The sequence below is a fragment of the Scyliorhinus canicula genome, chromosome 14 (genome assembly GCF_902713615.1).
Source record: "Scyliorhinus canicula chromosome 14, sScyCan1.1, whole genome shotgun sequence".
NCBI lineage: Eukaryota > Metazoa > Chordata > Chondrichthyes > Carcharhiniformes > Scyliorhinidae > Scyliorhinus > Scyliorhinus canicula.
Genome location: NC_052159.1, coordinates 2725357 through 2790801, shown reverse-complemented (window position 1 = coordinate 2790801; position 65445 = coordinate 2725357). Strand labels below are relative to the sequence as shown.

Sequence of the window (65445 nt, the reverse complement as noted above, 5' to 3'; positions counted from 1 at the left end):
GCTGTAATTGATTCCTGATCAAAACTGTGACACTCCCTCCTCTTTTACCTCCTTCCCTATCTCGTCTGAAGATCCTGGAATATTGAGCTGTGAATCCTGCCTCTCTCCCAACCATGTCTCATTGACATCAATGACATCAAACCCACATATTACAATTTTTGCCCTAAATTCATCTGCCTTGTTTGTCAGAATCTTGCATTAAAATAAATACCATCCAATCTTGCCAAACTCCCGATTGGACTTAATTGGGGCGAGACATTCTCTGCCTTCCTGACTCACTTGATGTCTCTTCTAATTTTGGTTGTACATCTATCCCTGCTGTACCTTCCCTCAGGACCCCAGACCCTTGCCAAGTTAGTTCACACCCACTAGCAGCATTAACAAATCTTCCTGCAAGGACACTGGTCCCATTCCAGTTCAGCGACTGAACCTTTGCTTCCCTATCGGCTCTCCTCAAGTTCTCTTCCTTCTGTCTTAACCTTGGGCTTTGTGATATGGTTACCACACAACCAGGAAACACTCCCAGATATACTTCTTGCAACATCCCAGTTGTTTGACTTTCCACTGGCATTTCAACCACAGTAGGCTGCAATCCCACCCATGATCTATCACTAGCCAGGATAAATTGTACCTCTGAAAAAGGTCATTTTTCTCTGGTTCCTACCACCACTTCACCACTTTTCACCAGACTCTCTAACCTCACCTTACATAATGTTTTAAAAAAATTTTTAGAATACCCAATTCATTTTTTCCAATTAAGGGGCAATTTAGCGTGGCCAATCCACCTAGCCTGCACATCTTTGGGTTGTGGGGACGAAACCCACGCAGACACGGGGAGAATGTGCAAACTCCACACAGGACAGTGACCCAGAGTCGGGATCGAACCTGGGACCTCGGCGCCGTGAGGCAGCAGGGCTAACCCACTGTGCCACCGTGCTGCCCCCTCACCTTGCATAATGGCACATCACCGCTCTCACCACTAATTTCACATATTATCACCTTATCTGGCAATACGCTTTCCAAACCAATTATCTCCTTAACTCTCCCATTAAAGATTGACTTGCTGCAGTACGCCTTAAAACCTTAATCTCCTTCCCTACCCCACCGTGTACACATGAATAAACCTTACCCTCACAAATAAAGTCCTTAACAAGTTCTGGCACCAGTTTACCCACCAGCCTCTGACCAGGCTGTAAGACCATAAGACAGAGGAGCAGAATCTGCACTCTGTTGCTCTTCCACTGGCACAATGGTTTTTCTTCCCACTATAATAAACCCCACTGGTTCACCCTGTTTTACCGAGTCTATACTTTTACCCAGTACTTTTCTTAAGCCTAAAACACTCCAACTTCATGTGTTCAACTTTATTACAACGAAAATACTTTGTTTTCTTATCTCTCCTCTACTATCATAAGCTTTCTTTTTACTCTGAGGCACACACACATTAACATCCTTAACAGTGGGCAGCACGGTAGCACAGTGGTTAGCACAGTTGCTTCACAGCTCCAGGGTCCCAGGTTCGATTCCCGGCTTGGTCACTGTCTGTGCGGAGTCTGCACGTTCTCCCCGTGTCTGCGTGGGTTTCCTCCGGGTGCTCCGGTTTCCTCCCACAGTCCGAAGATGTGCAGGTTAGGTGGATTGGCCGTGATAAATTGCCCTTAGTGTCCAAAAAGGTTAGGTCACGTTACTTGGTTGCAGGTATAGGGTGGAAGTGGGGTTACGTAGGGTGCTCTTTCCAAGGGCCGGCGCAGACTCGATGGGCCGAATGGCCTCCTTCTGCACTGTAAATTTTATGATCACCAACTAAACGTCCTTTGCATTGACCCCCTATGAATTTCCACTTTCCCCAGTTTCTATCCTTCACAGACTGAAATTGATATTGAAAACCAAACTTTGCTTTATCTACCAATTCAAAAGCATCGGCCTTTCTGAGGCCTGTCTAGCAGTTTTAACTTGTTGCTCTCCCGCATGAGTTCTCACTACTGCAGGAAGTGAATCCTTAAATTCCTCTAAAGTAGTCCAAATAGTCACCGGGAAATTGAGGAGCAATTATGTGTGCAATTCGTGGGGGTGTGTAAAAATAATCATAGGGTAATTATATTGGGTGATTTCAACTTTCCCAACATTAATTGGGATTGTCACTGTGTTAAGTGCTTAGATCAGGGTTGGGCAAACTTTTCCGTGCAAGGGCCACATTCAGAAATTCACAATTTTAAAGGGCCGCATAGTATATTAAGTAAAATAATTACTTCACCCGGTTATGATTCTGGGCGCCTCATATAGAACATAGAACAGTACAGCACAGAACAGGCCCTTCGGCCCTCGATGTTGTGCCGAGCAATGATCACCCTACTCAAGTCAACGTATCCACCCTTTACCAGTAAGTAACCCAACAGCCCCCCCCCCCCCCCCCCCATGGAGTGGAGTTCTCAAAATGTATACAGGAGAACAGTTCAGCTCAATACGTAGAGGGTCCAACAAGGGATGGTGCAGAGCTGGACCTAATTCTGGGGAATGAAGCCAGACAGGTGATGTGTTGGTGGGGGAGCATTTTAGTGATAGTGACCACAACTTGGTACAATTTAAACTTGTTATTGACAAAGAAATAGACAAGTTGGAAAAGAGGGTCTTGTATCCACAGCACCCGGAGGCATGGCCAGGTTAACATCCCCAAAGCCAGGAGCAGGTCTGCCCTCTGCCATGCTTGTGCGTTAACTAGAGTGAGTGGTGAGGGAGCGTTTAAAAGCAGCTACCCCTTGTTAGCAAAGAGAGGCTGAATCGCGAGTTTGGTGAATCAGACAGCGAGACAGCCAATAATGGTGAGACTCACGTGGGGGCTCATTTATTGGCACTGAGTGGCGTTTAATTTTGCCAATGCGGCCATCAAGGAACATCCCGCCAAACCCATCCAAAATGACACTGAGAAATGTTTCCATTTAATCACGCCCAGTAATGTGCTAATAACCAGGGGCGGGATTCTGTGCTTCCATCGATATCAGAATCCCCTGGAGTAGAGACTTCAGCTTCTTTTGTGACACTCAGTGACTGAGTGATTGAGAGTTAGTGTCCATGCGCCATCCTGTGGTGACACAAGGTATTACAGAGATTTCAGCACATGGGCAATGCTGAGTTCCTCACATCCTGACTCATTATGGTGCAACACTCAATCACCGTCCTTTGATACCTTTTGGTGACCTTGGTCCTTTGCAGCTCTTTGATACTAAAAGGTGTGTTTGTACTAATCTGAGTTCCCGTCCCAGCCTCCCCGAACAGATGCCGGAATGTGGCGACTAGGGGCTTTTCACAGTAACTTCATTGATGCCTACTCGTGACAATAAGCGATTTTCATTTCATTGCTGTTGTCAGTGAATGAAAAATAGGCACCTTGTGTTCTCGTGACGTCAGGATGTGGGCGTTCCTGGCTAGGGCAGCATTTATCGACAATCCTTATTGCCCTTCAGAAGGTGGTGGGTGAGCTGTCTTCTTGAACCGCTGCAGTCCCTCAGGTGTAGGTACACCCATTGTGCTGTTAGGAAGGGAGTTCCAGGACGTTGCCCCAGTGACAGTGAAGGAACGGCGATATATTTCCAAGTCAGGGTGGTGAGTGACTTGGAGGGGAACCTCCAGGTGGTGGGGTTCCCAGGTATCTGCTGCTCTTGGCCTTCTAGATGGTAGTGGTCATGGGTTTGGAAGGTGCTGTTTAAGGTGAGTTACTGCAGTGCATCTTGTAGATGGTACACACGGCTGCCACTGTTTGTCGGTGGTGGAGGGTTTGAATGTTTGTGGAAGGGGAGCAATCAAGCGGGGCTGCTTTGTCCTGGATGGTGTTGAGCTTCTTGAGTGTTGTTGGAGTTGCACTCATCCAGGCAAGTGGAGAGTATTCCATCACACTCCTGACTTGTGTGTTGCAGATGGTGGACAGGCACTGGGGGGGTCAGGAGGTGAGTTACTCGCTGCAAGATTCTCAGCCTTTAACCTGCTCTGGTAGCCACAGTAATTAGTGGGCAGCACGGTAGCACAGTGGTTAGCACAGTTGCCTCAACTCCAGGGTCCCAGGTTTTATTCCTGGCTTGGGTCACCGTCTGTGCGGAGTCTGCACGTTCTCCCCGTGTCTGTGTGGGTTTCCTCCGGGTGCTCCGGTTTCCTCTCCCAGTCCAAAAATGTTCAGGTTAGGTGAATTGGCCGTGCTAAATTGCCCTGAGGTTAGATGGGGTTACGGGGATAGGGTAGAGGTGTGGGCTTAGGTAGGGTGCTCTTTCCAAGAGCCGGTGCAGACTCGATGGGCCGAATGGCCTCCTTCTGCACTGTAAATTCTATGATTGTATGATTTATATAGCTAGTTCAGTTCAGTTTCTGCTCACTACAGGGATGTTGACGATAGGAATTAATCCAACCACAACCTGTGGAGTCCACCAGCCAGAAGGGTTGGGTCAGTAGATGGGGTCAGTAGATGGGGTCAGTAGATGGGGTCAGTAGACGGGGGTCAGTAGATGGGGTCAGTAGACGGGGGTCAGTAGACGGAGGTCAGTAGACGGGGGTCAGTAGATGGGGTCAGTAGATGGGGGTCAGTAGATGGGGGTCAGTAGATGGGGGTCAGTAGATGGGGGGTCAGTAGATGGGGGTCAGTAGATGGGGGTCAGTCGATGGGGGGTCAGTAGACGGGGTCAGTAGATGGGGTCAGTAGACGGGGGTCAGTAGATGGGGTCAGTAGATGGGGGTCAGTAGATGGGGTCAGTAGATGGGGTCAGTAGATGGGGTCAGTAGATGGGGGTCAGTAGATGGGGGTCAGTAGATGGGGTCAGTAGATGGGGTCAGTAGATGGGGGTCAGTAGATGGGGTCAGTAGATGGGGTCAGTAGATGGGGGTCAGTAGACGGGGGTCAGTAGACGGGGGTCAGTAGACGGGGGTCAGTAGATGGGTCAGTAGATGGGGTCAGTAGATGGGGTCAGTAGATGGGGGTCAGTAGATGGGGGTCAGTAGATGGGGTCAGTAGATGGGGTCAGTAGATGGGGTCAGTAGATGGGGTCAGTAGATGGGGTCAGTAGATGGGGGGTCAGTAGATGGGGTCAGTAGATGGGGGTCAGTAGATGGGGTCAGTAGACGGGGGTCAGTAGACGGGGGTCAGTAGATGGGGGTCAGTAGATGGGGGGTCAGTAGATGGGGGTCAGTAGATGGGGTCAGTAGATGGGGTCAGTAGATGGGGGTCAGTAGATGGGGTCAGTAGATGGGGGTCAGTAGATGGGGGTCAGTAGATGGGGTCAGTAGATGGAGGTCAGTAGACGGGGGTCAGTAGATGGGGTCAGTAGATGGGGGTCAGTAGATGGGGTCAGTAGATGGGTCAGTAGATGGGGTCAGTAGATGGGGTCAGTAGATGGGGTCAGTAGATGGGGTCAGTAGATGGGGTCAGTAGATGGGGTCAGTAGATGGGGTCAGTAGATGGGGTCAGTAGATGGGGGTCAGTAGATGGGGGTCAGTAGATGGGGGTCAGTAGATGGGGGTCAGTAGATGGGGTCAGTAGATGGGGGTCAGTAGACGGGGGTCAGTAGACGGGGTCAGTAGATGGGGGTCAGTAGACGGGGTCAGTAGACGGGGTCAGTAGATGGGGTCAGTAGACGGGGTCAGTAGATGGGGGTCAGTAGATGGGGGTCAGTAAGACGGGGTCAGTTAGACGGGGTCAGTAGACGGGGTCAGTAGGACGGGGTCAGGTAGACGGGGTCAGTAAGTAGCACTGGAGGTCAGTAGGATGGGGGTCAGTAAGATGGGGTCAGTAGATGGGGTCACGGGGTCAGTAGGCCGGGGGTCAGTAGATGGGGGTCAGTAGTATGGGGTCAGTAGATGGGTCAGTAGATGGGGTCAGTAACGACCTGGGTCAGGTAGGACTGGGCGTCAGTAGAAGGGGGGTCAGTAGACATGGGGGTCAGTAGACTGGGGTGTCAGTAGATGGGGTCAGTAGACGGGGGTCAGTAGACGGGGTCAGTAGATGGGGTCAGTAGATGGGGGTCAGTAGATGGGGTCAGTAGATGGGGTCAGTAGATGGGGGTCAGTAGATGGGGTCAGTAGATGGGGTCAGTAGATGGGGTCAGTAGATGGGGTCAGTAGATGGGGTCAGTAGATGGGGTCAGTAGATGGGGTCAGTAGACGGGGTCAGTAGATGGGGGTCAGTAGACGGGGGTCAGTAGATGGGGTCAGTAGATGGGGGTCAGTAGATGGGGTCAGTAGACGGGGTCAGTAGATGGGGGTCAGTAGACGGGGTCAGTAGACGGGGTCAGTAGATGGGGTCAGTAGATGGGGGTCAGTAGATGGGGGTCAGTAGACGGGGGTCAGTAGACGGGGGTCAGTAGATGGGGTCAGTAGATGGGGTCAGTAGATGGGGTCAGTAGACGGGGGTCAGTAGACGGGGTCAGTAGATGGGGTCAGTAGATGGGGGTCAGTAGACGGGGGTCAGTAGATGGGGTCAGTAGATGGGGTCAGTAGATGGGGTCAGTAGATGGAGGTCAGTAGACGGGGTCAGTAGATGGGGTCAGTAGATGGGGTCAGTAGATGAGGGTCAGTAGATGGGGTCAGTAGACGGGGTCAGTAGATGGGGTCAGTAGATGGGGTCAGTAGATGGGGTCAGTAGATGGGGTCAGTAGATGGGGTCAGTAGATGGGGGTCAGTAGATGGGGTCAGTAGATGGGTCAGTAGATGGGGGTCAGTAGATGGGGGTCAGTAGATGGGGGTCAGTAGATGGGGGTCAGTAGATGGGGGTCAGTAGATGGGGTCAGTAGATGGGGTCAGTAGACGGGGGTCAGTAGATGGGGTCAGTAGATGGGGGTCAGTAGATGGGGTCAGTAGACGGGGGTCAGTAGACGGGGGTCAGTAGATGGGGGTCAGTAGATGGGGTCAGTAGATGGGTCAGTAGATGGGGTCAGTAGATGGGGGTCAGTAGATGGGGGTCAGTAGATGGGGGTCAGTAGATGGGGTCAGTAGATGGGGGTCAGTAGATGGGGTCAGTAGATGGGGTCAGTAGATGGGGGTCAGTAGATGGGGGTCAGTAGACGGGGGTCAGTAGACGGGGGTCAGTAGATGGGGTCAGTAGATGGGGGTCAGTAGACGGGGGTCAGTAGATGGGGGTCAGTAGATGGGGTCAGTAGATGGGGGTCAGTAGATGGGGTCAGTAGATGGGGTCAGTAGATGGGGGTCAGTAGATGGGGGTCAGTAGATGGGGTCAGTAGATGGGGTCAGTAGATGGGGTCAGTAGATGGGGGTCAGTAGATGGGGGTCAGTAGATGGGGTCAGTAGACGGGGTCAGTAGACGGGGTCAGTAGACGGGGGTCAGTAGACGGGGGTCAGTAGATGGGGTCAGTAGACGGGGTCAGTAGACGGGGTCAGTAGACGGGGTCAGTAGATGGGGTTTACATTCCAAGTGACATCCAGATCTCCAAGGTAGGATTTAACAAAAACATGTCAGTAAAGTTTCCCTGTAGACCCATGGGTTGTGCAGCGTGGTGTAGAAATGTGAGTTAGCCTTTTTTGTCTATATTTCTTGTCAAACTCTCCTGCTATTGCCAGATGTGAGACAGACTCAGAAAGCTGAGGGCTGCGGCTTGATTGACCTTTTGATGCTCATTATCCTTTTGTGTATCTGCAGCTCACGGGAGTCCGAGTATCGACACCTCATCTGTGACTGCTGCAGTGCCCAAGCCCTCGACTCCCGCTCGCATTGCCCTATTTATGAGGCAGCAGAGCACGGCCGCCGACGCAGTAAACTCACCCCGATCGCCAGGAGGGGTGGGGCCAGATTCACCCGTCTGCAGCCCTGCCCACAGCAGGTGGGAGGAGGTGTCTGAGCTGGACTCGAACTACCTGGAGTACCTACGGGACGCTCGACGGCACATTGACCGCTGTGTCAGGGCCTGTGGAAGGTGGTCAGCGCCTTATGATGGGCAGGAGCCCGATCCTTGTAACGTCCCGCCCATTCCGTTTGACGCCAATGCCATCAACCCACACATGGACCATTTCGGTCAAGAGCAGCACAGGGAGAGATTCCATGTCCAAAATCAAGCCCAGCTCAAACTAGACACCGCTGCCAAGAACGATGGGCTGGAAAACGGTGACTGGGATGTGGACTACAACAAATGTGACATCACCAACACTCCCCAGAGCAAGAAACGCTGTCTGCAGACAGAGGCAGGGCCAACAAAGGCAGAGCTCCACCTGTCCACCTCCTCCATCGACCACAGCGAGCGAGGTGCCAGTCAGCCCTGGGCAGCAGGAGTCTGTGGCAACTCCTTGGTAAACGGCTCTCGAACCAAGAACAGGGTTGGGAAGCTGCCCGGAGCCTCGGGACGCCATGAGAACTGTCTGGTGGTCAAGAAAGTTCGAAGGGACATGCCTGAGGGAAACCGCCCAAGGATGGAGGAGCCAGTGACCGAGAACGGGGAAGGAATGTCGGCAGCAGGAGATGCTCAGGAAAGTTTGGGAAAGGAAGCTTGCTGCCTCCGGAGGTCAGCTACAGCAGAACTGACACTGGGTGATGGAACAGTGCCTGAGATTAATCCTGAGGAGGCATCTGTTAGTCATCAACCCCCATCAGGTTCTGAGTCCATTGACCGTCTGATTGATGAGCTGCTCGACCAGGCACCAACGGAGGCCAATGGGAAGGGGCTCAATGTGGAGAAGTTCACAGAGGAGCTGCAGGAGATGGAGGCTCGGATGGAAGGCCGATGCCACATGGAGGAGAGGATGAGAGGCCGGGGGGATCTACAGTCTGAGGCGGAAGAGCAGGAAGATGAGGAGAATGAGAGTTCCTGCTTGCATCACAATAACAATTGGTCGGCGGCCTCTGTGAGCCAGGTTTCAGTGAGATCCATGGGTCAGACAATGGTCAGCCCTGAGCGAGTCGGACAATCACAGAGCCAGCCTTTCACAGGTAGGAGTGCCATGGACAAGCTCACGAGAGAGCAAGTTATTGTTGCAACTTTGCAAATCACTGGCTCAGCACCAGCTCGACAATTCTGGGAACCACTCGGCAGGAAGGGTGATGAGGCTAACTAACAGGAAGCAGCGATTAGGGGTCTTTCTGAGGCTGGAGGGCAGTAACCAATGAAGAGCCACAGGGATCAGTGTTGGGATCGCAGCTCTTCACAATATGTATGAATGATTTGGAGGAAGGAAGAGAGGCAGCATGGCCAAATTTGTAGTTTATACAAAATCGGGAGGGAAGGCAGGTGTTGAGGAGGATTTACATCGTTTACAGAGAGATATTGTCAGGTTAAGTGAGTGGGCAGAAAATTGGCAAACGGAACTCAGTGTGGGAAAATGTGAGATTGTTCATTTTGGAAGAAAGAATGAGAAGGAGGATTATTATTTAGATGGAGAGAGATTGCAGAAAGCTGCAACACAAATGGACTTGGGGGACATTGTTCATGAAACCCAGAAAGCTAGCACAAAGGAGCAGAAAGTAACAGGGAGGGACAATGGAAAGATGGCTTTCATTTCAAGGGGGCTGGAGTGTAAAAGGTTTTGTTGCAACTGTACAAGGTACTAGTGAGGCCACATTTAGAGCACCGTGTACAGCTCTAGTTCCCGTTTTAAGGACAGATGTATTATCATTGGAGGCAGTACAGAGGAGGTTTACTGGGATGATCCCAGGCACGGAGGTACTGCCGTATGAGAAAAGATTGAACGGGTTGGGTCTGGACTATGTGGAGTTCAGAAGAATGAGCGGTGATAGGATTGAAACATCCAGGATTCTCTGGGGGGTTGGACAGGGTAAATGTTGGGAGGACGTTTCCACTCATGGGAGAGGTCGGACCACAGGGCAGAGTCGCAGAATAAAGGGGTGTTCATTCAAGTTGGTTTTGAGAAAGAATTTCCCCTCTCAGTGGTGAATCTTCGGAATTCTTTACCCTCGAAGCTTCGAGGCTGAGTCCTTGAGCATTTTCAAGGTTGAGATCGATGGGTTTAGATCCGTGCGGGAATTAAGGGTTACACAGAGAAGGCAGGAAAGTGGAGTTGGTGAGCGTTAGATCAGCCAGGATCTTAATAAATGTCAGAGCAGGCTTGAAGGGCTGAATGGCCTCCTCCTGTTCCTATTTCTGATGGTCTTATGGTCGATGATGCCTTAGGGAGGATACAGAAGAGATTTTTGTTTAACTGAGGGACACAGTGAATGTGGAGAGACTGGAGAAGTTGGGAATGTTTTCCTTACAGCAGAGAAGGCAAAGGGGAGATTTAATGGAGGCGTTTTCATACAGCAGATCGGGAGGAATGGCCTCGAGTGGAAGGAGGGATTTGGGAAAAGATCAGGCAAAGTGGTGTTTAAATAATCACTCTGTCAAGAACAAAGAACAATACAGCACAGGAACAGGCCCTTCGGCCCTCCCAGCCTGTAGCGATCACGTATCCTATCTAGACCAACCGCCTGCATCCTTCTATACCCCGTCTGTTCATGTGCCTATCCAGATAAGTCTGAAAGGTCACTAACGTATATGGCTCAACCACCTCACTTGGCAGCGCATTCCAGGCCACCACCACCCTCTGTGTAAAAACATCTCCCGCCCATCTCCCCCGCCTATCCCCCCCCCCCGCCTATCTCCCCCCCCCCCCCCCCCCCCCCCCCCCCCCCCCCCCCCCCACCTTGTAATTGTCATTTCCGCCCTGGGAAAAAGCCTCCACTGTTCACCCTATCTATACCCCTAATAATTCTATAGACTTCTATCAGGTCGCCCCTCAGCCTCCGTCTCTCTCGGGAGAACAATCCCAGTTTATTCAATCTCTCCTTGTTTATGGAACCTACCTCTTCATTCACCTGAGGAAGGAGCTGCGCTCCGAAAGCTAGTGATTCGATACAAACCTGTTGGACTTTAACCTGGTGTTGGAAGACTTCTTACTCTGTTGTATTCTGACAATCTTCATCACTATCCGCAACTCCTGCAATCTTAGTATCATCCGCAAACTTGCTAATCAGACCCTCTACGTTTTCCTCCAAGTCATTTATATAAATTACAAAGAGCAGAGGTCCCAGAACTGATCCCTGCGGAACTAGTTACAGACCTCCATTCGGAAAAACACCCTTCCACTGCTACCCTCTGTCTCTATGGCCAACCCAATTCTGGATCCATCCAGCCAGTTCACCCCTGACCCCATGTGATCTAATCTTTTGCAGCAGCCTGCCATGAGGGACCTTATCGAATACTTTACTAAAGTCCATGTAGACACCATCGACAGACCTTCCCTCGTCAATCATTTATCACCTCCTCAAAAAATTCAATCAAATTAGTGAGACATGACCTCGCTCGTACCAAACCATGCTGTCTGTCGCTAATAAGACCATTCACCTCCAAATGTGCACAGATCCTATCTCTGAGAATCTTTTCTAACAATTTTACTGTCACTGACGTCAAGCCTATAATTACCCGGATTATCCTTGCACCCACCAATCAACGCGTCCCTCTCCTTTGTGAATACTCATTAAGCACCTCACCTACTTTCTCTGGTTCTATACATAATTTCCCTCCTTTGTCCTTGAGTGGGCCAACTCTTTCTCTAGCTACCCTCTTGTTCCTAATATACGTATAAAATGCTTTGGGATTCTCCTTAATCCTGCCAGCCAAGGACATTTCGTGACCCCTTTTTGCCCTAACTCCCTGCTTGAGCTCTTTTCCACTTTCCTTGGCTGGTTTAGCACACTGGGCTAAATAGCTGGCTTTGAAAGCAGACCAAGGCAGGTCAGCAGCGCAGGTTCAATTCCCGTCCCAGCCTCCCTGGACAGGTGCCGGAATGTGGTGACTAGGGGCTTTTCACAGTAACTTCATTTGAAGCCGACTCGTGACAATAAGCCATTTTCATTTCATTTCATTTTCATTATTCCTCAAGTGCTTTATCTGTTTTTAGTTGAAAGAGCTAGCAGACACTTGATGGGCAGGATGGCCTCCTCCTGTGCTGTAAGATTCTAGGGACTGCCCAGTATTTGGTGCAATGTGCCTGGGAAAGGCTGCCTGGGCCTTAACCATCTCAGCTCTAAGGCCAACAATACCAACTTCTCCAGACGCTCCATCTCCGGCCTGCTGGGAGTTTCGATGTTCTCTGTTTTTATGTCAGTCTGGCAGCATTCATAGTATTTTGCTTTTGTATCAATAGATTTTTATTGGCTAAAGCTATTGAGAGATTTGGGGCAACAATGGAGTTCAGATGCAAACCAGCCAATGATCTAACTTAGTGGCAGTACAGGTTTGAGGGATCCAGTGTTGAACTGTGCAGAGTTTGCGCTGACCGAGGAGGTGACGAGTGCAGTAATGATGCAAACGACTGGGTGAATTCTAGAAACTTGCGTTAAGGTGACATCTCATCATAGACCTACACCAATCAGGTGTTGATGAAGGTGTTACACTGTCAAACCCAGGTCCGTGTGGCTGAACACACTTTTATGAGAAAGATTCCCTTGTTTCACCAGAACAAATAAAAACACCGGATTGGTTACTTAGTCCAGTCCATGCACTGCTGCCAATCCACCTCTGACCCTCTCACTCATTCTCTCACTTTCTTTCACTCCTTCTAGCATCCTTCCTACCTTTTCCCTCTCTCTCTAAGTCCTGACCTTGTGTGACTCGGTTAGTTAAGAGGCCTCATACACTCATCTCACATTCTCATTTTCTGTTGACTCCCTCTTCTATCTCTGTATGTCTCTTTTAATTTCTGTTATTCCATGTTGTATGTATTTCTCACATGGCTCTCTACAACACCCTCCCCCTCAACATCCCCCCCAAGAATTCCTTATTGCAGGCTGTCATTTCTGGGCAATTAGATCTCCGGTTGATTGCATTGACTGTTCCTGTACTGTATCCATCTCTCTCTCTTTCTCTCTCTCTCTGCCGACCTCTCTTCCTGACTTCCCCGGACCCTTTTTGTGATTCTGTTTGTGTCTGCAGTGAGTTAGTCTATGTCCGCTCTCTCGGATGTTGAAGACCCTTCTGTTTGTCTGTCAGTCTGTGGTGACCATGATGTGGAGATGCCGGCGTTGGGCTGGGGTGAGCACAGTAAGAAGTCTGACACCAGGTTAAAGTCCAACATGTTTGTTTCAAACACTGGGCGGTATTCTCCGCTCCCGATAAAAATCGGGATGGCCGTTGTGAAATCGGCCGAGGTTCACGACGGCCCCGGGGCCCGATCCCCGCACCTAATTCACCCCCACCCGGGGGGCTAGGAGCGGGTCCCCGTCACGCCGGAAATGACGCGGAAACGGCGCTTTTCTGATGTCATCCGCGCATGCGCGGGTTGCCAGTTCCAACCCGTGCATTCGCGGATGACATCAGTGCGCAGACGGCACAAACCCGCGCATGCGCGGTGCCGTCTTTCTCCACCGCCGCCTGGCAAGACGTGGTGGGCTTGCTTTTGCCGGGCGGCGGAGGGGAAAGAGTGCGTCCGTTTTGGACGCAGGGCTGACGATCGGTGGACACCGATCGTGGGCCTGTCCCCTCCCGAGCACAGTCGCGATGCTCCCGTCCCAATCGGGCCCCTAGACGCCCCAAACGGGCATCTGGCGCCCGTTTCACGAATGCAGTGACCAGGTGTGGTTGCTGCCGTGGTGAAACGGGCGTGAAGGGCCGGCCGCTCGGCCTATCGGGCTCAGAGAATCGCCGTTCGCCGTGAAATCGCGAGTGCCGATTTTTCCGAGCCCCGGGGGGGGGGGGGGGGGGGGGGGGTTGGACAATCGCTGGGGGCGCCATGGGGGGCATAAAAAATGTCGGGAGGCCTTCCCACGATTCTCCCACGCCACGTGGGGAGCGGAGAATTCCGCCAACTAGCTTTCAAACAGGTGCACCTGAGGAAGGAGCGGTGCTCCGAAAGCTAGTGTTTGAAACAAACCTGTTGGACTTTAACCTGGTGTTGTCAGACTTCTTAGTCTGTGGTGAGTCAGTCTGTGCTCTCTCGGATGTTGAAGACCCCTCTGTTTGTCTGTCTGTCTGTGGTGAGTTAGTCTGTGCTCTCTCGGATGTTGAAGACCCCTCTGTTTGTCTGTCAGTCTGTAGTGAGTCAGTCTGTGCTCTCTCGGATGTTGAAGACCCCTCTGTTTGTCTGTCAGTCTGTGGTGAGTTAGTCTGTGCTCTCTCGGATGTTGAAGACCCCTCTGTTTGTCTGTCTGTCTGTAGTGAGTCAGTCTGTGCTCTCTCGGATGTTGATAATCCTTTGTCTCTCCCCATCCAGGTTCGTTTATCGCTGTTCTGTTTGCCAAGCTGGAAAATATGTTACAGAACTCGCTCTACGTCAATTTCTTACTAACTGGAATTATTGCGCAGCTAGCTTGTTACCCACAGCCCCTTCTCCGCTCTTTTCTACTCAACACCAATATGGTTTTCCAACCCAGTGTCAAGTCTCTCATCCAGGTACGACCCTACTGCACTGAACATTGATTCATAAAGAGCCAACAAACCTCCAGTTAACACACCTGAGTGCATTGGATCCGAGGAATAGATGCTAGTTTTATGTGTAATTTAAATTGTGAATATGTAGATGTAGAGATGTTTCCAGTAGTCAGCGATCATCAGTAAAACACGCTAATCAATGTGGAATACAGAGGAAACGTCCTTACCTGGAGAGTTGGGAGAATGGGAAAGTCACTTTAACAGAGAATTTGAAGTGAATAGTGTGGTTTTAATTAAAGGGACGCTTTTAAACACGAGGAAGAAAAGAATAGAAGGGGGTGTTGGGGGAGATAGCGAGGGGGTGGGGGGAGTGTGGGATATTAAATCTGGCAGAGAACAGTGGGCTGGATGGACAGTGTCTCTGTTTTATTATCTCGGTCTTTTCACCTCAGGAACTGACCCCAGTGATTTCCCTGCACACTGGCTCTCTGAACTGATCCAGCTCAGTCTAATTTATAGTATAATTTATTCTTGCTGCATCCAAGGATAATGCAGAACAATCACAGCTCTGAAACACTCCAGTCAGTTGTGATTTCAGCCAACCCACTCCCTTGCCTCGCTCTAATTCTGTGTGTGTGCTGCGATCACTGATTATACCAGAGTGACTATTCCTTACACAATGGACAGAGCAGTGAAGATCAAACCTCATTCATAAACCTGAGAGAATTGGAAGGGAAAGATACAATGGCTCATCCTACCTTCCAGCCAGCCCCCTGAGACTTGGCTCATGTAAACCAGATCAAGGGAGCACGCCAAAAGCAGGCAATGTGAACAGGGCAGCCTGTGGTCTCGGGCTGTGTATTGTAATGCACTGCATTGAGTTCCACATCTTTACAATCAAACATCCAGTTGGGTGCTGTGCAAGAAAGTGGTGGAATTGTCAAAGGTTCAGTTTCATGCTGGAGATTTAAAATGCAGTTTTCAGGAGAGATTGAATCCTGTGGTAAAATGACATCATGAGCCACTTCATAGGTTGGATTCGATTCCAGGTTCCACAGGGTGAAAGGTCAGAGGATGACCCACATAATATGAAAGACAGTTTGCCAAAATGACAACAAATGCCGCTGTACTGAATCAGGAAAGCACGGTCAGCAGAGTGAGGTGAATCATTTTTATACAACCTCTCACTCAATGTCTCAATCACGTTCAGAAAAGGTTTGCAGGCAATCAGTTACCAGCGAGATCTGAGAAACAATAACATTTTCAACAGCAGTTAGAGATTCTCAACGTTGAAATAAAGGGTGAAGTTTGCAACCAATGAAGCACATGTCACAGAACGATGGCTAAGACAGCCGCAATACACAGCTTTCCTTGTTGAGCGATGAGACTGGTTTCTGTAAAAAAAAAATGATGCGTCAGTAAAGCAACTCATCAAAAGACAGCGCAAGGCTCTCCAAACACAGATATAGAATCTCACATAGAAAATAGAAGCAGCAGGAGGCCATTCGGCCCTTCGAGCCTGCTCCGCCATTCATTATAATCATGGCTGACCATCAGGTTCAATACCCTGATCCCACCTTCCCCCATATCCCTTTAGCTCCAAGCTCTATATCTAATTTCATCTTGAAATTACACAATATTTTGGCCTCAACTACTTTCTGTGGGAGCGAATTCCACAGATTCACCACCTTCTGGGTGGAGAAATTTCTCCTCACCTCAGTCCGAAAAGGTTTACCCCTTATATGGACAGCACGGTAGCACAGTGGTTAGCACTGTTGCTACACAGCTCCAGGGTCCCAGGTTCGATTCCCCGCTGGGTCACTGTGTGTGCGGAGTCTGCCCGTTCTCCCAGTGTCTGCGTGGGTTTCCTCCGGGTGCTCCGGTTTCCACCCACAGTCCAAAGACGTGCAGCTTTGGTGAATTGGACATTCTGAATTCTCAGTCTGTGTACCTGAACAGGCGCAGGAATGTAGCGACTGGGGGCTTTTCACAGTAACTTCATTGCAGTGTTAATGTCAGCCTACTTGTGACAACAAAGTTTATTATTATTATTATATAATTTTCGACGAGATCCCCTCTCACTCTAATAAACTCCAAAGAATATAATCCTAACTGACTTGGTCAGTGCGGCACTCCCTCAGTACTGACCCTCTGACAGTGCGGCACTCCCTCAGTACTGACCCTCTGACAGTGCAGCACTCCCTCAGTACTGACCCTCTGACAGTGCAGCACTCCCTCGGTACTGACCCTCTGACAGAGCGGCACTCCCTCAGTACTGACCCTCTGACAGTGCAGCACTCCCTCAGTACTGACCCTCTGACAGTGCGGCACTCCCTCAGTACTGACCCTCTGACAGTGCGGCACTCCCTCAGTACTGACCCTCTGGCAGTGCGGCACTCCCTCAGTACTGACCCTCTGACAGTGCGGCACTCCCTCAGTACTGACCCTCTGACAGTGCGGCACTCCCTCAGTACTGACCCTCTGACAGTGCGGCACTCCCTCAGTACTGACCCTCTGACAGTGCGGCACTCCCTCAGTACTGACCCTCTGATAGTGCGGCACTCCCTCAGTACTGACCCTGTGACAGTGCGGCGCTCCCTCAGTACCTCACTGGAATGTCAGCCTTGGGCGTAGGTTTACAATCCTTGATGATGAGGCGAGAGTGCTAATCACTGAGGCAAGGATGACACAAAGTTGGGTACGGTATGAGTGGGGAGCTGGTGAGTAATGTGGTTGACTCTCCGAGATGGGCACTAAATGGCGGCCCAGCCAGCGATGGCCACATCCCATGAATGTAAAAATAAAATAATTGTGATCAGGAGTCTAAATCCTGGCTGATATTTTGCCTCTTTGATGTCCCGTGTACAGGAGTGCTGGTTTAGCTCAGTGGGCTAGAGTGCTGGTTTATGATGCAGAACAAGGTCAGCAGCGCGGGTTCAATTCCCGTACCAGCTTACCCGAACAGGCGCCGGAATGTGGCGAGTACGGGCTTTTCACGGTTAACTTCATACCTGTGACAATAAAAGATTATTATTATTACAGTGGGGCTGATTTTAGTCCCACGCTCACTGCTGAAGGAGGTCAGACTGGGGATCAGTGGTGAGATTTTGCAGCTGATTCCCGTGCTAAACTGGTACGCCTACATTTGCTGTTTGCACAAACTGCTATTCCAATCTTTGAAGCCATTTTCATGACACAAACTTTGACCCCTCACCCCTCAGGTACTTGGATCAGTGAAGAATAAGATTGAAACGTTTGCAGCTACTCAGGAAGATTTTCCCATGATGCTGTACAAGGCCAGGAAATATTTAATTGCTCGAGGGAAACTTGATTGGTCGGAATCCCCCAACTCAGTTCCTCCACTGCGACGCTCCGAGAATCTTGGTACAGCTTGCTCTTCAAATCGCTTTGTTTTCCGTTCCTTATGCCCATTTGTCAGGATCAGGAGGGCCTGATTGGTGGAACAGAGTTGTACATCACTGGCTTCCACCGTATATAACGCTGCAATAGTTCCATCATTTGTTCCCATGCAGAGTAGGTTTGTTCTCAGGTTTGTGGAGATGGGCGTGTTCTGCATTGTCCTGTTGAGCAGATCCTAATCCATGATATAGCGATGCCAGCGTTGGACTGGGGTGGGCACAGTAAGGAGTCTTACAACACCAGATTATCTCAAACTGTCCTGGCTTGAGACAATTCACACCTCATTAACCTGTGATTATCCCTCACTCCAGTTGCACCGTCTGGACCTGTAAAGATTTAATTACCTGCAAAGATTTGCATTCAAAGTATCGTCTTGCATCTTTGACTTTGTCTATATAATGTGTTTCTGGAACCCACCTCTTCATTCACCTGAGGAAGGAGCAGTGCTCCGAAAGCTAGTGGTTCAAAACAAACCTGTTGGACTTTAACCTGGTGTTGTAAAACTGCTTCCTGTATCCAAATCCAAGTTAATCCTCTTCAGTGACGCTCAATCCAGGCTAATCTTGTGTTTAATCAGAGAGAGAGAGAGTGGGGTCTGTTTAATCAGAGATAGTGTGGGGTGTGTTTAATCAGAGAGAGTGTGAGGTGTGTTTAATCAGAGTGTGGGGTGTGTGTTTAATCAGAGAGAGTGTGGGGTGTGTTTAATCAGAGAGAGTGTGGGGTGTGTTTAATCAGAGAGAGTGTGGGGTGTGTTTAATCAGAGAGAGTGTGGGGTGTGTTTAATCAGAGAGAGTGTGGGGTGTGTTTAATCAGAGAGAGAGTGTGGGGTGTGTTTAATCAGAGTGTGGGGTGTGTGTTTAATCAGAGAGAGTGTGGGGTGTGTTTAATCAGAGAGAGAATGTGGGGTGTGTTTAATCAGAGAGAGAGAGTGTGGGGTGTGTTTAATCAGAGAGAGTGTGGGGTGTGTTTAATCAGAGAGAGTGTGGGGTGTGTTTAATCAGAGAGAGTGAGGGGTGTGTTTAATCAGAGAGAGTGTGGGGTGTGTTTAATCAGAGAGAGAGTGGGGTGTGTTTATTCAGAGAGAGTGTGGGTTGTGTTTAATCAGAGAGTGTGTGGGGTGTGTTTAATCAGAGAGAGTGTGGGGTGTGTTTAATCAGAGAGAGCGTGGGGTGTGTTTATTCAGAGAGAGTGTGGGTTGTGTTTAATCAGAGAGAGTGTGGGGTGTGTTTAATCAGAGAGAGAAAATAAGAACATAAGAACTAGGAGCAGGAGTCGGCCATCTGGCCCCTCGAGCCTGCTCCGCCATTCAATGAGATCATGGCTGATCTTTTGTGGACTCAGCTCCACTTTCCGGCCTGAACACCATAACCCTTAATCCCTTTATTCTTCAAAAAACTATCTATCTTTGCCTTAAAAACATGTAATGAAGGAGCCTCAACTGCTTCACTGGGCAAGGAATTCCATAGATTCACAACCCTTTGGGTGAAGAGGTTCCTCCTAAACTCAGTCCTAAATCTACTTCCCCTTATTTTGTGGCTACGCCCCCTAGTTCTGCTTTCACCCGCCAGTGGAAACAACCTGCCCGCATCTATCCTATCTATTACCTTCATAATTTTATATGTTTCTATAAGATCCCCCCTCATCCTTCTAAATTCCAACGAGTACAGTCCCAGTCTACTCAACCTCTCCTCATAATCCAACCCCTTCAGCTCTGGGATTAACCTAGTGAATCTCCTCTGCACACCCTCCAGCGCCAGTACGTCCTTTCTCAAGTAAGGAGATCAAAACTGAACACAATACTCCAGGTGTGGCCTCACTAACACCTTATACAATTGCAGCATAACCTCCCTAGTCTTAAACTCCATCCCTCTAGCAATGAAGGACAAAATTCCATTCGCCTTCTTAATCATCTGTTGCACCTGTAAACCAACTTTCTGTGACTCATGCACTAGCACACCCAAGTCTCTGCACAGCGGCATGCTTTAATATTTTATTGTTTAAATAATAATCCCGTTTGCTGTTATTCCTACCAAAATGGATAACCTCACATTTGACAGTGTGGGGTGTGTTTAATCAGAGAGAGAGTGTGGGGTGTGTTTAATCAGAGAGAGTGTAGGGTGTGTTTAATCAGAGAGAGTGCGTGGGGTGTGTTTAATCAGAGAGAGAGTGTGTGGGGTGTGTTTAATCAGAGAGAGTGTGGGGTGTGTTTAATCAGAGAGAGTGTGGGGTGTGTTTAATCAGAGAGTGTGGGGGCTGTGTTTAATCAGAGAGAGAGAGTGTGGGGTGTGTTTAATCAGAGAGTGTGGGGTGTGTTTAATCAGAGAGTGTGGGGTGTGTTTAATCAGAGAGAGAGAGTGTGGGGGCTGTGTTTAATCAGAGAGAGTGTATAGGGTGTGTTTAATCAGAGAGGGTGGGGCTGTGTTTAATCAGAGAGAGTGTGGGGTGTGTTTAATCAGAGAGAGTGTGGGGTGTGTTTAATCAGAGAGAGAGAGTGTGGGGTGTGTTTAATCAGAGAGAGTGTGGGGTGTGTTTAATCAGAGAGAGTGTGGGGTGTGTTTAATCAGAGAGTGTGAGGTGTGTTTAATCAGAGAGAGTATGGGGTGTGTTTAATCAGAGAGAGTGTGAGGCGTGTTTAATCAGAGAGAGTGTGTTTAATCAGAGAGTGTGTGGGCTGTGTTTAATCAGAGAGAGAGGGGCTGTGTTTAATCAGAGAGAGTGTGGGGTGTGTTTAATCAGAGAGAGAGTGGGGTGTGTTTAATCAGAGAGAGTGTGGGGTGTGTTTAATCAGAGAGAGTGTGGGGTGTGTTAATCAGAGAGAGAGTGGGGTGTGTTTAATCAGAGAGAGTGTGGGGTGTGTTTAATCAGAGAGAGTGTGGGGTGTATTTAATAAGAGAGAGTGTGGGGTGTGTTTAATCAGAGAGAGTGGTGTGTGTTTAATCAGAGAGAGTGTGGGGTGTGTTTAATCAGAGAGAGTGAGGGCTGTGTTTAATCAGAGAGAGTGTGGGGTGTGTTTAATCAGAGAGAGAGAGTGTGGGGTGTGTTTAATCAGAGAGAGAGTGGGGTGTGTTTAATCAGAGAGAGTGTGGGGTGTGTTTAATCAGAGAGAGTGTGGGGTGTGATTAATCAGAGAGAGTGTGGGGTGCGTTTAATCAGAGAGAGTGTGGGGTGTGTTTAATTAGAGAGAGTGTGGGGTGTGTTTAATTAGAGAGAGTGTGGGGTGTGTTTAATCAGAGAGTATGGGGTGTGTTTAATTAGAGAGAGAGTGTGGGGTGTGTTTAATCAGAGAGAGTGTGGGGCGTGTTTAATCAGAGAGAGTGTGTTTAATCAGAGAGAGTGGGGGCTGTGTTTAATCAGAGAGAGAGGGGGCTGTGTTTAATCAGAGAGAGTGTGGGGTGTGTTTAATCAGACAGAGAGAGTGTGGGGTGTGTTTAATCAGAGAGAGAGTGGGGTGTGTTTAATCAGAGAGAGTGTGGGGTGTGTTTAATCAGAGAGTGTGGGGTGTGTTTAATCAGAGAGAGTGTGGGGTGTATTTAATAAGAGAGAGTGTGGGGTGTGTTTAATCAGAGAGAGTGGTGTGTGTTTAATCAGAGAGAGTGTGGGGTGTGTTTAATCAGAGAGAGTGAGGGCTGTGTTTAATCAGAGAGAGTGTGGGGTGTGTTTAATCAGAGAGAGAGAGTGTGGGGTGTGTTTAATCAGAGAGAGAGTGGGGTGTGTTTATTCAGAGAGAGTGTGGGGTGTGTTTATTCAGAGAGAGAATGTGGGGTTTGTTTATTCAGAGAGTGTGTGGGGTGTGTTTAATCAGAGAGAGTGTGGGGTGTGTTTATTCAGAGAGAGAATGTGGGGTGTGTTTAATCAGAGAGAGTGTGGGGTGTGTTTATTCAGAGAGAGTGTGGGGTGTGTTTAATCAGAGAGAGAGAGTGTGGGGTGTGTTTAATCAGAGAGAGCGTGGGGTGTGTTTAATCAGAGAGAGTGTGGGGTGTGTTTAATCAGAGAGAGTGTGGGGTGTGTTTAAGCAGAGAGAGCGTGGGGTGTGTTTAATCAGAGAGAGTGTGGGGTGTGTTTAATCAGAGAGAGTGTGGGGTGTGTTTAATCAGAGAGAGTGTGGGGTGTGTTTAATCAGAGAGAGCGTGGGGTGTGTTTAATCAGAGAGAGTGTGGGGTGTGTTTAATCAGAGAGAGTGTGGGGTGTGTTTAATCAGAGAGAGTGTGGGGTGTGTTTAATCAGAGAGAGTGTGGGGTGTGTTTAATCAGAGAGAGTGTGGGGTTTGTTTATTCAGAGAGTGTGGGGTGTGTTTAATCAGAGAGAGTGTGGGGTGTGTTTCATTAGAGAGAGAGTGTGGGGTGAGTTTAATCAGAGAGAGTGTGGGGTGTGTTTAATCAGAGAGAGTATGGGGTGTGTTTAATTAGAGAGAGAGTATGGGGTGTGTTTAATCAGAGAGAGTGTGGGGCGTGTTTAATCAGAGAGAGTGTGTTTAATCAGAGAGAGTGGGGGCTGTGTTTAATCAGAGAGAGAGGGGGCTGTGTTTAATCAGAGAGAGTGTGGGGTGTGTTTAATCAGACAGAGAGTGTGTGGGGTGTGTTTAATCAGAGAGAGAGTGGGGTGTGTTTAATCAGAGAGAGTGTGGGGTGTGTTTAATCAGAGAGAGTGTGGGGTGTGTTTAATCAGAGAGAGTGTGGGGTGTATTTAATAAGAGAGAGTGTGGGGTGTGTTTAATCAGAGAGAGTGGTGTTTGTTTAATCAGAGAGAGTGTGGGGTGTGTTTAATCAGAGAGAGTGTGGGGTGTGTTTAATCAGAGAGAGAGAGTGTGGGTGTGTTTAATCAGAGAGAGAGTGGGGTGTGTTTATTCAGAGAGAGTGTGGGCTGTGTTTAATCAGAGAGAGTGTGGGGTGTGTTTAATCAGAGAGAGTGTGGGGTGTGTTTAATCAGAGAGAGTGTGGGGTGTGTTTAATCAGAGAGAGTGTGGGGTGTGTTTAATCAGAGAGAGTGTGGGGTGTGTTTATTCAGAGAGAGAATGTGGGGTGTGTTTATTCAGAGAGAGTGTGGGGTGTGTTTATTCAGAGAGAGAATGTGGGGTGTGTTTAATCAGAGAGAGAGAGTGTGGGGTGTGTTTAATCAGAGAGAGTGTGGGGTGTGTTTAATCAGAGAGAGTGTGGGGTGTGTTTAATCAGAGAGAGTGTGGGGTGTGTTTAATCAGAGAGAGAGTGGGGTGTGTTTAATCAGAGAGAGTGTGGGGTTTGTTTATTCAGAGAGTGTGGGGTGTGTTTCATTAGAGAGAGAGTGTGGGGTGAGTTTAATCAGAGAGAGTGTGGGGTGTGTTTAATCAGAGAGAGTATGGGGTGTGTTTAATTAGAGAGAGAGTGTGGGGTGTGTTTAATCAGAGAGAGTGTGGGGCGTGTTTAATCAGAGAGAGTGTGTTTAATCAGAGAGAGTGGGGGCTGTGTTTAATCAGAGAGAGAGGGGGCTGTGTTTAATCAGAGAGAGTGTGGGGTGTGTTTCATTAGAGAGAGAGTGTGGGGTGTGTTTAATCAGAGAGAGTGTGGGGTGTGTTTAATCAGAGAGAGTATGGGGTGTGTTTAATTAGAGAGAGAGTATGGGGTGTGTTTAATCAGAGAGAGTGTGGGGTGTGTTTAATCAGAGAGAGTGTGGGGTGTGTTTAATCAGAGAGAGAGAGTGTGGGTGTGTTTAATCAGAGAGAGAGTGGGGTGTGTTTATTCAGAGAGAGTGTGGGGTGTGTTTAATCAGAGAGAGTGTGGGGTGTGTTTAATCAGAGAGAGTGTGGGGTGTGTTTCATTAGAGAGAGAGTGTGGGGTGTGTTTAATCAGAGAGAGTGTGGGGTGTGTTTAATCAGAGAGAGTATGGGGTGTGTTTAATTAGAGAGAGAGTGTGGGGTGTGTTTAATCAGAGAGAGTGTGGGGTGTGTTTAATCAGAGAGAGTGTGGGGTGTGTTTAATCAGAGAGAGAGAGTGTGGGTGTGTTTAATCAGAGAGAGAGTGGGGTGTGTTTATTCAGAGAGAGTGTGGGCTGTGTTTAATCAGAGAGAGTGTGGGGTGTGTTTAATCAGAGAGAGTGTGGGGTGTGTTTAATCAGAGAGAGTGTGGGATGTGTTTAATCAGAGAGAGTGTGGGGTGTGTTTAATCAGAGAGAGTGTGGGGTGTGTTTATTCAGAGAGAGAATGTGGGGTGTGTTTATTCAGAGAGAGTGTGGGGTGTGTTTATTCAGAGAGAGAATGTGGGGTGTGTTTAATCAGAGAGAGAGAGTGTGGGGTGTGTTTAATCAGAGAGAGTGTGGGGTGTGTTTAATCAGAGAGAGTGTGGGGTGTGTTTAATCAGAGAGAGTGTGGGGTGTGTTTAATCAGAGAGAGAATGTGGGGTGTGTTTATTCAGAGAGAGAATGTGGGGTGTGTTTATTCAGAGAGAGTGTGGGGTGTGTTTAATCAGAGAGAGTGTGGGGTGTGTTTATTCAGAGAGAGAATGTGAGCTGTGTTTAATCAGAGAGAGAGTGTGGGGTGTGTTTAATCAGAGAGAGTGTGGGGTGTGTTTATTCAGAGAGAGAATGTGGGGTGTGTTTATTCAGAGAGAGTGTGGGGTGTGTTTAATCAGAGAGAGTGTGGGGTGTGTTTATTCAGAGAGAGAATGTGGGCTGTGTTTAATCAGAGAGAGAGAGTGTGGGGTGTGTTTATTCAGAGAGAGTGTGGGGTGTGTTTAATCAGAGAGAGTGTGGGGTGTGTTTATTCAGAGAGAGTGTGGGGTGTGTTAATCAGAGAGAGAGAGTGTGGGGTGTGTTTAATCAGAGAGAGTGTGGGGTGTGTTTATTCAGAGAGAGTGTGGGGTGTGTTTAATCAGAGAGAGAGAGTGTGGGGTGTGTTTAATCAGAGAGAGTGGCGTTTGTTTAATCAGAGAGAGTGTGGGGTGTATTTAATCAGAGAGAGTGTGGGGTGTGTTTAACCAGAGAGAGAGAGTGTGGGGTGTGTTTAATCAGAGAGAGAGTGGGGTGTGTTTATTCAGAGAGAGTGTGGGCTGTGTTTAATCAGAGAGAGTGTGGGGTGTGTTTAATCAGAGAGAGTGTGGGGTGTGTTTAATCAGAGAGAGTGTGGGATGTGTTTAATCAGAGAGAGTGTGGGATGTGTTTAATCAGAGAGAGTGTGGGGTGTGTTATTCAGAGAGAGAATGTGGGGTGTGTTTATTCAGAGAGAGTGTGGGGTGTGTTTATTCAGAGAGAGAATGTGGGGTGTGTTTAATCAGAGAGAGAGAGAGTGTGGGGTGTGTTTAATCAGAGAGAGTGTGGGGTGTGTTTATTCAGAGAGAGAATGTGGGGTGTGTTTATTCAGAGAGAGTGTGGGGTGTGTTTAATCAGAGAGAGTGTGGGGTGTGTTTATTCAGAGAGAGAATGTGAGCTGTGTTTAATCAGAGAGAGAGAGTGTGGGGTGTGTTTAATCAGAGAGAGTGTGGGGTGTGTTTATTCAGAGAGAGAATGTGGGGTGTGTTTATTCAGAGAGAGTGTGGGGTGTGTTTAATCAGAGAGAGTGTGGGGTGTGTTTATTCAGAGAGAGAATGTGGGCTGTGTTTAATCAGAGAGAGAGAGTGTGGGGTGTGTTTATTCAGAGAGAGTGTGGGGTGTGTTTAATCAGAGAGAGTGTGGGGTGTGTTTATTCAGAGAGAGTGTGGGGTGTGTTTAATCAGAGAGAGAGAGTGTGGGGTGTGTTTAATCAGAGAGAGAGTGGGGTGTGTTTATTCAGAGAGAGTGTGGGCTGTGTTTAATCAGAGAGAGTGTGGGGTGTGTTTAATCAGAGAGAGTGTGGGGTGTGTTTAATCAGAGAGAGAGAGTGTGGGGTGTGTTTAATCAGAGAGAGAGAGTGTGGGGTGTGTTTATTCAGAGAGAGAATGTGGGGTTTGTTTATTCAGAGAGTGTGTGGGGTGTGTTTAATCAGAGAGAGTGGTGTGTGTTTAATCAGAGAGAGTGTGGGGTGTGTTTAATCAGAGAGAGTGAGGGCTGTGTTTAATCAGAGAGAGTGTGGGGTGTGTTAATCAGAGAGAGAGAGTGTGGGGTGTGTTTAATCAGAGAGAGAGTGGGGTGTGTTTAATCAGAGAGAGTGTGGGGTGTGTTTAATCAGAGAGAGTGTGGGGTGTGATTAATCAGAGAGAGTGTGGGGTGTGTTTAATCAGAGAGAGTGTGGGGTGTGTTTAATTAGAGAGAGTGTGGGGTGTGTTTAATTAGAGAGAGTGTGGGGTGTGTTTAATCAGAGAGTATGGGGTGTGTTTAATTAGAGAGAGAGTGTGGGGTGTGTTTAATCAGAGAGAGTGTGGGGCGTGTTTAATCAGAGAGAGTGTGTTTAATCAGAGAGAGTGGGGGCTGTGTTTAATCAGAGAGAGAGGGGGCTGTGTTTAATCAGAGAGAGTGTGGGGTGTGTTTAATCAGACAGAGAGAGTGTGGGGTGTGTTTAATCAGAGAGAGAGTGGGGTGTGTTTAATCAGAGAGAGTGTGGGGTGTGTTTAATCAGAGAGTGTGGGGTGTGTTTAATCAGAGAGAGTGTGGGGTGTATTTAATAAGAGAGAGTGTGGGGTGTGTTTAATCAGAGAGAGTGGTGTGTGTTTAATCAGAGAGAGTGTGGGGTGTGTTTAATCAGAGAGAGTGAGGGCTGTGTTTAATCAGAGAGAGTGTGTGGTGTGTTTAATCAGAGAGAGAGAGTGTGGGGTGTGTTTAATCAGAGAGAGAGTGGGGTGTGTTTATTCAGAGAGAGTGTGGGGTGTGTTTATTCAGAGAGAGAATGTGGGGTTTGTTTATTCAGAGAGTGTGTGGGGTGTGTTTAATCAGAGAGAGTGTGGGGTGTGTTTATTCAGAGAGAGAATGTGGGGTGTGTTTAATCAGAGAGAGTGTGGGGTGTGTTTATTCAGAGAGAGTGTGGGGTGTGTTTAATCAGAGAGAGAGAGTGTGGGGTGTGTTTAATCAGAGAGAGTGTGGGGTGTGTTAATCAGAGAGAGTGTGGGGTGTGTTTAATCAGAGAGAGTGTGGGGTGTGTTTAATCAGAGAGAGCGTGGGGTGTGTTTAATCAGAGAGAGTGTGGGGTGTGTTTAATCAGAGAGAGTGTGGGGTGTGTTTAATCAGAGAGAGTGTGGGGTGTGTTTAATCAGAGAGAGTGTGGGGTGTGTTTAATCAGAGAGAGTGTGGGGTGTGTTTAATCAGAGAGAGTGTGGGGTGTGTTTAATCAGAGAGAGTGTGGGGTGTGTTTAATCAGAGAGAGCGTGGGGTGTGTTTAATCAGAGAGAGTGTGGGGTTTGTTTATTCAGAGAGTGTGGGGTGTGTTTAATCAGAGAGAGTGTGGGGTGTGTTTCATTAGAGAGAGAGTGTGGGGTGAGTTTAATCAGAGAGAGTGTGGGGTGTGTTTAATCAGAGAGAGTATGGGGTGTGTTTAATTAGAGAGAGAGTATGGGGTGTGTTTAATCAGAGAGAGTGTGGGGCGTGTTTAATCAGAGAGAGTGTGTTTAATCAGAGAGAGTGGGGGCTGTGTTTAATCAGAGAGAGAGGGGGCTGTGTTTAATCAGAGAGAGTGTGGGGTGTGTTTAATCAGACAGAGAGTGTGTGGGGTGTGTTTAATCAGAGAGAGAGTGGGGTGTGTTTAATCAGAGAGAGTGTGGGGTGTGTTTAATCAGAGAGAGTGTGGGGTGTGTTTAATCAGAGAGAGTGTGGGGTGTATTTAATAAGAGAGAGTGTGGGGTGTGTTTAATCAGAGAGAGTGGTGTGTGTTTAATCAGAGAGAGTGTGGGGTGTGTTTAATCAGAGAGAGTGTGGGGTGTGTTTAATCAGAGAGAGAGAGTGTGGGTGTGTTTAATCAGAGAGAGAGTGGGGTGTGTTTATTCAGAGAGAGTGTGGGGTGTGTTTAATCAGAGAGAGTGTGGGGTGTGTTTAATCAGAGAGAGTGTGGGGTGTGTTTAATCAGAGAGAGTGTGGGGTGTGTTTAATCAGAGAGAGTGTGGGGTGTGTTTAATCAGAGAGAGTGTGGGGTGTGTTTATTCAGAGAGAGAATGTGGGGTGTGTTTATTCAGAGAGAGTGTGGGGTGTGTTTATTCAGAGAGAGAATGTGGGGTGTGTTTAATCAGAGAGAGAGAGTGTGGGGTGTGTTTAATCAGAGAGAGTGTGGGGTGTGTTTAATCAGAGAGAGCGTGGGGTGTGTTTAATCAGAGAGAGTGTGGGGTGTGTTTAATCAGAGAGAGAGTGGGGTGTGTTTAATCAGAGAGAGTGTGGGGTTTGTTTATTCAGAGAGTGTGGGGTGTGTTTCATTAGAGAGAGAGTGTGGGGTGAGTTTAATCAGAGAGAGTGTGGGGTGTGTTTAATCAGAGAGAGTATGGGGTGTGTTTAATTAGAGAGAGAGTGTGGGGTGTGTTTAATCAGAGAGAGTGTGGGGCGTGTTTAATCAGAGAGAGTGTGTTTAATCAGAGAGAGTGGGGGCTGTGTTTAATCAGAGAGAGAGGGGGCTGTGTTTAATCAGAGAGAGTGTGGGGTGTGTTTCATTAGAGAGAGAGTGTGGGGTGAGTTTAATCAGAGAGAGTGTGGGGTGTGTTTAATCAGAGAGAGTATGGGGTGTGTTTAATTAGAGAGAGAGTATGGGGTGTGTTTAATCAGAGAGAGTGTGGGGTGTGTTTAATCAGAGAGAGTGTGGGGTGTGTTTAATCAGAGAGAGAGAGTGTGGGTGTGTTTAATCAGAGAGAGAGTGGGGTGTGTTTATTCAGAGAGAGTGTGGGGTGTGTTTAATCAGAGAGAGTGTGGGGTGTGTTTAATCAGAGAGAGTGTGGGGTGTGTTTCATTAGAGAGAGAGTGTGGGGTGAGTTTAATCAGAGAGAGTGTGGGGTGTGTTTAATCAGAGAGAGTATGGGGTGTGTTTAATTAGAGAGAGAGTATGGGGTGTGTTTAATCAGAGAGAGTGTGGGGTGTGTTTAATCAGAGAGAGTGTGGGGTGTGTTTAATCAGAGAGAGTGTGGGTGTGTTTAATCAGAGAGAGAGTGGGGTGTGTTTATTCAGAGAGAGTGTGGGCTGTGTTTAATCAGAGAGAGTGTGGGGTGTGTTTAATCAGAGAGAGTGTGGGGTGTGTTTAATCAGAGAGAGTGTGGGATGTGTTTAATCAGAGAGAGTGTGGGATGTGTTTAATCAGAGAGAGTGTGGGGTGTGTTTATTCAGAGAGAGAATGTGGGGTGTGTTTATTCAGAGAGAGTGTGGGGTGTGTTTATTCAGAGAGAGAATGTGGGGTGTGTTTAATCAGAGAGAGAGAGTGTGGGGTGTGTTTAATCAGAGAGAGTGTGGGGTGTGTTTAATCAGAGAGAGTGTGGGGTGTGTTTAATCAGAGAGAGTGTGGGGTGTGTTTAATCAGAGAGAGAATGTGGGGTGTGTTTATTCAGAGAGAGAATGTGGGGTGTGTTTATTCAGAGAGAGTGTGGGGTGTGTTTAATCAGAGAGAGTGTGGGGTGTGTTTATTCAGAGAGAGAATGTGAGCTGTGTTTAATCAGAGAGAGAGAGTGTGGGGTGTGTTTAATCAGAGAGAGTGTTGGGTGTGTTTATTCAGAGAGAGAATGTGGGGTGTGTTTATTCAGAGAGAGTGTGGGGTGTGTTTAATCAGAGAGAGTGTGGGGTGTGTTTATTCAGAGAGAGAATGTGGGCTGTGTTTAATCAGAGAGAGAGAGTGTGGGGTGTGTTTATTCAGAGAGAGTGTGGGGTGTGTTTAATCAGAGAGAGTGTGGGGTGTGTTTATTCAGAGAGAGTGTGGGGTGTGTTTAATCAGAGAGAGAGAGTGTGGGGTGTGTTTAATCAGAGAGAGTGTGGGGTGTGTTTATTCAGAGAGAGTGTGGGGTGTGTTTAATCAGAGAGAGAGAGTGTGGGGTGTGTTTAATCAGAGAGAGTGGCGTTTGTTTAATCAGAGAGAGTGTGGGGTGTATTTAATCAGAGAGAGTGTGGGGTGTGTTTAACCAGAGAGAGAGAGTGTGGGGTGTGTTTAATCAGAGAGAGAGTGGGGTGTGTTTATTCAGAGAGAGTGTGGGCTGTGTTTAATCAGAGAGAGTGTGGGGTGTGTTTAATCAGAGAGAGTGTGGGGTGTGTTTAATCAGAGAGAGTGTGGGATGTGTTTAATCAGAGAGAGTGTGGGATGTGTTTAATCAGAGAGAGTGTGGGGTGTGTTTATTCAGAGAGAGAATGTGGGGTGTGTTTATTCAGAGAGAGTGTGGGGTGTGTTTATTCAGAGAGAGAATGTGGGGTGTGTTTAATCAGAGAGAGAGAGAGTGTGGGGTGTGTTTAATCAGAGAGAGTGTGGGGTGTGTTTATTCAGAGAGAGAATGTGGGGTGTGTTTATTCAGAGAGAGTGTGGGGTGTGTTTAATCAGAGAGAGTGTGGGGTGTGTTTATTCAGAGAGAGAATGTGAGCTGTGTTTAATCAGAGAGAGAGAGTGTGGGGTGTGTTTAATCAGAGAGAGTGTGGGGTGTGTTTATTCAGAGAGAGAATGTGGGGTGTGTTTATTCAGAGAGAGTGTGGGGTGTGTTTAATCAGAGAGAGTGTGGGGTGTGTTTATTCAGAGAGAGAATGTGGGCTGTGTTTAATCAGAGAGAGAGAGTGTGGGGTGTGTTTATTCAGAGAGAGTGTGTGGTGTGTTTAATCAGAGAGAGTGTGGGGTGTGTTTATTCAGAGAGAGTGTGGGGTGTGTTTAATCAGAGAGAGAGAGTGTGGGGTGTGTTTAATCAGAGAGAGAGTGGGGTGTGTTTATTCAGAGAGAGTGTGGGCTGTGTTTAATCAGAGAGAGTGTGGGGTGTGTTTAATCAGAGAGAGTGTGGGGTGTGTTTAATCAGAGAGAGAGAGTGTGGGGTGTGTTTAATCAGAGAGAGAGAGTGTGGGGTGTGTTTATTCAGAGAGAGAATGTGGGGTTTGTTTATTCAGAGAGTGTGTGGGGTGTGTTTAATCAGAGAGAGAGTGTGGAGTGTGTTTAATCAGAGAGAGTGTGGGGTGTGTTTAATCAGAGAGTGTGGGGTGTGTTTAATCAAAGAGAGTGTGGGGTGTGTTTAATCAGAGAGAGTGTGGGCTGTGTTTATTCAGAGAGAGAGTGGGGTGTGTTTAATCAGAGAGTGTGGGGTGTGTTTAATCAGAGAGTGTGTGGGGTGTGTTTAATCAGAGAGAGTGGGGATTGTTTAATCAGAGAGAGAGTGTAGGGTGTGTTTAATCAGAGAGAATGTGGTGTGTGTTTAATCAGAGAGTGTGGGGTGTGTTTAATCAGAGAGAGTGTGGGGTGTGTTTATTCAGAGAGAGTGTGGGGTGTGTTTAATCAGAGAGAGTGTGGGGTGTGTTTAATCAGAGAGAGAATGTGGGGTGTGTTTATTCAGAGAGAGTGTGGGGTGTGTTTAATCAGAGAGAGAATGTGGGTGTGTTTAATCAGAGAGAGAAAATAAGAACATAAGAACTAGGAGCAGGAGTCGGCCATCTGGCCCCTCGAGCCTGCTCCGCCATTCAATGAGATCATGGCTGATCTTTTGTGGACTCAGCTCCACTTTCCGGCCCGAACACCATAACCCTTAATCCCTTTATTCTTCAAAAAACTATCTATCTTTGCCTTAAAAACATTTAATGAAGGAGCCTCAACTGCTTCACTGGGCAAGGAATTCCATAGATTCACAACCCTTTGGGTGAAGAAGTTCCTCCTAAACTCAGTCCTAAATCTACTTCCCCTTATTTTGAGGCTATGCCCCCTAGTTCTGCTTTCACCCGCCAGTGGAAACAACCTGCCCGCATCTATCCTATCTATTACCTTCATAATTTTATATGTTTCTATAAGATCCCCCCTCATCCTTCTAAATTCCAACGAGTGCAGTCCCAGTCTACTCAACCTCTCCTCGTAATCCAACCCCTTCAACTCTGGGATTAACCTAGTGAATCTCCTCTGCACACCCTCCAGTGTCAGTATGTCCTTTCTCAAGTAAGGAGACCAAAACTGAACACAATACTCCAGGTGTGGCCTCACTAAACCCGTATACAATTGCAGCAAAACCTCCCTTGTCTTAAACTCCATCTCTCTAGCAATGAAAGACAAAATTCCATTTGCCTTCTTAATCATCTGTTGCACCTGTAAACCAACTTTCTGTGACTCATGCACTAGCACACCCAGGTCTCTGCACAGCGGCATGCTTTAATATTTTATTGTTTAAATAATAATCCCGTTTGCTGTTATTCCTATCAAAATGGATAACCTCACATTTGACAGTGTGGGGTGTGTTTAATCAGAGAGAGAGTGTGGGGTGTGTTTAATCAGAGAGAGTGTGGGGTGTGTTTAATCAGAGAGAGTGTGAGGTGTGTTTAATCAGAGAGAGTGTGTGGGGTGTGTTTAATCAGAGAGAGAGAGTGTGGGGTGTGTTTAATCAGAGAGAGTGTGGGGTGTGTTTAATCAGAGAGAGAGAGTGTGGGGTGTGTTTAATCAGAGAGAGACAGAGTGTGGGGGTGTGTTTAATCAGAGAGAGTGTGGGGTGTGTTTAATCAGAGAGTGTGTGGGGTGTGTTTAATCAGAGAGAGAGAAAGTGTGTTTAAACAGAGAGAGTGTGGGGTGTGTTTAATCAGAGAGAGTGTGGGGTCTGTTTAATCAGAGAATGTGTGGGGTGTGTTTAATCAGAGAGTGTGTGGGGTGTGTTTAATCAGAGAGAGTTTGGGGTGTGTTTAATCAGAGAGAGTGTGGGGTGTGTTTAATCAGAGAGAGAGAGTGTGGGGTGTGTTTAATCAGAGAGAGACAGAGTGTGGGGGGTGTGTTTAATCAGAGAGAGTGTGGGGTGTGTTTAATCAGAGAGTGTGTGGGGTGTGTTTAATCAGAGAGAGAGAAAGTGTGTTTAATCAGAGAGAGTGTGGGGTGTGTTTAATCAGAGAGAGTGTGGGGTCTGTTTAATCAGAGAATGTGTGGGGTGTGTTTAATCAGAGAGTGTGTGGGGTGTGTTTAATCAGAGAGAGTTTGGGGTGTGTTTAATCAGAGAGAGAGTGGGGTGTGTTTAATCAGAGAGAGAGAGAGTGTGTTTAATCAGAGAGAGAGAGAGTGTGTTTAATCAGAGAGAGTGTGTGGTGTGTTTAATCAGAGTGTGTGTGGTGCGTTTAATCAGAGAGAGTGAGTGGGGAGGTGTATAATCAGAGAGAGTGTGTGGGGAGGTGTATAATCAGAGAGAGTGTGTGGGGAGGTGTATAATCAGAGAGAGTGCGGCGAGATGTATAATCAGAGAGAGTGCGGGGAGGTGTATAATCAGAGAGAGTGCGGGGAGGTGTATAATCAGAGAGTGTGTGGTGAGATGTATAATCAGAGAGAGTGTGTGGGGAGGTGTATAATCAGAGAGTGCGGGAGGTGTATAATCAGAGAGAGTGCGGGGAGGTGTATAATCAGAGAGAGTGCGGGGAGGGTGTATAATCAGAGAGAGTGCGGGGAGGTGTATAATCAGAGAGTGTGTGGTGAGATGTATAATCAGAGAGAGTGTGTGGGGAGGTGTATAATCAGAGAGAGTGCGGGGAGGTGTATAATCAGAGAGAGTGCGGGGAGGTGTATAATCAGAGAGAGTGTGTGGTGAGATGTATAATCAGAGAGAGTGTGTGGGGAGGTGTATAATCAGAGAGAGTGCGGGGAGGTGTATAATCAGAGAGAGTGCGGGGAGATGTATAATCAGAGAGAGTGCGGGGAGGTGTATAATCAGAGAGAGTGCGGGGAGGTGTATAATCAGAGAGAGTGCGGGGAGGTGTATAATCAGAGAGAGTGCGGGGAGGTAGAACATAGAACATAGAACGATACAGCGCAGTACAGGCCCTTCGGCCCTCGATGTTGCACCGACATGGAAAAAATCTAAAGGCCATCTAACCTACACTATGCCCTTATCATCCATATGCTCATCCAATAAATTTTTTAATGCCCTCAATGTTGGCGTGTTCACTACTGTTGCAGGTAGGGCATTCCACGGCCTCACCACTCTTTGCGTAAAAAACCCACCTCTGACCTCTGTCCTATATCTATTACCCCTCAATTTAAGGCTATGTACCCTCGTGCTAGCCACCTCCATCCGCGGGAGAAGGCTCTCGCTGTCCACCCTATCTAACCCTCTGATCATTGTGTATGCCTCTATTAAGTCACCTCTTAACCTTCTTCTCTCTAACGAAAACAACCTCAAGTCCATCAGCCTTTCCTCATAAGATTTTCCCTCCATACCAGGCAACATCCTGGTAAATCTCCTCTGCACCCGTTCCAAAGCTTCCACGTCCTTCCTATAATGAGGCGACCAGAACTGTACGCAATACTCCAAATGCGGCCGTACTAGAGTTTTGTACAACTGCAACATGACCTCATGGCTCCGGAACTCAATCCCTCTACCAATAAAGGCCAACACACCATAGGCCTTCTTCACAACCCTATCAACCTGGGTGGCAACTTTCAGGGATCTATGTACATGGACACCGAGATCCCTCTGCTCATCCACACTACCAAGAATTTTACCATTAGCCAAATATTCCGCATTTCTGTTATTCTTTCCAAAGTGAATCACCTCACACTTCTCCACATTAAACTCCATTTGCCACCTCTCAGCCCAGCTCTGCAGCTTATCTATGTCCCTCTGTAACCTGCAACATCCTTCCGCACTGTCTACAACTCCACCGACTTTAGTGTCGTCTGCAAATTTACTCATCCATCCTTCTGCGCCCTCCTCTAGGTCATTTATAAAAATGACAAACAGCAACGGCCCCAGAACAGATCCTTGTGGTACGCCACTCGTAACTGAACTCCATTCTGAACATTTCCCATCAACTTGAACATTTCCCATCAACTTGAACATTTCCCTCAGAGAGAGTGCGGGGAGGTGTATAATCAGAGAGAGAGTGGGGTGTGTTTAATCAGAGAGAGAGTGTGGGGTGTGTTTAATCAGAGAGAGTGTGCGGTGTGTTTAATCAGAGAGAGTGTGTGGGGAGGTGTATAATCAGAGAGAGTGTGGGGAGGTGTATAATCAGAGAGAGTGTGTGGGGAGGTGTATAATCAGAGAGAGTGTGGGGAGGTGTATAATCAGAGAGAGTGCGGGGAGATGTATAATCAGAGAGAGTGCGGGGAGGTGTATAATCAGAGAGAGTGTGGGGAGGTGTATAATCAGAGAGAGTGCGGGGAGGTGTATAATCAGAGAGAGTGCGGGGAGGTGTATAATCAGAGAGAGTGCGGGGAGGTGTATAATCAGAGAGAGTGCGGGGAGGTGTATAATCAGAGAGAGTGCGGGGAGGTGTATAATCAGAGAGAGTGCGGGGAGGTGTATAATCAGAGAGAGTGCGGGGAGGTGTATAATCAGAGAGAGTGTGTGGGGAGGTGTATAATCAGAGAGAGTGTGGGGAGGTGTATAATCAGAGAGAGTGCGGGGAGATGTATAATCAGAGAGAGTGCGGGGAGGTGTATAATCAGAGAGAGTGTGGGGAGGTGTATAATCAGAGAGAGTGCGGGGAGGTGTATAATCAGAGAGAGTGCGGGGAGGTGTATAATCAGAGAGAGTGCGGGGAGGTGTATAATCAGAGAGAGTGCGGGGAGGTGTATAATCAGAGAGAGTGCGGGGAGGTGTATAATCAGAGAGAGTGCGGGGAGGTGTATAATCAGAGAGAGTGTGTGGGGAGGTGTAAAATCAGAGAGAGTGTGTGGGGAGGTGTATAATCAGAGAGAGTGCGGGGAGGTGTATAATCAGAGAGTGTGTGGGGAGGTGTATAATCAGAGAGAGTGCGGGGAGGTGTATAATCAGAGAGAGTGTGTGGGGAGGTGTATAATCAGAGAGAGTGCGGGGAGGTGTATAATCAGAGAGAGTGTGGGGAGGTGTATAATCAGAGAGAGTGCGGGGAGGTGTATAATCAGAGAGAGTGTGGGGAGGTGTATAATCAGAGAGAGTGCGGGGAGGTGTATAATCAGAGAGAGTGTGGGGAGGTGTATAATCAGACAGAGTGTGTGGGGAGGTGTATAATCAGAGAGAGTGCGGGGAGGTGTATAATCAGAGAGAGTGCGGGGAGGTGTATAATCAGAGAGAGTGCGGGGAGGTGTATAATCAGAGAGAGTGCGGGGAGGTGTATAATCAGAGAGAGTGCGGGGAGGTGTATAATCAGAGAGAGTGCGGGGAGGTGTATAATCAGAGAGAGTGTGGGGTGTGTTTAATCAGAGAGAGTGTGGGAGGTGTATAATCAGAGAGAGTGTGTGGGGAGGTGTATAATCAGAGAGAGTGTGGGGTGTGTTTAATCAGAGAGAGTGTGGGGAGGTGTATAATCAGAGAGAGTGTGGGGGGAGGTGTATAATCAGAGAGAGTGTGGGGTGTGTTTAATCAGAGAGAGTGCGGGGAGGTGTATAATCAGAGAGAGTGTGTGGGGAGGTGTATAATCAGAGAGAGTGTGTGGGGAGGTGTATAATCAGAGAGAGTGTGGGGAGGTGTATAATCAGAGAGAGTGTGTGGGGAGGTGTATAATCAGAGAGAGTGTGGGGAGGTGTATAATCAGAGAGAGTGCGGGGAGGTGTATAATCAGAGAGAGTGCGGGGAGGTGTACAATCAGAGAGAGTGAGTGGGGAGGTGTATAATCAGAGAGAGTGTGGGGAGGTGTATAATCAGAGAGAGTGTGTGGGGAGGTGTATAATCAGAGAGAGTGCGGGGAGGTGTATAATCAGAGAGAGTGCGGGGAGGTGTATAATCAGAGAGAGTGTGGGGAGGTGTATAATCAGAGAGAGTGCGGGGAGGTGTATAATCAGAGAGAGTGCGGGGAGGTGTATAATCAGAGAGAGTGTGGGGAGGTGTATAATCAGAGAGAGTGTGGGGAGGTGTATAATCAGAGAGAGTGCGGGGAGGTGTATAATCAGAGAGAGTGTGGGGAGGTGTATAATCAGAGAGAGTGCGGGGAGGTGTATAATCAGAGAGAGTGTGTGGGGAGGTGTATAATCAGAGAGTGCGGGGAGGTGTATAATCAGAGAGAGTGCGGGGAGGTGTATAATCAGAGAGAGTGCGGGGAGGTGTATAATCAGAGAGAGTGCGGGGAGGTGTATAATCAGAGAGAGTGTGTGGGGAGGTGTATAATCAGAGAGAGTGAGTGGGGAGGTGTATAATCAGAGAGAGTGTGTGGGGAGGTGTATAATCAGAGAGAGTGCGGGGAGGTGTATAATCAGAGAGAGTGTGCGGGGAGGTGTATAATCAGAGAGAGTGTGTGGGGAGGTGTATAATCAGAAAGAGTGCGGGGAGGTGTATAATCAGAGAGAGTGTGCGGGGAGGTGTATAATCAGAGAGAGTGTGTGGGGAGGTGTATAATCAGAGAGAGTGTGCGGGGAGGTAAGTGTACATGTGAACAGTGGAATGCTGTTGTGTTTAATATGTCTGTTGAAAAGAATGGGTATTTAATTGATCGTCTCTTTGAATTTTGCAGTGAAGAGTCGTAAACCTTCCCTGGGAGAGCTGATCTTGCGTCACACCAACAGTCCGACTCGGGCTCGCCAGGCTGCACAGTTAGCACTGCAGCATGTCCGTGAGGGTCAGGTCCTGCACGCGCTTAGTGGCAGCTCCATATTCAAGAGTTCAGCAGAGAAGCAGAATGAGGCACTGCGGGTGAAAAATGCTGTTTACTGCTCACTTATCTTCTCGGAGTTCCTGAAAGAGCTGGCTGCCATTGCTCAGGAGCACACTGTCACATCTCCCTTCTTAGTTGATGAGAAGGAGTGAGAGCTGAACAATGTGGAAAGCAGGAGGCGAATGAGCACACAGCATTGTCACTGAGCCGGAGTGGGCCATGGGCTTATTTTAATGGTCACCACACCTTCCGCAATCTGTAAATAACTTAGCCAACACTCCGACACATAGTGTTACAGATGTTCCGAACTTCATTCCAAAGAGTTCTTTGTTGATAGTTGGAATCAGAATGTATTGACATTATCATCAGGTCACCAAAGTCTACTGCTGATTGTGGATCACTCCAGTGCTTTCTGACTGACTTTTGAGACGTGTCTCACACTGGGCATTGTGCAAAAAAAACCTAGAAAACTCTCTCTCCGAACTGAGCTGCATGTCTGTAGGAATGAGAGAGATCAATCCTCGGGAATTCTGGATCAGGCTGCAGATCCATAGAGACAGACACAAGTTCACACACTCATTTTATGGAAGATGTAGTGCAGAGATTTCTGCTGTGTAAATGTTGCAATATTTTTTTACAAAAACTGTTTCTCAAAGTTCATTTGGTTTGTCTTTTTAATATGTGAATTTTCTGGGAGTATAATGTTTCCCAGCGGCCGGGGGGGGGGGGGTTTGGATTCAGTGGGAAAGCCATTGACTGTGATGGCACCAACAGATCGTGCAGCTGGACTGTGGAACCGGCCTCCCATTGCAAATCCCGGCTTCAGCAAGCAGAAAGTCCCAGCCAGAATATTTGGATTGTCAAAAAGCATTCAGAAAAGTGCCTGACAAGAGGTTATTGCACAAAATTAGGACCCATGAGATTGTGATAGTGTGGATTGAGGATTGGCGAACTGACAGAAAACAGAGAGCAGGAATAAATGGGACATTTTTCTGTTCTGACATACAGGTACTGCAAAGATCAATACCTGGGCCACAGTTATTTACAATTTATACAAATGGCTTAGATAAGGCGACTGAGTGAATCTATCTAAGTCTGCTGATGTAGCAAAGGGAAATTAAGCTGTGAGGAGGACCTGGAGTCGGCAGAGGCATATCGACAGTTTCGGAGAGTGGGCAAGAACATGGCATTTGAACAATAAAATGTAGCAAGGTGTGAAATTACCCACACTTGGGAAAGTAACAAAGCAGAATATATTTTGAGTGGCGAAAGACAGCAGAATGTTTATATTTAGGGGGATCTGGGTGTACTTCTCATGAAACACAAGACGGCGGGGTTCTCCGTTTCTGAGACTAAGGGCTGGATTCTCCGTCGGCGGGATTCTCCGTTTCTGGGACTAAGGGCTGGATTCTCCGTCGGCGGGATTCTCCGTTTCTGGGACTAAGGGCTGGATTCTCCGTCGGCGGGATTCTCCGTTTCTGGGACTAAGGGCTAGATTCTCCGTCGGCGGGATTCTCCGTTTCTGGGACTAAGGGCTGGATTCTCCGTCGGCGGAATGCTCCGTTTTGCTGGAAGCCGGGGTTTCCCGGATGGGGCTGTCCCACAATAGGAAACCCCATTGGCCGGCAGGAGTAACGGAGAAATCTGGTGCAGCGGGACGGAGTTGCCCGCTGTAAGTGTTGCCGCTGTTGCAGAGTTCGGGGACTTTGACACAGATACATAGAAGATAGGAGCAGGAGGCCATTCGGCCCTTCGAGCTGCTCCGCCATTCATCACCATCATGGCTGACCATCCAACTCAATAGCCTAATCCTGCTTTCTCCCCATAGCCTTCGATCCCCTTTGCCCTAAGTGCTATATCCAGCCGCCTCTTGAATATATTCAAAGTTTTAGCATCAACTACTTCCCGTGGTAATGAATTCCACAGGTTCACCACTCTTTGTGTGACAAAATGTCTCCTTATCTCTGTCCAAAATGGTTTACCCTGAATCCTCAGGCTGTGACCCCTGGTTCTGGACACACCCCACCATCGGGAACATCTTCCCTGCATCTACCCTGTCTAGTCCTGTTAGAATTTTATAAGTCTTTATGAAATTCCCCCTCATTCTTCTGAACTCCAACGAGAACAATCCCAACCGAGTCAACCTCTCCTCATGTGACAGTCCCACCATCCCTGGAATCAGCCGGGTAAACCTTCGCTGCACTCCCTCGAGAGCAAGAACATCCTTCCTCAGAGAAGGAGACCAAAACATGGCAGGAGCGACATCAGGCAGACTGAAAAGTGAGGTGTCAGCCTGGTGAAGCTACAACACAGGACTGTGGGTCAAACAGCATAAGCAGCAAGTAACAGACAGAGCCAAGCGATTCCACAATGAACACATCAGATCTAAGCTCTGTAGCCCTGCCATATCCAGCTGTGAATGGTGGGGGACAATTAAACAACTTACTGGAGGAGGAGGCTCCACAAATATCCCATCCTCAATGATGGAGGAGCCCAGCACATCTCTGCAAAGACACGGCTGAGGCATTCGCAACAATCTTCAGCCAGAAGTGCCGAGTGGATGATCCATCTCGGTCTCCTCCGGAGGGCCCCAGCATCACAGATGTCAGTCTTCAGCCAATACGATTCACTCCACGTGATAGCACAGTGGTTAGCACTGTTGCTTCACAGCGCCAGGGTCCCAGGTTCGATTCCCGGCTGGGTCACTGTCTGCGTGGAGTCTGCACGTTCTCTCCGTGTCTGTGTGGGTTTCCTCCGGGTGCTCCGGTTTCCTCCCACAAGTCCTGAAAGACGTGCTGTTAGGTGAATTCGACATTCTGAATTCTCCCTCTGTGTGTCCGAACAGGTGCCGGAATGTGGCAACTAGGGGCTTTTCACAGTAACCTCATTACAGCATTAATGTAAGCCTACTCGTGACACTAATAAAGATTATATATCAGGAAACCGTGGAATGCCCTACCTGCAACAGTAGTGAACTCGCCAACATTGAGGGCATTTAAAAGTTTATTGGATAAGCATATGGATGATAATGGCATAGTGTAGGATAGATGGCCTTTAGTTTTTGACTTCCCACGTCGGTGCAACATCGAGGGCCGAAGGGCCTGTACTGCGCTGTATCGTTCTATGTTCTATGAAACAGCTGAAGGTACTGGATACGGCAAAGGCTCTGGGCCCTGACAATATCCTGTCAATAGTACTGAAGGCTTGTGCTCCAGAACTTGCCGCACCCCTAGCCAAGCTGTTCCAGTACAGCTACAACACTGGCATCTACCCAGCAATGTGTACCCAGGTGTGACCTGTGCACAAGAAACAGGACAAATCCAACCCAGCCAATTCCTGCCCTATCAGTCTACCCTCCATCATCAGCAAAGTGATGGAAGGAGTCATCAACAGCGCTATCAAGCGGCACTTACTCAGCAATAACCTGCTCACGGACACTCAGTTTGGGTTCTGCCCAGGGTCACTCAGCTCCTGACCTCATTACAGCCTTGGTTCAAACATGGACAAAAGGGCTGAATGGCAGAGGTGAGGTGAGAGTGACTGCCCTGGACATCAAGGCAGCATCTGACCGAGTGTGGCATCAAGGGGCCCGAGCTAAACTGGAGTCAATGGGAATCAGGGGGAAAACTCTCCGCTGGTTGGAGTCATTCCCGGCACAAAGGAAGATGGTTGTGGTGGTTGGAGGTCAATCGTCTCAGCTCCAGAACATCACTGCAGGAGTTCCTCAGGGTAGTGTCCTAGGCCCAACCATCTTCAGCTGCTTCATCAATGACCTCCCTTCCATCAGAAGGTCAGAAGTGGGGATGTTTGCGGATGACTGCACAATGTTCAGCACCATTCACATTATTCCTCAGATAATGAAGCAGTCCATGGCCAAATGCAGCAAGACCTGGACAATATCCAGGCTCGGGGCTGACAAGTGGCAAGTTACATTCACGCCGCACAAGTGCCAGGCAATGACCATCTCCTACGGCACAGTAGTTAGCACTACTGCCTCACAGCTCCAGGGTCCCAGGTTCAATTCTGGCCTCGGGAGACTGTGTGGAGTTTGCACTTTCTTCCCGTGTTTGCATGGGTTTCCTCCGGATGCTCCGGTTTCCTCTCACAGTCCAAAGATGTGCAGGTTAGGTGGGTTGGCCATGATAAATTGTCCCTTAGTGTCCAAAAGGTAGGTGGGGTTATGGGATAGGGTGGAGGCATGGGCATAAATAGGTTGCTCTTTCCAAGGGCAGATGCAGACTCAATGGGCTGAATGGTCTCCTTTTGCACTGCAAATTCTAAGATTCTATGAACCACCGCCCCTTGACATTCAATGGCATTACCATCGCTGAATCCCCCACAATCAACATCCTGGGGGTTACCATTGATCAGAAACTGAACTGGACCAGCCACATTAATACTGTGGCTACCAGAGCAGGTCAAAGGCTAGGATCCTTATGGCGAGTAACTGACCTCCTGACCCTGCAAAGTCTGTCCACCATCTACAAGGCACAAGCCAGGAGTATATTGGAGTATTCTCCACTTGCCTGGATGAACGCAGCTCCAACAACACTCAAGAAGCTCGACACCATCCAGGACAAAGCAGCCCCGCTTGATTGCTCCCCCTTCCACAAACATTCACTCCCTCCACCACCGATGAACAATGGCAGCCGTGTGTGCCATCTACAAGATGCACTGCAGTAACTCATCAAGTTAAACAGCTCCTTCCAAACCCACGACCACTACTATCTAGACGGACAAGAGCAGCAGATACCTGGGAACCCCACCACCTGGAGGTTCCCCTCCAAGTCACTCACCACCCTGACTTGGGAATATATCAGCCGTTCCTTCACTGTCGCTGGGGCAACATCCTGGAACTCCCTCCCTAACTGCACAGTGGGTGTATCTACATCACAAAGACTGCAGCGGTTTAAGAAGGTAGCTCCCCACCACCTTCTGAAGGGCAACTAGGGATGGGCAATAAATGCTGGGCTTAACCAGCAACACCCACATCCCCTAAATGCATTTTTTAAAAATCTAGGAATGAGGATAGGTTTGTCCCTAGTGGACTGGACAGAAAGACTGAAAGGTAAGTTCGTTGTTGAGAACTGGCAGTTGTTTGATTCAATTCCTCCCAAGTAAAATATATTCCAGAGAGGAAGAACGATTGTGAGGGGCAAAAACAAACATCTGTGGCTAAGCAAGGAAGTTAAAGATAAGACAAAAAATGAAGGCATATGATATTGAAGATTGGGAAACTTTAAAAGGTCATCAACAGATTACTAAGAAATTAATAAAAAAAGCAGAGGTAAATTATGAAAGACTATTAGTGCAAATTATAAAAGCGGATAGCAAAAGCTATAGAAAAGAGAAGCGAGTAGCTAAAGTGAATGTTGGTCCGTTTGAAGGATCAGACTGGGGAGTTAGCAGTGGGGGGGGGGGGGTGGGGGGGGGGGGGTCACAGAAATGGCCGAGATGTTAAATCAATCTTTTGCCTCTGTTTTCACAGTGGAGACACTAATACCATCCCAATAGTAACAGCTAATGCAGAGCTAATAGAAAAGGAGGAACTGAGAACAATCATCATCAACAGGGAAAAAGTGCAGAACAAACTATTGGGACTGAGGGCAGACAAGTCCCCAGGGCCGGATAGCCGATATCCGAGGCTGTTAAAGGAAGTGGCAGCGGAGATAGTGGATCCATTGGTTATAATATTCCAAAATTCCATGGACACAGGAAAGGTTCCAGTGGATTGGAAAATGCTAACGTAACGCCCTTATTCAAAAAGGGAGGGAGGCAGAAAGTAGGAAACTATAACCCAGTTAGTTTAAGATCTGTTCTTAGGAAGTTGTTAGAATCCATTATTAAAGAAGTAATAACAGGACATTTGGAAAGTTAAAGCGCTATCCATCAGAGTCAGCATGGTTTATGAAGGGTAAATCATGTTTGACTAATTTGCTTGAGTTCTTCGAAGATGTAACAGGCAAAGTGGATAATGGGGATCCTGTAGATGTAGTATATCTGGACTTCCGGAAGGTGTTTGATAAGGTGCCGCACTAAAGGTACACAAGGTACACACAAGGTACAATCAAATGAGATTAGGGGTAAATTATTAGTTTGGTGAGAGGATTAGATAACCAACAGAATGCAGAGAGTCGGCATAAATGGGTCTTTTTCTGATTGGCAAGATGGATGGGGTGCGACAGGGTTCAGTCCTCGAGCCTATTTACAATCTATATTAATGACCTGGATACAGGTTTAGAAGGTTCCATAGCCAAATTTGCAGATTACATTAAAATAGGTGGGATAGTAAAGTGCAAAGATAAATAAGGGGCGGGGTTCTCCGACCCCCTGCCGGGTTGGTGAATCACCGGGTGACGGCATGAATCCCACCCCGCCGCTCCGATGTTTCGGGCAGGGATCGCATCGCGCCGGTTGGGGGCTGTTGGCAGCGGCCCCCCTGGCAATTCTCTGGGCCCGATGGGCCGAGCGGCCACCTGTTTTCAGCCAGTCCCTCCGGCGTGAAATGGACATGGTCCATCCTGGCTTGGAGGGTGGCTTGCGGAGTCCTCGTGGGGGTGGAGGGGGGGGCTCTGGAGGATTTGGCCCGGGGGGGGGGGGGGGGGGGGGGGACCATGTGGCCTGGCCTGCAATAGGGGCCCACCAATCTGCAGGTGGGCCTGTGCTGTGGGGGCACTCTTTCCCTCCGCGCCATTTACAAATGGGTATAGACAGCTCGGTGAGTGGGCCAAAATATGGCAGATGGAGTTTAAAGTGGGTAAGTGTGAGGTCATCCGTTTCAGTCAGAAAAATGGAAACATTGGTGAGATCACCCCTGGAGCAGGACAGAGTTTTGGTCCCTTACTTGAGGAGGGGTAATAATAATAATCTTTATTGTCACAAGTAGGCTTATATTAACACCGCAATGAAGTTACTGTGAAAAGCCGCTAGTCGCCACATTCCTGCGCCTGTTCAGGTACACAGAGGTAGAATTCAGAATGTTCAATCCACCTAACCCGCACCTCTTTCGGGACTTGTGGGAGGAAACCGGAGCACCCGGAGGAAACCCACGCAGACACAGGGAGAACGTGCAGACTCCACACAGACAGTGTCTCAAGCAGGGAATCGAACCTGGGACCCTGGCACTGTGAAGCCACTGTGCTAACCACTGTGCTACCGTGCTGGGATGTAATTGCATTAGAGGCAGTTCAGAGGAGGTTCACTAGATTGATTCCAGAGATGAGGGGTTTGTCGTATGAAGAGAGATTGAGCAGTTTAGGCCGATACTCTCAGGTTTAGGCGAATGAGAGGAGATCAAATTGAGGTGTATAAGATGATAAAAGATATTGGGCGCGATTCTCCGCAAATGCGGAGAATCGTAAAGGCTGCCGTGGGACAGGCGGTGACCCACGGCAGCCTTCACGCCCACTGCCGGGGCCGATTCTCCCCCCCCCCCCCCACCCCGGGCAGCGCGGCCTTGACGACGGTCGTCAAGGCCGCACGTCAAGCGTCACGCCGGCTGACGCGGCCAATGACGTCTGCCGCGCACGCGCAGGTTGGACACCGCCAACCCGCGCATGCGCAGTTGCCGTCTTTTCCCTCAGCCGCCCCGCAAGACGTGGCGGCTTGATCTTGCGGAGCGGCGGAGGGAAAAGAGTGCGTCCGTTACGGACGCACAACCCGTGATCGGTGGGTACCGATCGCGGGCCTATGCCCCCCTTGGCATGGCCGTGGTACTGCCGTGCCAATCGGGCCCCCAGATGCCCCAAATGAGCATCTGCCGACCATTTCACGACGGCAGCGAGCAGGTGCCTCGGAGAATCGCCGCTCGCCGTAAAAAACGGCGATTCGTGGCGTGGGTCGGGCGTGGGGGGAGAATAGTGGGAGGGCGTGAAAAATGTCGGGAGGCCCTCCCGCTATTCTCCCACCCGGCGTGGGGGGCGGAGAATCGCGCCCATTGACAAAGTAGATGTGGAGTGGATGTTTGCTGTTGTGGGCCATTTTAGAACAAGAGGTCATAATCTTAGGATAAGGGGCAGCAAATTTCAGACAGAGTTGAGGAGAGACTACTTCTCCCAAAGGGTTATGAATCTGTGGAATTCGCTACCCCAGAGTGTGGTGGATGCTGGGACAGTGAGTAAATTTAAGGAGGAGTTAGACAGATTTTCTAAAAATAAATTTAGAATACCCAATTCTTTCTTTTCCAATTAAGGGACAATTTAGTGTGGCCAATTCACCTAACCGGCACATCTTTTGGATTGTGGGAGTGAAACCCACGCAGACCCAGGGTGAATGTGCAAACTGCACACTGACAGTGACCGGGGGGCAGGATTGAACAAGGGTCCTCGGTGCCATGATGCAGCAGTGCTAACCACTGTGCCACCGTGTTGCCCTTTGGACAGATTTTTAATTAGTTATGGGTTGAACGGTTGTGGAGAATGAGCAGGAAAATGGAGTTGAGGCCATAATGAGATCAGCCATGATTGTATTGAATGGCTTAGTGGGCTCGAGGGGCTGAATTCCCACTCCTGCTCCTAGTTCTTATGATCTCATATCTCCGCGTGGGTTTCCTCCGGGTGCTCCGGTTTCCTCCCACAGTCCAAAGATGTTAGGTGGGGATACGAGGATAGGGTGGGGGAGTGGGCGTAACTAGGGTGCTCTTTTGGAGGGTCGGTGTAGACTCGATGGGCTGAATGCCCTCTTTCTGCATTGTAGGGGTGCGAAGGATATAGGTACATGGACAAGCATTTGAGAGAGAAGTGAATAGAGGGTTAAGGTGATAGATTTAAATGAGAGAAGATGGACGGAGTCTTGAAGGGAGTATAAACACCAGAATTCTCCGCACCTTTGGGGGCTAGGCCCACGCCGGAGCGGTTGGCACCACGCCGACTGGCGCCAAAACTGGCACCAGCGGCCTTTCAGGCCCACCGCCCGCCGCCGGGGCTGGCCGAAAGGCCTTCGCCGGTTCGCGCATGCGCCGGTGCATCAGCTGCCGCTGACGTCACCCCCGGCGCATGCGCGCTGGGGGATTCTCTTCCGCCTCCGCTATGGTGGAGGCCGTGGCGGCGGCGGAAGAGAAAGAGTGAACCCACGGCACTGGCCCGCCTGCCGATCGGTTGGCCCCGATCGCGGGCCTGGCCACCGTGGGGGCACCCCCCGGGGTCCGATCGCCCCGCGCGCCCCCCAGGACCCCGGGGGCCCGCTCGCACCGCCGATCCCGCCGCCACCAGAGGTGGTTCAACCCTCGGCGGCGGGACAGGCCTCCCAGCGGCGGGACTTCGGCCCATCGCGGGCCGGAGAATCACCACAGGGGGGCTCACCGCGATTCCCACCCCCGCCAATTCCCGGGTGGCGGAGAATTTCTGCCACGGTGGGGGAGGGATTTTAGGCGCCCCCAGGCGATTCTCTGACCCTGCGGGGGGTCGGAGAATTTCGCCCCAGGAAACCCAATCAGTCAGAGAATCCCACATTGGGCCAAAAATGGGATTGGGGGTAGACCCATGCCAATCTCTACCTACCCACCCCCAACCCCATTATGCTCTGACCCGCACAGAGGAACTCTACCTGGTGGGCTTTGGTGTAAGTATTGCCAAGAACTGTACCAGTGCGATCGACCCGGAGGGCCGTGGGGCTCAAGAGGGTCAACACATTGCTCATATGCCCCTTTTCCACTGCCAGCCTACAGAGTGCGGGTCTCCCAAGGGTCCTGGGATTTGGGTGGGCTTGCGCTGTGGGTAAGGGGTTGACCCCGGAACCCTCCCCCTGGACGGGGGTCCTGTCTCTGGACTGCCGTATCCAGCCCTGAGCAACCTGAAGGTCACTCTTGTCATGTTGATCTCAGGCAGCCCCCTGTTCAAAATCAATATCCTGGTCTGACCTGTTAAAAACATTGAGGTGGCCGTATCACTCTGAACTGAATTATTGACCAGACAATTCATTGAAGAATCAAGCCAGGAGCACTTTCCCTTTCCTCACACCTGCTCCGTAGCCTATGCTTTTGAAACCATCCTGGAAAGCCCACAATGCTTGAAAAGGTTTGAAAGCCTTTGAAATGCTGAGCATTCGTTCAATCTCACAGTGCAGTACCTTTAATTTGCCTTTGATTGACAGCTTGATCATTTAAACACAGCTGCCAGGATGTTTATTTATTTATCTTTCCTTTCTTGAAAGTACTCTCTGATGTTGCTTCCATTGAATGATTCTAAACATTCTTGTTATGATTGACAGCTGCTGACAACTTCAAAGCAGCTAAGTGGTTTCACTTCCTCGTTTTCTCCCCCAGAAAGCATTTAGCATTGTCCCAATTCTCCGCATATAAAAATTGGCAAGTCATGTTGCAGCTGTACAGGACCTTAATTAGGCCTCATTTGGAATAATGTGCACAATTCTGGTCGCCACACTACCAGAAGGATGTGGAGGCTTTGGAGAGGGTGCAGAAGCGGTTCACTAGGATGTTGCCTGGTACGGAGGGCATTAGCTATGAGGAGAGGTTAGATAAACTCGGTTTGTTCTCACTGGAACGACGGAGGTTGAGAGGTGACCTGATAAAGGTCTACAAGTATATATGAGTGGCATAGACAGAGTGGATAGTCAGATGCTAGGGTAGGAGATTCCAGTACTGGGGGACATAGGTTTAAAGTGTGTGGGGAAAAGTTTAGAACAGATGTGCGAGGCAAGTGTTTCATACAGACGGTGGTAAATCTATGGAATGCGCTGCCTGGGGAGGGGGTGGGAGCCGGTACGATAGCGGCATTTAAGGGCCAGCTAGACAAATATTTGAATAGGTTGGGAATGGAAGGATAGGGACCCCGTAAGTGCAGACGGTTTTAGTTCAGGCAGGTTCCATGGTCGGCACAGGCTTGGAGGGCCGAAGGGCCTGTTCCTGTGCTGTGTTGTTCTTTGTTCTTTGAGTTTATCCAACCTCAGAGGGCTCACACAATGAGACAATCTGGGTAGAGCTCAGGAACAGGAAGGGGGCAGTCACAATGTTGGGGGTTTATTACAGGCCCCCCAACTGCCAGCGAGAGAGAGAGGAGCAGATAGGTAGAGAGATTCTGGATAGGTGCAAAAGTAGCAGGGTTGTTGTGATTGGGGATTTTAACTTACCCAATATTGACTGGGACTCGCTTAGTGCTGGGGGCTTGGATGAGGCAGAGTTTGTAAGGTGTATCCAGGAAGGTTTCTTGAAGCAATATATTGGGGAATGAGCCTGGACAGGTGGTTGAGGTTTTAGTAGGGGAATATTTTGAGAGTAGTGACCACAATGCCATAGGGTTTAGGGTATTTTTGGACAGGGATGAGGGTAACCCTCGCGTTAAACTGGGGAAAGGCAAATTACTATAACATGAGACAGTGATTGAAGAATTTGGATTGTGTGCGGCTGTTGGAGGGTAAGTCAACATCGGACATGTGGGGGCAGCACGGTGGCCTAGTGGTTAGCACAACCGCCTCACGGCGCTGAGGTCCCAGATTCAATCCCTGCCCTGGGTCACTGTCCATGTGGAGTTTGCACATTCTCCCCGTGTCTGCGTGGGTTTCGCCCCCACAGCCCAAAGATGTGCAGGTTAGGTGGATTGGCCACGCTAAATTGCCCCTTAATTGGAAAAAATTATTGGGTAATCTAAATTTATAAAAAAAAATTTTTTTTTTAAATCGGACATGTGGGAGTCTTTCAAGCGACAGTTGATTATGATTCAGGAAAGTCACATTCCTGAGAGAACGAAGGATACGTATGGGGAAGTTTAGGGAGCTTTGGATAACGAGGGATATTGTGAACCTCATCAAAAAGAAAAAGGAGGTCTGGAAGGGTGGGGACAGTTGATACCCTTGAGGAGTATAAAGAAAGTAGGAAGGTACTGAAGCAGGAAATGAGGAGGGCAAGGAGGGGGTCATGAAAAGTCCTGAATAAAAGCAAATTACTGCGGATGCTGGAATCTGAAACAAAAGAGAAAATGCTGGAAAATCTCAGCAAGTCTGGCATCTGTAGGGAGAGAAAAGAGCCAACGTTTCGAGTCCAATGACTCTTTGTCAAAGCTCTGGTTCCCTTGGTTTCTGTGGCTATTAGCACCCGGTTTCCCTGGGTTTCTGTGGCTATGATTCATCTTTAGTTCTCACTCCACAGTATAAATATTTCCCACTCTCTCTGTCTGTTAGGTCTGGAAGGGTGCTTTTCTGAATGAAGGGTTGTGATTAGTTCCACAGGGACCTTTGCTGTTTGTAATATATATAAATGATTTGGAGGAAAATGTAGCTGGTCTGATTAGTAAGTTCACGGATGACACCAAGGTTGGTGGAGTGGCAGATAGCATTGAGGATTGTCAGAGGATAAATCAGGACATAGATAAGTTGGCAACTCGGGCAGAGAATTGGCAAATGGAGTTTAATGCAGACAAATGTGAGGTAATGCGTTTTGGTAGGTCGAACACAGAGGGGAAATATACAGTAAATGGTAAAACTCTTAGGAATATAGAAAGTCAGAGAGATCTGGGCGTACAAGTTACAGAATTTTGAAAGGGGCAACACAAGTGGACAAGGTAGTCAAGAAAGCATACGGAAAGCTTGCCTTCATTTGACAGGGCAGAGAGTATACTGTAAACAACAAAGGCCTGGCTCTGGTCACAACCTTCCAGTCTGAAAAACACCCTCTACTGCTACCCTTTGCCTTCTGTGACCGAGCCAGTTCTGTATCTATCTTACCACCTCACCTCTGATCCCGTGTGACTTCACCTTTTGTACCAGTCTGCCCTGAGGCACCTTCTCAAAAGCTTTACTGAAGTCCATGTAAACAACATCCACCGCCCTCCCCATATCAACCATCCTCGATCAAGTTAGTGAGGCACGGCCTCCCCTTCACAAAACCATGCTGTCTATCGCTAATGAGTCCATTTGTTTCCAAATGGGTATAAATCCTGTCCCTGAGAATTCTCTCCAATAATTTACCCACTACCGACATGAGGCTCACCGGCCTATACTATAGTTTCCTTGATTATCCCTGCTACCTTTCTTAAACAGCGGTACCACATTAGCTTATTAAACCTTAATGTTGTTCAAGAGGTCCAACGCCTCATCTTTTTAGATTTCAATGTGACCCAGACTATCTACACACAGCTTCCCCAGACTCAACATCCACCAAGTCCTGGTGGATTGGTCAATAAAAATGCAAAATACTCCTTTAGTACCTCACCCATTTCCTCTGGCTCCACGCATACATTCTCTCCTCTGTCCTCGAGTGGGCCAACCTTTTCCCTGGCCTCCCTCTTGCTCTTTATATATGTATAAAATGCTCTGGGATTCTCTATAATCCTGTTTTTCAATTACTTTTCGTGACCCCTTTTAGCCTTCCTGGCTCCTTGCTAAAGTACCTTCCTACTTTCCTTCTATTCCTCTCAGGCTTTGTCTGTTCCCAGCCTTCTAGCCCTGACAAATGCTTCATATTTCTTTTTGACGAGGCCCACAATATCTCTCGTTATCCAAGGTTCCCGAAATTTGCCGTATTTATCCTTCATCCTTACAGGAACATTCTGGTTCTGAATTCCTATCAACTGACATTTGAAAGCCTCCCACATGTCAGATGTTGATATTGTTCGAATGAGTCTTCCCCCAATTAATTAGCTCAGTCACCTGAGGACGTTCTTATCCTTGTCCACCAGTACCTTAAAACTTACTGAATTGTGGTCACTGTTCTCGAAATGCTCCCCTACTGAAACTTTTACCACCTGGCCGGGCTCATTCCCCAATACCAGGCCCAGTACAGCCCCTTCCCTAGTTGGACTGTCTACTTATTGTTTGAAGAAGCCCTCCTGGATGCTCCTTGCAAACTCTGCCCCCATCAAGTCCAGTGAGTCCCAGTCAATATTGAGGAAGTTAAAATCACCCACCGCAACAGCCCTGTTGCTTCTACACCTTTCCAAAATCTGCCAACATATCTGCTCCTCTCTCTCCCACTGGTTGTTGGGAGGCCTGTAGTAAACCCCCAACAGTGTGACTACATCCCTCCTATTCATGAGCTCTACCCATATAGCCTCACTGCCCTCTGAGGTGTCCTCCCGTAGTACAGCTGTGATATTCTCCCTAACCAGTAACACAACTCCTCCACCCCTTTTACATCCCCCTCTATCCCGCCTGAAACATCTCAATCTTGGAACGTTTAGCTGCCAATCCTGTCCTTTCCTCAACCAAATCTCGTTACGGCAACAGCATCATAGTTCCAAGTACTAATCCAAGCTCTAAATTCATCTGCTTTACCTGTTATACATCTCACATTGAAGCAAATGCACTTCAGACGACCTGGGGCTGGTTTAGCTCACTCAGCTAAATCGCTGGCTTTTAAAGCAGACCAAGCAGGCAAGCAGCACGGTTCGATTCCCGTACCAGCCTCCCCAGACATGCGCCAGAATGTGGCGAATAGGGGCTTTTCACAGTAACTTCATTGATGCCTACTCGTGACAATAAGCGATTTTCATTTCATTTCATTTCATAACTCCTTGAACTCCTCCTGCGGGACCTTGCCTCCCTTCGTGCTTATGACATTAGTACCGAAGTGTACCACGACCTCTGGCTGTTCACCCTCCCCCTTCAGGATGTCCTGTGTTCGTTTGGAGACAACCTTGACCCTGGCACCAGGTAGGCAACACACCATCCTGGAGCCTCTTTGACTTCCACAGAAGCGCCTATCTGTGACCCTGATTATAGACCCCCCTATAACTATCCCTTCCCTGCTGATCAACAGAGCCAGTTGTTGTGTCACTGTTCTGGCTGCTGTTGTTTTCCACTGATAGGCTGTTCCCCCAATAGTATCCGAAAGGGTATACCTGGAAGAGAGGAGGACAGCCACAGGGGATTCCCACACTGACTGCCTGCCCTTGCTAATGGTCGCCTGTATGTCTGCCCGCCCTTGGGTGTGACCATGACTCTATAATAATAATAATATTCTTTATTAATGTCACAAGTAGACTTACATTAACACTGGAATGAAGTTACTGTGAAAAGCCCCTAGTTGCTGCACTCCTGTTCAGGTACACAGAGGGAGAATTCAAAATGTCCAATTCACCTAACAAGCACCTAACCTGTGGGAAGAAACCGGAGCACCCGGAGGAAACCCACGCCGACATGGCGAGGACTTGCAGACTTCGCACAGACTGTGACCCAAGCCGGGAATCCAAGCGGGGACCCTGGCACTGTGAAGCAACAGTGCTAACCACTGTGCCACCATGCCGCCCTCCTGTCTATGATGCTTTCCGCCATCTGAATGCTCCTAAATGCATCCAACTGAACCACGCGGTCTGTGAGGAGCTGCCATTCATTACACTTCCTGTAGATGTAGCCGACTGGAATTCTGGAAGCATCAAGGATCTCCCACATCTCACAGTTAGAGCACTGCATCCAGCTGAATGACATTGAGTGGTGGGTGAGGTGCAAGAGTTAAGCAGATGGGGGAACCGTTATTTACCTCAGTCAAACTCTTCCCTTATTGAGTGTTACCAGTCCATACAGGGAAAGAGCTTGTATAGCATCTGCTTCCCCTCCTACAAATATTTTACACTTACCGAAAAAACAGTCATCAAAATCAGTAATATGCTAAAAACATTTACAAGACAGCAAAAAACAAAACCACCAGCTCTCAAGCCAGCACACACCCGCCATCATCACCAAGCTCCCTCCCCAATGGTAGCCCCACACCCATGGAAAGGCTCCCAAACAAGCAGCGCATACCACTGGAAAATAACCCACCGATACGGGGAACACCTCCTCTGGCTCTGGCAACAGCCCCACATCGGTGAATAGGCGCTTGCAAGCACCACAGTCCGCTGGAAAAGGACAGGCAGCACATGGTTAAGGAGAGAGAGAGAACTCCCCCCCACCCCCTCCTCACTAGCACTGGGAGGGACCCCTCAACCCCCAGTGTACAGAAGCAGGAGGGCCGCAACTGGTGAGCACCCGGCTGCCATGAAGAAAAAAAATACACAACAAAAATACAATAATAACCTTACAATCCTCAAACAATAAGAGAAGGATGAGGGGCGACTTGATAGAGGTTTATTAGATGATCAGGGGAATAGAATGAGTAGACAGTCAGAGACTTTTTCCCCTGGTGGAACACACCATTACAAGGGGACATAAATTTAAGATAAATGGTGGAAGATATAGAGGGGATGTCAGAGGTAGGTTCTTTACCCAGAGAGTAGTGGGGGCATGGAATGCACTGCCTGTGGAAGTAGTTGAGACGGAAACGTTAGGGACCTTCAAGCGGCTATTGGATAGGTACTTGGATTAGGGTAGAATAAGGGAGTGTAGGTTAACTTCTTAAGGGCAGCACGGTAGCATTGTGGATAGCACAATTGCTTCACAGCTCCAGGGTCCCAGGTTCGATTTCGACTTGGGTCACTGTCTGTGTGGAGTCTGCACATCCACCCCGTGACTGCGTGGGTTTCCTCCGGGTGCTCCGGTTTCCTCCCACAGTCCAAAGATGTGCAGGTTGGGTGGATTGGCCATGAAAAATTGTCCAAAATTCTATGATTAACCTAGAACAAAAGTTCAGCGCAACATCGTGGGCCGAAGGGCCTGTTCTGTGCTGTATTTATCTATCTCTATCTATCTAACTTCAGTACAAGTAGTAAATATAGTCAATTGGGACAGCATTCAGTCTCCTAACACCATGAAGTCCAAAACTGCAAAAGCGAGTTCGTTCTCCTCCACTTTCAGCCCAGCACAGGCCAACTGAAATCAGCCCCGGCTCCTCTCGCAGCTCCACTCCCAGCCAATAAGCAGAAAGGCAGCCAGTGACAAGTACAAGTCACAGGGATGGCAACTGCAGGTAGGCAAGCTCTATCCTTTTTGTGTTTAAACAAAGGAGACTACAAGGGGATGAGAGAAGAACTAGCTAAGGTAGACTGGGAGCAAAGACTTTATGGTGGAACAGTTGAGGAACAGTGGAGAACCTTCCAAGTGATTTTTCACAGTGCTCAGCAAAGGTTTATACCAACAAAAAGGAAGGACGGAAGAAAGAGGGAAAATCGACCGTGTATATCTAAGGAAATAAGGGAGAGTATCAAATTGAAGGAAAAAGCATATAAAGTGGCAAAGATTGCTGGGAGATTAGAGGACTGGGAAATCTTTAGGGGGCAACAGAAAGCTACTAAAAAAGCTATAAAGAAGAGTAAGATAGAGTATGAGAGTAAACTTGCTCAGAATATAAAAACAGACAGTAAAAGTTTTTACAAATATAAAAACAGACAGTAAAAGTTTTTACAAATATATAAAGCAAAAAAGAGTGGCTCAGGTAAATATTGGTCCTTTAGAGGATGAGAAAGGAGTTTTAATAATGGGAAATGAGGAAATGGCTGAGGAACTGAACAGGTTTTTTGGGTCGGTCTTCACAGTGGAAGACACAAATAACATGCCAGCGACTGATAGAAATGAGGCTATGGCAGGTGAGGACCTTGAGAGGATTGTTATCACTAAGGAGGTAGTGATGGGCAAGCTAATGGGGCTAAAGGTAGACAAGTCTCCTGGCCCTGATGGAATGCATCCCAGAGTGCTAAAAGAGATGGCTAAGGAAATTGCAGATGCATAGTGATAATTTACCAAAATTCACTAGACTCTGGGGTGGTCCCGGTGGATTGGAAATTAGCAAACATGACACCACTGTTTAAAAAAAGTGGTAGGCAGAGAGCGGGTAATTATAGGCCAGTGAGCTTAACTTCGGTAGTAGGGAAGATGCTGGAATCTATCATCAAGGAAGAAATAGCGAGGCATCTGGATAGAAATTGTCCCATTGGGCAGACACAGCATGGGTTCATAAAGGGCAGGTCATGCCTAACTAATTTAGTGGAATTTTTTGAGGACATTACCAGTGCAGTAGATAACGGGGAGCCGATGGATGTGGTATATCTGGATTTCCAGAAAGCCTTTGACAAGGTGCCACACAAAAGGTTGCTGCATAAGATAAAGATGCATGGCATTAAGGGTAAAGTAGTAGCATGGATAGAGGATTGGTTAATTAATAGAAAGCAAAGAGTGGGGATTAATGGGTGTTTCTCTGGTTGGCAATCAGTAGCTAGTGGTGTCCCTCAGGGATCCGTGTTGGGCCCACAATTGTTCACAATTTACATTGATGATTTGGAGTTGGGGACCAAGGGCAATGTGTCCAAGTTTGCAGATGACACTAAGATGAGTGGTAAAGCGAAAAGTGCAGAGGATACTGGAAGTCTGCAGAGGGATTTGGATAGGTTAAGTGAATGGGCTAGGGTCTGGCAGATGGAATACAATGTTGACAAATGTGAGGTTATCCATTTTGGTAGGAATAACAGCCAACAGGATTATTATTTAAACGATAAAATATTAAAGCATGCCGCTGTGCAGAGAGACTTGGGTGTGCTAGTGCATGAGTCACAGAAGGTTGGTTTACAGGTGCAACAGGTAATTAAGAAGGCAAATGGAATTTTGTCCTTCATTGCTAGAGGGATGGAGTTTAAGACTAGGGAGGTTATGTTGCAATTGTATAAGGTGTTAGTGAGGCCACACCTGGAGTATTGTGTTCAGTTTTGGTCGCCTTACTTGAGAAAGGATGTACTGGCACTGGAGGGTGTGCAGAGGAGATTCACTAGGTTAATCCCAGAGCTGAAGGAGTTGGATTACGAGGAGAGGTTGAGTAGACTGGGACTGTACTCGTTGGAATTTAGAAGGATGAGGGGGGATCTTATAGAAACATTTAAAATTATGAAGGGAATAGATAGGATAGATGCGGGCAGGTTGTTTCCACTGGCGGGTGACAGCAGAACTAGGGGACATAGCCTCAAAATAAGGGGAAGTAGATTTAGGACTGAGTTTAGGAGGAACTTCTTCACCCAAAGGGTTGTGACTCTATGGAATTCCTTGCCCAGTGAAGGCTCCTTCATTACATGTTTTTAAGGTAAAGATAGATAGTTTTTTGAAGAATAAAGGGATTAAGGGTTATGGTGTTCGGGCCGGAAAGTGGAGCTGAGTCCACAAAAGATCAGCGATGATCTCATTGAATGGCGGAGCAGGCTCGAGGGGCCAGATGGCCGACTCCTGCTCCTAGTTCTTATGTTCTCTCTCTCCCCGCAAGCAACTTCCGAACACACCAGGTCCAGAAGCAGGGTTACAGACAGAAGCAGCAGGAGCTCAGAGAACGATTTCCCTCTCACCCCTCACAGTATCAGTTACTCAGGTGTCATGGGGGGGGGGGGGCGGAGCTTCCTCCCAATTGGAGGAGCTCCCCACAGAATTTATACCTCAACCTATAATAATAATAATAATCTTTATTGTCACAATAATGACAATTGTTCACTGCAATGAAGTTACTATGAATCTGGAAGCAGTTTGGGGAAGGAACCCCTGCGAGGAGTGGAGCGTACTGATTATTGTGACTAGTGTGGAATAAAGTGAATTTTACTCGTGGAGACTTTCCCTCCAACTACAACACTGGCAACGAGGATTAAATGGAGCTGCAGTCAGTGGCAAATGTTGGAAACATGGATTGTTTATAAACTAGCTCGGCAGGCCACTCTCCAGCCGGCAGGCGTGGCATACATCAGTAAACTCCATCCTTTTGATGCCAACTCGGACAATTGGGCCCAGTACTTCGAAGGACTTTACCTTTTTCCACACAGACGACACCATCAATGACGAGTGACAGACCGTCACTTTATTGGCCGCCCCTTTTGCACTAATCAGGAACTTGACTTACCCAAACAGGCTGGATGGGATGGCGTTCACAACGCTGATCGACCAGGTGGGCCATCCCCTTAATCCACAGCTCCTGATTATGGTCCAACGCTGCTGTTTCCACTGTGTCCACTGGGGAATACTCCGTGCACTTACAGGGACTCACTGTCCCGGCTGAATCACAGGGACTCACTGTCCCGGCTGAATCACACAGACTCACTGTCCCGGCTGAATCACAGGGACTCACTGTCCCGGCTGAATCATACAGACTCACTGTCCCGGCTGAATCACACAGACTCACTGTCCCGGCTGAATCACACAGACTCACTGTCCCGGCTGAATCACAGGGACTCACTGTCCCGGCTGAATCACACAGACTCACTGTCCCGGCTGAATCACACAGACTCACTGTCCCGGCTGAATCACAGGGACTCACTGTCCCGGCTGAATCACACAGACTCATTGTCCCGGCTGAATCACACAGACTCACTGTCCCGGCTGAATCACACAGACTCACTGTCCCGGCTGAATCACACAGACTCACTGTCCCGGCTGAATCACAGGGACTCACTGTCCCGGCTGAATCACACAGTCTCACTGTCCCGGCTGAATCACACAGACTCACTGTCCCGGCTGAATCACACAGACTCACTGTCCTGGCTGAATCACACAGACTCACTGTCCCGGCTGAATCACAGGGACTCACTGTCCCGGCTGAATCACAGGGACTCACTGTCCCGGCTGAATCACACAGACTCACTGTCCCGGCTGAATCACACAGACTCACTGTCCCGGCTGAGTCACACAGTCTCACTGTCCCGGCTGAATCACAGGGACTCACTGTCCCGGCTGAATCACAGGGACTCACTGTCCCGGCTGAATCACACAGACTCACTGTCCCGGCTGAATCACACAGACTCACTGTCCCGGCTGAATCACACAGACTCACTGTCCTGGCTGAATCACACAGACTCACTGTCCCGGCTGAATCACACAGACTCACTGTCCCGGCTGAATCACAGGGACTCACTGTCCCGGCTGAATCACACAGACTCACTGTCCCGGCTGAATCACAGGGACTCACTGTCCCGGCTGAATCACACAGACTCACTGTCCCGGCTGAATCACACAGACTCACTGTCCCGGCTGAATCACACAGACTCACTGTCCCGGCTGAATCACAGGGACTCACTGTCCCGGCTGAATCACAGGGACTCACTGTCCCGGCTGAATCACACAGACTCACTGTCCCGGCTGAATCACACAGACTCACTGTCCCGGCTGAATCACAGGGACTCACTGTCCCGGCTGAATCACAGGGACTCACTGTCCCGGCTGAATCACACAGACTCACTGTCCCGGCTGAATCACACAGACTCACTGTCCCGGCTGAATCACACAGACTCACTGTCCCGGCTGAATCACACAGACTCACTGTCCCGGCTGAATCACACAGACTCACTGTCCCGGCTGAATCACAGGGACTCACTGTCCCGGCTGAATCACACAGACTCACTGTCCCGGCTGAATCACACAGACTCACTGTCCCGGCTGAATCACACAGACTCACTGTCCCGGCTGAATCACACTGACTCACTGTCCCGGCTGAATCACACAGACTCACTGTCCCGGCTGAATCACAGGGACTCACTGTCCCGGCTGAATCACACAGACTCACTGTCCCGGCTGAATCACAGGGACTCACTGTCCCGGCTGAATCACACAGACTCACTGTCCCGGCTGAATCACACAGACTCACTGTCCCGGCTGAATCACAGACTCACTGTCCCGGCTGAATCACAGGGACTCACTGTCCCGGCTGAATCACAGGGACTCACTGTCCCGGCTGAATCACACAGACTCACTGTCCCGGCTGAATCACACAGACTCACTGTCCCGGCTGAATCACAGGGACTCACTGTCCCGGCTGAATCACAGGGACTCACTGTCCCGGCTGAATCACACAGACTCACTGTCCCGGCTGAATCACACAGACTCACTGTCCCGGCTGAATCACACAGACTCACTGTCCCGGCTGAATCACACAGACTCACTGTCCCGGCTGAATCACACAGACTCACTGTCCCGGCTGAATCACAGGGACTCACTGTCCCGGCTGAATCACACAGGACTCACTGTCCCGGCTGAATCACACAGACTCACTGTCCCGGCTGAATCACACAGACTCACTGTCCCGGCTGAATCACAGGGACTCACTGTCCCGGCTGAATCACACAGACTCACTGTCCCGGCTGAATCACACAGACTCACTGTCCCGGCTGAATCACACAGACTCACTGTCCCGGCTGAATCACAGGGACTCACTGTCCCGGCTGAATCACACAGACTCACTGTCCCGGCTGAATCACAGGGACTCACTGTCCCGGCTGAATCACAGGGACTCACTGTCCCGGCTGAATCACAGGGACTCACTGTCCCGGCTGAATCACACAGACTCACTGTCCCGGCTGAATCACAGGGACTCACTGTCCCGGCTGAATCACAGGGACTCACTGTCCCGGCTGAATCACAGGGACTCACTGTCCCGGCTGAATCACACAGACTCACTGTCCCGGCTGAATCACACAGACTCACTGTCCCGGCTGAATCACACAGACTCACTGTCCCGGCTGAATCACACAGACTCACTGTCCCGGCTGAATCACACAGACTCACTGTCCCGGCTGAATCACAGGGACTCACTGTCCCGGCTGAATCACAGGACTCACTGTCCCGGCTGAATCACAGGGACTCACTGTCCCGGCTGAATCACAGGACTCACTGTCCCGGCTGAATCACACAGACTCACTGTCCCGGCTGAATCACACAGACTCACTGTCCCGGCTGAATCACACAGACTCACTGTCCCGGCTGAATCACACAGACTCACTGTCCCGGCTGAATCACACAGACTCACTGTCCCGGCTGAATCACACAGACTCACTGTCCCGGCTGAATCACAGGGACTCACTGTCCCGGCTGAATCACAGGGACTCACTGTCCCGGCTGAATCACACAGACTCACTGTCCCGGCTGAATCACAGGGACTCACTGTCCCGGCTGAATCACAGGGACTCACTGTCCCGGCTGAATCACACAGACTCACTGTCCCGGCTGAATCACAGGGACTCACTGTCCCGGCTGAATCACACAGACTCACTGTCCCGGCTGAATCACAGGGACTCACTGTCCCGGCTGAATCACACAGACTCACTGTCCCGGCTGAATCACACAGACTCACTGTCCCGGCTGAATCACAGGACTCACTGTCCCGGCTGAATCACACAGACTCACTGTCCCGGCTGAATCACAGGGACTCACTGTCCCGGCTGAATCACACAGACTCACTGTCCCGGCTGAATCACACAGACTCACTGTCCCGGCTGAATCACACAGGACTCACTGTCCCGGCTGAATCACAGGGACTCACTGTCCCCGGCTGAATCACACGACTCACTGTCCCGGCTGAATCACACAGACTCACTGTCCCGCTGAATCACACAGGGACTCACTGTCCCGGCTGAATCACAGGGACTCACTGTCCCGCTGAATCACACAGACTCACTGTCCCGGCTGAATCACACAGGACTCACTGTCCCCGGCTGAATCACAGGAACTCACTGTCCCGGCTGAATCACAGGGACTCACTGTCCCGGCTGAATCACACAGACTCACTGTCCCGGCTGAATCACACAGACTCACTGTCCCGGCTGAATCACAGGGACTCACTGTCCCGGCTGAATCACAGGGACTCACTGTCCTGGCTGAATCACATGGACTCACTGTCCCGGCTGAATCACACAGACTCGCTGTCCCGGCTGAATCACACAGACTCACTGTCCCGGCTGAATCACACAGACTCGCTGTCCCGGCTGAATCACACAGACTCACTGTCCCGGCTGAATCACACAGACTCACTGTCCCGGCTGAATCACACAGACTCACTGTCCCGGCTGAATCACACAGACTCACTGTCCCGGCTGAATCACACAGACTCACTGTCCGGCTGAATCACAGGGACTCACTGTCCCGGCTGAATCACACAGTCTCACTGTCCCGGCTGAATCACAGGGACTCACTGTCCCGGCTGAATCACACAGACTCACTGTCCCGGCTGAATCACAGGGACTCACTGTCCCGGCTGAATCACAGGGACTCACTGTCCCGGCTGAATCACACAGACTCACTGTCCCGGCTGAATCACACAGACTCACTGTCCCGGCTGAATCACAGGGACTCACTGTCCCGGCTGAATCACACAGACTCACTGTCCCGGCTGAATCACAGGACTCACTGTCCCGGCTGAATCACAGGACTCACTGTCCCGGCTGAATCACACAGACTCACTGTCCCGGCTGAATCACACAGGACTCACTGTCCCGGCTGAATCACACAGACTCACTGTCCCGGCTGAATCACAGGGACTCACTGTCCCGGCTGAATCACAGGACTCACTGTCCCGGCTGAATCACAGGACTCACTGTCCCGGCTGAATCACACAGACTCACTGTCCCGGCTGAATCACACAGACTCACTGTCCCGGCTGAATCACACAGACTCACTGTCCCGGCTGAATCACACAGACTCACTGTCCCGGCTGAATCACACAGACTCACTGTCCCGGCTGAATCACACAGACTCACTGTCCCGGCTGAATCACAGGGACTCACTGTCCCGGCTGAATCACACAGACTCACTGTCCCGGCTGAATCACACAGACTCACTGTCCCGGCTGAATCACACAGGACTCACTGTCCCGGCTGAATCACAGGGACTCACTGTCCCGGCTGAATCACACAGGACTCACTGTCCCGGCTGAATCACACAGGACTCACTGTCCCGGCTGAATCACAGGACTCACTGTCCCGGCTGAATCACAGGGACTCACTGTCCCGGCTGAATCACACAGACTCACTGTCCCGGCTGAATCACACAGACTCACTGTCCCGGCTGAATCACACAGACTCACTGTCCCGGCTGAATCACACAGACTCACTGTCCCGGCTGAATCACACAGACTCACTGTCCCGGCTGAATCACAGGGACTCACTGTCCCGGCTGAATCACACAGACTCACTGTCCCGGCTGAATCACACAGACTCACTGTCCCGGCTGAATCACAGGACTCACTGTCCCGGCTGAATCACACAGACTCACTGTCCCGGCTGAATCACACAGACTCACTGTCCCGGCTGAATCACACAGGACTCACTGTCCCGGCTGAATCACGGGACTCACTGTCCCGGCTGAATCACAGGGACTCACTGTCCCGGCTGAATCACACAGACTCACTGTCCCGGCTGAATCACAGGGACTCACTGTCCCGGCTGAATCACACAGACTCACTGTCCCGGCTGAATCACACAGACTCACTGTCCCGGCTGAATCACAGGGACTCACTGTCCCGGCTGAATCACAGGGACTCACTGTCCCGGCTGAATCACAGGGACTCACTGTCCCGGCTGAATCACACAGACTCACTGTCCCGGCTGAATCACAGGGACTCACTGTCCCGGCTGAATCACACAGACTCACTGTCCCGGCTGAATCACACAGACTCACTGTCCCGGCTGAATCACACAGACTCACTGTCCCGGCTGAATCACACAGGGACTCACTGTCCCGGCTGAATCACACAGGACTCACTGTCCCGGCTGAATCACACAGACTCACTGTCCCGGCTGAATCACAGGGACTCACTGTCCCGGCTGAATCACACAGACTCACTGTCCCGGCTGAATCACACAGACTCACTGTCCCGGCTGAATCACACAGACTCACTGTCCCGGCTGAATCAACAGGACTCCACGTCCCGGCCTGAATCCACAGGACTCACTGTCCCGCTGAATCACAGGGACTCACTGTCCGGCTGAATCACACAGGACTCACTGTCCCGGGCTGAATCACACAGACTCACTGTCCCGGCTGAATCACCAGACTCACTGTCCCGGCTGAATCACAGGGACTCACTGTCCCGGCTGAATCACACAGACTCACTGTCCCGGCTGAATCACACAGACTCACTGTCCCGGCTGAATCACACAGACTCACTGTCCCGGCTGAATCACAGGGACTCACTGTCCCGGCTGAATCACAATAGACTCACTGTCCCTGCTGAATCACACAGACTCACTGTCCGGCTGAATCACAGGGACTCACTGTCCCGGCTGAATCCACAGACTCACTGTCCGGCTGAATCCACAGACTCACTGTCCGGCTGAATCACAGGGACTTCATTGTTCGGCTGAATCACACAGACTCACTGTCCCGGCTGAATCACAGGGACTCACTGTCCCGGCTGAATCACACAGACTCACTGTCCCGGCTGAATCACACAGACTCACTGTCCCGGCTGAATCACACAGACTCACTGTCCCGGCTGAATCACACAGGACTCACTGTCCCGGCTGAATCACACAGGACTCACTGTCCCGGCTGAATCACAGGGACTCACTGTCCCGGCTGAATCACACAGACTCACTGTCCCGGCTGAATCACACAGGACTCACTGTCCCGGCTGAATCACACAGACTCACTGTCCCGGCTGAATCACAGGGACTCACTGTCCCGGCTGAATCCACAGACTCACTGTCCCGGCTGAATCACACAGACTCACTGTCCCGGCTGAATCACAGGACTCACTGTCCCGGCTGAATCACAGGACTCACTGTCCCGGCTGAATCACAGGGACTCACTGTCCCGGCTGAATCACAGGGACTCACTGTCCCGGCTGAATCACACAGACTCACTGTCCCGGCTGAATCACACAGACTCACTGTCCCGGCTGAATCACACAGACTCACTGTCCCTGCTGAATCACAGGACTCACTGTCCCGGCTTGAATCACACAGACTCACTGTCCCGGCTGAATCACAGGGACTCACTGTCCGGCTGAATCACACAGACATCACTGTCCCGGCTGAATACACAGGACTCACTGTCCCGGCTGAATCACAGGACTCACTGTCCCCGGCTGAATCAACAGACTCACTGTCCCGGCTGAATCACACAGACTCACTGTCCCGGCTGAATCACAGGGACTCACTGGCCCGGCTGAATCACACAGGACTCACTGTCCCGGCTGAATCACACAGGACTCACTGTCCCGGCTGAATCACGGGACTCACTGTCCCGGCTGAATCACAGGGACTCACTGTCCCGGCTGAATCACACAGACTCACTGTCCCGACTGAATCACACAGACTCACTGTCCCGGCTGAATCACAGGGACTCTCTGTCCCGGCTGAATCACACAGACTCACTGTCCCGGCTGAATCACAGGACTCACTGTCCCGGCTGAATCACACGGCCTCACTGTCCCGGCTGAATCACACAGACTCACTGTCCCGGCTGAATCACAGGGACTCACTGTCCCGGCTGAATCACAGGGACTCACTGTCCCGGCTGAATCACACAGACTCACTGTCCCGGCTGAATCACACAGGACTCACTGTCCCGGCTGAATCACACAGGACTCACTGTCCCGGCTGAATCACACAGACTCACTGTCCCGGCTGAATCACACAGACTCACTGTCCCGGCTGAATCACAGGACTCACTGTCCCGGCTGAATCACACAGACTCACTGACCCGGCTGAATCACAGGACTCACTGTCCCGGCTGAATCACACAGACTCACTGTCCCGGCTGAATCACAGGGACTCACTGTCCCGGCTGAATCACACAGACTCACTGTCCCGGCTGAATCACAGGGACTCACTGTCCCGGCTGAATCACAGGGACTCACTGTCCCGGCTGAATCACAGGGACTCACTGTCCCGGCTGAATCACAGGGACTCACTGTCCCGGCTGAATCACACAGACTCACTGTCCCGGCTGAATCACAGGACTCACTGTCCCGGCTGAATCACACAGACTCACTGTCCCGGCTGAATCACACAGACTCACTGTCCCGGCTGAATCACACAGACTCACTGTCCCGGCTGAATCACAGGGACTCACTGTCCCGGCTGAATCACACAGACTCACTGTCCCGGCTGAATCACACAGACTCACTGTCCCGGCTGAATCACAGGGACTCACTGTCCCGGCTGAATCACACAGACTCACTGTCCCGGCTGAATCACAGGGACTCACTGTCCCGGCTGAATCACACAGACTCACTGTCCCGGCTGAATCACAGGGACTCACTGTCCCGGCTGAATCACAGGGACTCACTGTCCCGGCTGAATCACAGGGACTCACTGTCCCGGCTGAATCACAGGGACTCACTGTCCCGGCTGAATCACACAGACTCACTGTCCCGGCTGAATCACCAGGACTCACTGTCCCGGCTGAATCACACAGGACTCACTGTCCCGGCTGAATCACAGGACTCACTGTCCCGGCTGAATCACACAGACTCACTGTCCCGGCTGAATCACACAGGACTCACTGTCCCGGCTGAATCACACAGACTCACTGTCCCGGCTGAATCACACAGACTCACTGTCCCGGCTGAATCACACAGACTCACTGT

At 49.4% G+C, this 65445-nt stretch overlaps 1 protein-coding gene across 1 annotated transcript; it reads left to right on the top strand.

The window, feature by feature from the left end:
- Positions 1 to 6474: 6474 nt before the first annotated feature.
- On the top strand, positions 6475 to 37961 carry LOC119977771 (FTS and Hook-interacting protein-like). The gene is made up of 5 exons (XM_038818979.1): positions 6475 to 6493; positions 7631 to 8911; positions 14188 to 14366; positions 17567 to 17729; positions 37161 to 37961. The coding sequence occupies exons 1-5, from the start codon at positions 6475 to 6477 to the stop codon at positions 37451 to 37453; spliced, it is 1935 nt and encodes a 644-aa protein (XP_038674907.1). The 3' UTR covers positions 37454 to 37961.
- Positions 37962 to 65445: the final 27484 nt, after the last annotated feature.

What these genes read in the sequence shown, in the direction of transcription:
- LOC119977771 (XM_038818979.1), top strand. An exon ending in GTGTCAAGTCTCTCATCCAG is followed by an intron (nt 14,367 to 17,566) that starts GTACGACCCTAC and finishes CTCACCCCTCAG; the next exon opens with GTACTTGGATCAGTGAAGAA. An exon ending in GCGACGCTCCGAGAATCTTG is followed by an intron (nt 17,730 to 37,160) that starts GTACAGCTTGCT and finishes TGAATTTTGCAG; the next exon opens with TGAAGAGTCGTAAACCTTCC.